The sequence below is a fragment of the Cheilinus undulatus genome, linkage group 13 (assembly GCF_018320785.1).
Source record: "Cheilinus undulatus linkage group 13, ASM1832078v1, whole genome shotgun sequence".
NCBI lineage: Eukaryota > Metazoa > Chordata > Actinopteri > Labriformes > Labridae > Cheilinus > Cheilinus undulatus.
Window position 1 is genome coordinate 17,478,927 of NC_054877.1, and position 60,948 is coordinate 17,539,874.

The 60,948-nt window shown below is 39.4% G+C and overlaps 1 protein-coding gene across 2 annotated transcripts; it reads left to right on the forward strand.

Annotated features, from left to right (window-relative positions):
* Positions 1-22,235: 22,235 nt before the first annotated feature.
* Positions 22,236-60,364, forward strand: cables1 (Cdk5 and Abl enzyme substrate 1). Of its 2 annotated transcripts, XM_041802865.1 has the most exons (10): positions 22,236-22,960; positions 35,322-35,393; positions 38,545-38,637; positions 41,054-41,131; positions 47,416-47,521; positions 49,732-49,888; positions 50,014-50,117; positions 52,887-52,993; positions 55,052-55,259; positions 57,569-60,364. In XM_041802865.1, the coding sequence occupies exons 1-10, from the start codon at positions 22,374-22,376 to the stop codon at positions 57,707-57,709; spliced, it is 1,653 nt and encodes a 550-aa protein (XP_041658799.1). In that variant the 5' UTR covers positions 22,236-22,373; the 3' UTR covers positions 57,710-60,364. The 2 variants fall into 2 exon arrangements, with proteins under 2 accessions (XP_041658799.1, XP_041658800.1); XM_041802866.1 differs by lacking the exon at positions 41,054-41,131.
* Positions 60,365-60,948: the final 584 nt, after the last annotated feature.

Here is a 60,948-nt window from a genome sequence, read left to right on the forward strand (position 1 = left end):
AACTTTGGCCAATTATTTATCAGTACCGATAATTATCATGCATCCCTAATAAATCTACAACTTAATTCCTTTAAACAGACTTTAAAGTTTATGGATGTACAAAGAAATAAATCTTAGTCTTTAGAACATACTCAGGAATGAGGATGAAAAAAGAAAAGACTTCAGCTGGCATTGGTCCTGCCTTAAATTCAACTTGTTCATCCATACAGTCGATCTTTATAGCCTATATAACGGTTGTAAATATTGGCAGAAATTTTCATATCTGCTGATATTGATATCACATTGATAATATCAGATGTCCCTACAAAATAGTGTGTCCATTATAGCATTATCATTTGCTGGGATGAAGAAAGCTACCAACATGTCTTTTATTCTGTACATTTGTCTTGTAATCCATTTTTGGACAGCAATAGGTCTAGAATTATTGGTACTGAGGATGGGATTTTACAGTAGTCTCAATGCGCCTGTATTTGCCCTTCCTAATGAACTAGCATTAATAAATCATGATTATGGGAAAAAAATAAATATTTTTAAAAATCACACAGAACTGCCAATGGCCCACTGTTTTCACTGATGTGGAAAAAAATTGAGTTAGGGGATAACATAAAAATGTCTGTAGTATAAAAGAAAGGATGTTACCGAAAATTAGCATATTTCTCATATGTAAGTTCCACCTGACCAACAGACATGTTCAAATATTACAATGTGTTGAGTTTGAGCTATGAGATACTTTTCAAAGAGTTGATGAATTATGGTTGGTTATTAATGCTTTTATCTAAAGGGGGAGGGCCTCATATTGGTCTTTGCCCTGGGCTTCCAAAAGATTAAAACTGGCCCTGCCCCACACCTACAGAAGAGACCAGCCTGCTCTGCTCTCTTTCCTAAAAAATTTTTTAAGAGGACCAAGAAGGCCTTACAATAACTGGTCACTAAAGAGCCACATGCAGCTCAAGAGCTGCAGGTTGAGTGTCACTGATCTAAAGCTTAAGAGCGTTTTTTTTTTTTACATCATTAATCATCAGCTGATGGACAGGTGCAGTTCTGACTCACTTAAACCAACACCTAATGTTCAGTGTTCTATAAGCAGGAAAACTTGTGTGTCATTGTGAGGTATTAAACAAAAATAGAATAAACCTGTAATGGTATATGTAAACCATTACTTTAATTCAGTAACAATTCTTGTTAATTCCATGGACTTGTGCAGTTTTTTAAATTCTGTCAAGACAGAAGAGTTTGTTCTCAATAGTTACATTTTTGTTGTATCAAACATGTCTTCCTAGGAATTTTGTGTTTTCTGGGTGTGAAGAAATGCACTTAAAATAGTTTAGTTAAATCATCTACTTAAACTTAAAAGTGACGTTTTTCTCCGAGACAAGTTGTGGGTCTTAGGAGGAAAGAGGTGATGCTTGAAAGTTGCCACACAATCAATTTTCCTCAGGAAAGCTACGCACAAGAGGAGTGAGAGTGCTGAAAGACATGAAGCCTCTGGTTTCAAAGGGAATTGCTGATGAGATTTCCTAGAAGAGGTGTCAGTAGGAGTCAGATCTTGCCTGTGAACCGGCCTGTTTGCTCTTTGCACAACGTCTTCATCCATCCCTCCCACTGGAATCTGATGACAAACTAGGTTTAACCTCACAGCTATGAGTAGCTGGGTTCAGCTCCTTATTGCTCTGTGTGGGAGTTGCTCTTCTGGTGAGAAATGCACTCTGGTGGTAGGTTATGATTCAGGGCTGGAGGAGGTATGGATTTATGTTACCTCTGGCATACTTTGTTTTGAGTTACAAGCACCTTAAGTTATCGTTTAAGACAGGAGCATATGAATGAATGCAATTTATGGGATTGGAATTGGAAACAAAAACAGGGCAATACTTTTTCTTTATTCCTGCGTTAATACTAAACCAACTACTAAAAACGCTGGTTGAATCAATTAACAACTGTACTTAAAGAGCAACTACTGCCTTGAGTTAAGACTGACATGTTTCTATCCTGGAATTTAAAAAAGGCATTTTCCTTAAAATGTCATGGACAAGGCCGCTAGGGGGAGGGATAAGACACACCCACTCACTCCTTTAAAACAGCAGCACGGTCTGTTTTGCTTTTGCAGATTTCATTATTAGCCATAATGTCATAACCACCCATGAGCTACCTGAGCATGAGGCAGTAGTATGCTCCTGTGGAAGGTAGGTTTTTAGGTTATCAACTTCCTTATGAGAAAAATATGCTGTATTCGCAATCTAGAGTAAAAGCAGTCTATCAGCCACAATCAAGCGTCACAGTGGCATCACTGACTGGTGGAGTCCTGCCCCACCAATTACTCACATATTTTGGCCTTCAGTTTCTTCTGCTGAAGTTAACTGAGGTTTTTACTACCAAGGATCTGAATGGAGAAATATACTTCTGGAACCAGAGTCCTCAAGAGAGTGGCAGTCACTGTTGAGCTCTATGATAACAAAAGTTGGCACCATATGTCACCTGCATCAAGGTTAGCAAATAAAAAAATTACTTTGCAGTAGCAGAGTCTCAAGGTGAAGAGGTATGTGTATTTAAATCAAGTACTGATTTGGATCCAAATTGATCAACAGCACTACAAAACACCTATATTTAAAAGATCTTTGCTGTCAAAAGTAGTCTGGGTGTTTAGTTGCCTTTTAATGATATATTCTTATTGCACATTTTGCTCTCGTTTTTTTTAAATAACAAAGTTTGTGATTGCAGAACTTAAATCAACAATGACATACCTGTGATTTTTTAAAAATGAATGAAAAAAAGGCTTTTGAAAGAAGCCAGCTGCAACATATTTGTATTAGGGAGAAACACCAAACCACTGATAAGGTTCCTTACAATATACAGTACAAGGTTTGTGTTTACAAAGATCTGGCCACTACTTTGTGAGTAAGATCTGAATGACACTGTCCAGCACACACTGGTTTAAATATAGTCCCAGTAGGAGATAAAAACTAGTGAAAGCACAATTATCTGTACTTCAAAGCAGCCAAATTGTCAATACTTCCTCATGGCATTTCAAGCTGTGCCAGTTCTTTCATCTCTGCTCATGGTCCTTTAGGGCCAAGCACTTTGGCAGAGTAGGGAAGTCAGTGATACAACTTGGCATTCTGGGATATGAGGAAAAAACCCAGTATAGGTGTATAGTAATAAACTTGGCACAAAGAGTAAGGAAAATTGTTTTTGGTAGATTATTTCTTAGTTGTAACTACACATCTTGGCAATACATTTTAAACTGTTGGAAAGCCTGTCTGTTTCCCTTTAAAATGGTGCCACATTTGTGAGGAATATGTGGGCCTATTTGTAAGCAGCAGAGCCGAGTATGTGGGTCGCACCCATTAAAAATTAGTCAGTTCTTCTCTGCAATGCTTACTGAGATCTCAGATCTCAGTGGGCAGTGTGGGCTCACCTGTTGCGGACCTCTACAATGGGGCAACCTTGACTGTGGGGCGGAAAGTAATGTACTAACCCTTGCTGGGTTTTTCCTTAGTTTGTGGTGTGTCATTTTTAATTTTATCCCCTCCTCCTTAGCCTACCCCTAACCTTTAGGGTTTAGGTGCCTAACCCTAACCCTCTTTGGGGTTTCCTTAGTTTGTGGTGTGGTGTATCCCCCTCAGTAAATTTTCAATTCTAATTTTTAAAAAAATATGTTGTCGTTAAAAATAGCCACTCACCGTAACCTCTGACGGTGAGCAGAAAATTGAATCATTCAGAACTTCATTCTGGTTCGGCTTCAGTACTGTACTTCACTTCCCGCCCCAGGGTCAATGTCACCCCATTGTAGAGGTCTACAGTGGATGAGCCTAAAATGCCCCACCATAGAAGTCTGCAGCCAGATGCTCTTAAGCTTATTCTGCCATCGACTTTTGTTTGGAAATACTGGCGATCTAAAAAAAATATTCATTTAACAAACAGGAGCCTCAGTAGCACGTGGAAGAACCATACACAGCCACAACAGCCCCACAAATGCTGTTTGAAAAATGGGATGCCATCCAACAGCAGTGTGTGACTAGGCTGGTGACCATCATGAGGAGGAAGTGACAGGCTTGCTCACATACAATAATTGATTAATTTTATTTAATATGATTTCACTTCACAAATCTAATTACCTTCGCCAAGGAGGTTATGTGGTCGGGTCGGTTTGTTAATTAGTTTGTTAGTTTGTTAGCAACATAACTCAAAAAGTTGTGGACGGATTTTGATGAAATTTTCAGGAAATGTCAGAAATGGCATAAGGGAGAATGATTCGATTTTGGGAGTGATCCAAATCACCGTCTGGATCCAGGAATTTTTTTTTTTTTAAGATTTATTTTTGGGCGTTTTTGTGCCTTTATTAGATAGAGGAGGACAGTGGATAGAGTCGGAAACAGGGTCAAGAGTGGGGGGAGAGGCATGCGGTAGAGGGCCTCAGGCTGGATTTGAACCCAGGCCGCCCGTGTACATGGGAGTGCCTTTAAACACTAGGCCACCTGCTCCCCAAGGATCCAGCAATTTTTTAAAGGATTCTGTACTATTGGGAGATAGGGCTAATGGCGGAGGTCTGCGCTGTTACCACTTTACACCAGGAGATGGCGGACATAAGTAACTTCAATCCCAGCAGCATTTTGGCTGTGTTTCCATTCAAAGTTTTGGACTTTATGGAGTTTGAAAGACACACGCCCGGTCGAGGAGACAAGTCGGAGCGTAACAGAGAGAAAGACAGCGAACTGTAGCGAGAATACTCACAGTGCTGGGAGGAATAGAGGAATATTCACCCTCTGCCATGACTTCCAGTCGTCCAGTGAGACCATGGGTGAGACTGTCAGTGCATCTGTTGGCATCAGCAGGCAATACTTTCGCCATTACAGTCCACCTGTAGTAAAGCCAATTCTTTGTCTCACTGTGTGTCCACTCCTCCGGGGAGGGAGTAAATGGAGAATGCTGTGGTGGGGGGCACATGTGGACAGATCCAGGAATTTATTACAGGATTCTTCACTATTGGGAGATAGGGCTAATGGTGGAGGTCTGCGCTCTCTGAATGCTTTTGTAGTTAACTAACTAAAACCTAAATCCTACAGATGTTTTATTCTTGAGTATATATTTTCTAACTTTTTAAAGTAACACAACAGGGTTTGCACATGTACTATAGGTCCTCTTATTTTTAATAACTTGAATAGAAAATGTCAGAATTTACAATCAATACCAACAAAAGCAAATGTGCTATGTAAAGAGAGCTGCAAGCCGCCTTCAACACAGCCTGTAAAGCTGATCAAAGTTCAAGTTCAATTCCCACCTCTGATCTAATTCAAAATTTTGGGGTGGCTGATCAGATTTCTAAGGTAGCCACGGCCACCCCTAGCCACACTCTTGGCTCGACACCTTTCTGCTCCCTCATCAGAGTGTCTGGTCTGATCAGAATTGCTTTGCTTTGTCTTTATTCAATGAAATGTCAAAAAAAAAAAAATGAAAAAATAAAATCATCAGGTCGTCACATTGTATCAACAGCAGCATACATGTCAAAAGTCAAGTCAGATCAGTTTCTTCTCTGCAATTGTTGTTGACAAAAGTTGACAATAGCCTCTTCTTGATTTTGATTGGCTGGTGAGGGAGAAGCTACATTAACATGCATGGTGGGGTTTCCAAAGATGAACTGAAAAACTGCTTACACCAAGGGTTATCAGCACATTTTATGCACTAAAAATGGTGATGAGCATTGGTTTGGTAGAAAAAAAAAAAATAAGAAAAAGGCATTGCCAGCACAAAAAGTGCTGTTAGTGGACACAGCCTTATTCCAGTCTACTCTGTTTCAGCAATTTATAGTCTGGTGTCTTTTGTTTGATGCATTGTTCCTTTAAATTGGCTGACTCTCTGGATTAAATATTTAGGACAAGGAGAACTCCTCTTGTTCCCTCCCTGCTGGGGGAAAATCCCTGGTTATACAAAAACTGAAATAGCTTACTTTCAGAGTCACCACTTGGTGCCACCAGCAATGTTTTCAACATGACAAATCATTCACATTTCCAACCTAGGTGTTTCCTCCGTAACCATTTCTGGGACAAAAGAAACCAAAAAGTGCTGATGTAGCATGAAGGATGGTGTTTTCATAAGTATAAGCGTCTCTGTTGCAGAGTCTGCCACACGCAACTATCCATTATCTTTCAGCGGGACAGAGGAAGTTATCTTGGGGACCTATTGTGTGCTTGTTGAGTTTTGGCTGTGTTTGTGGCACCTCTGCAGTGCATACAGGAGGTGTCAGGGAGAAATAAGCTGGAGTCTCCGATCCCAGAGGAAAGTCTTGGCTCCAGGGGGCCTGTCCTCCCCCTTGGCCCTCTCTTGGCTGCTGGGGAAGCCAGGCATGGAGACAGTAGGACGAGGAGGGGTGGGGGCATAGAAGCAAATGAGCAGGAGAGGTGCTAGCCCGGCTCTTGCCCTCTCACTGACAGGATCTGGTCAATGTCCTGCCGCCAAGGGTCGCGGCCCAGCTTACGCACACAAACTTATCTCCAGTGCATCTGCCGGGCCGCCTGCGCAGTCAGGCTGTCTCCATTGCGGGCCACGAGCGTTTTCCTGCTGGGGGTGAGAGGAGGATGGTGGGAGGATAGAGGGAGGAAAGAAGAAGGGTGGGGGGGGTTGCAGGAGGGAGAGAGGGAGGGACGGGAGGGGGCTCAATGTGAAACTGCCCCTGTAGAGGCCTGCCAAGTCGCTGAGCTATATGGAAAACACGAGCTGCCTCCAGGGTAACAGGACCACTTCTGAATTTCTACAAACAAAAATAGCTCTGATGTCTGGCTACGACCTCACTGTTCTCTGGCCCTCGTCGCTCTCTCTGAGTGTCTGTCACATTTGAATTCCCACACCAAGACAAAGCTCATGTTCAAACCCAAGCAGGCCTCAAGAACAACTTCATTTACTGTTGAGCAAGGAAAAAAAACAAAAACGCCGAAATCTAATAATTGTACAGAGCCGAGTGTATTTATCATTCCTTCTCCTCTCTCGGCTGGAGATGACCTCTTGGTGACCAATTGTGCGGACCTCGATCAAGGTCCCTTTGGTGAGCCATTTCATCATTTAAACAGCACGAGTTCCAATTCTCATGACCTAATGCGTTGTAGAATGCCTGAAATCTGCTGCTTGTGTTTTCTCTTCTCTCCCTCAACCCTTTCTCATCAACAGCAGCAGGGATCCATAACAGGAAAACTAGAGGGACAATGCTGAGCTGTTGGGATGAGGTGGTGAACTACATCAGTGACAGGACTGAAACTTGTCCACTGTATGACTCTTTCTATTGTAAGCAGCACATTGTTCTAAGGAGTTGTCTGACTCCAGTGAGGGTGTCTGGACTCTGCACAGAGTTAAATCATGGATGATGGGGTTGTGTGGTCCAGACCACACCATCATCGTCATTTCAATGGACACAATTTAGGCTGCAATTGCTACTAAGTGCTTCATTGGATTGTTTAGCTCTTATTGTAATTGATCTAATAATATTGTGCTAATACAGTGCTTACTGAAATAATTGGAGAGATCTGACAACACATTGCGACAGCAAAAAGCAAGAGTAATAAATTAGACAGGTATTGCACAGACTAAATCAGAAGTGATACTAGCTTTAAAAATCTTGACTCTAGATCTGAAACAAAAAGTGTGCATTTTCTCAATGTAGGGATGCAAGGATGCACCACTTTGACATAAGCCTTGACAGATTTTGGTCTTGTTAACAAATATAGGCCATCAGGAATCAATATGGACAGATTTCAGCAGCCAGTGTTTATCTGTTGAATCAATTTAATGCTCCATTTGGAATACTTAACTGCTGAAGAAAATTTTTACTGAGCAAAAAAGTCACCTATTGAACAAACTCTGTTCTGTGTCTATGGTCAAACGTGAGAGAAAATGTTGGCATAGTGGGAGTCTAACACCAAAAAAAGTAACAAAAAAACAGGGCTGTCAGCATTATTTCATTTACTGCAACTACTTTAGGTCCTTAATTAGTGCATTCATTTATTTCCATTGCATTAATCGAATGCTATATTTTCCCTTTCGGCAAACTTAAAGTGAAGCCACTGCATTTATTTGGGGAGGGTATTCATTTTTAATAGCATCATACCCTCCCCAAATTTTACTGTGGTACATCGTCAAGTGCTTTGAAAAGCACACTGTATAAGTACTTGTTGGCAAGCACAGCAAGCACAACACACACCTCTAGAGAGCATCATCCAATCATTTATGAAATTGCTTCAAGTCTTAAAAAAAAACAACCAAATGCACATGTATACAGGTACATCTCAAAAAATTTGAATATCATGAAAAAGTTCAATATTTTTTGTCACTTGTTTCAGAAAGTGAAACCCATATATTACATAGACTCATTACACATGGTGTAATATTTCAAGCCTTTATTTTTTGAAATGTTGATGATTATGGCTTACAGATTATGGCCCATTCCTAGTAATACAATGTCTCTATGCAGCCACAGTGATGTAAAATAAGTACATGCATTAATCTTATTTTAAGTTCCATATTTTCTTTAAAAAGAGCAGGTCTGTATCAACACAGAAAATCAATTACCTCTACTTATAGTCTACACAAAATCAGACAGAATAAAAACCAGTTTTAACTGCAAAACAGTTAGATATAACTGTGAAAAAAAGGGGAGATTGATCATCATTATAAATTTTTAAACTATCAACAGGCAGAAATGTCCATTTATTCATCTAAAAAAAAACAAATTTGTGTTTTCATGACCTAATGTGCACATAATCATACAATATAAGGGTGTCCTACTTCCAGAATCCACTTTTGCTGCATGATTTGATAATAACGTGCCATTGCTATTGTACTGGACAACACTGGGATTTGCCATTGCAATTATGCTACACTGCATAAATGGTATCAGAGTCTACTTATGACTGCCATTAGATAAACTGTGAAGCACTAGAATCCACCAAATTTCTATCATACCTCAGAAAAAAGACAAACCAAACTGTTCTAGAGAGGGCCTTTTTAGTTTACTGTAAGCTTTCCAATCATCGTAGGTTCTCCAAAATGCTTCAGGGACTATGAAGGGAGAGGTTATTATTGGGTTGACATTTGCAACCTGACTGCCAGATGCCATTAATACAACACACGTTGGCTTTTAACCTGTACGACTCTGTTCTTTTCCCAGTCTGGCCTCTTAAAACAATACCTCCTTGTAGTCCCAGTTTGTTGTGAATTCAACAGTTCAAATCAATTATATTAAGAAAAATATCTGTGTTTCCTAAATCTCAGTTTTACTGCAGCGGCCTCCTTAACAACAGGCACACTCTGTCTTAACAATCGTTGTAGTGAAAACAAAACAAACTGATATGAATCCTCCTGGGTCTAAACAGCAGCATCTGGTGGTTGATTATTTATCAGTCGTTCACCTGGGGGGGGGGGGGGGCAGTTATTGACAGTTCATATCCACAAGGGTAGGTGCCAATACCCTGCTTTGCTTAGCTACCATTACACCCTTTTCCAGTGACTCTGCTCACAAGTTAGCATGCAGCTAACCAGTTTTAAGTTACATAGTGAAAGCATACAGTTTAACAACTGTGTAGATTTTATATGCTCTTAGCTCTCCTTTGGGTACAAATACAATGCACCAACGCTGTTTTCTGTTGCAGTTAGTTGGCTAAGTACAATAATAATTTACACTTCATCAGATAAGAAAGTATACGCCTAGTAGGCTAGCCAATATGGCCTAACTATCATATCATTGTATTTTTTGCCCTTCTTGGTAAAGGTATTATATCCTGGTATTACAAAATTAAAAGAGATGGTATATTTAAGTGTATATTTAGGCTTTGACTGAAAAACACCATATTCCAGATATGGACGTACACAATAAAAGCACTCAGGGAAAACAGTTATGAACTTTGTTTTAGGAGCAGTGCTGGCTACTGTGTTCAGAGCTGCTTCTCCAGCCTCACTGAATGCCACAGCCCGCTTCTTTCAATCATCATCTACTTAAAACAAGCAAATCATCAGTTTAAACACATCAGTTCGACAGTCACTGCAACACTGGGCTCAAGACCAACCATCTTGTATTTAAGCCCCAGGCTGATGGAGACACTGTAAAGAGCAAACACTTGCTACATGTTGCTGTTATTACACACATCAAACTTCAGGAGGAGAAAACATACTTTTTTACCTTTTTACTGTGCTTTACATTTATCATACAGACATAAATGGGTGATGTTTGGCTTGTTATCTTGCTGCTCTTTAGTGTCTGATGACTGGACTCACAAGTAGAAACACTGTGATCTCGCTAAGAATCAATTATTTTACTCACTTGACTGAGGTCTAGGTATAATGGCAATGTGTAACACCATTTTGACGCAGTCAGGCAAGCTAGCTTTCTGCTACTCTCATATTAATTGTTGTCAATTTAGCTAGAACGCTATTCTTTATGCATTTATTTTAGATTTAGGGTAACAATGCTGCTAACAAGTATTATGTGAAACAACAGGCATTTAAACTGAAAGTATAACTTTTTTATTTTTGTTTATTTATCACAATTAATTTTGTTATTGCAGTACTGAACAATGTTTTGACAAACTGCATATTTTTCATGCAGGTCCAACTGAAATAGAGTAAAATCCCCTCAATGCCATTTTCAGAGGTCCCAAAAGCTGCAATAGATCTTCTGAGTTCTACATGACAGCACACCTGACCCTGACACATGCACACCAATAAACCCTACACTCACAACTCCCCTCATCTGCTACTCATTGGGTGCACTGTGAACGCAGGACATTTAGCACAAAGATAAAACCATACTATGGGTGTTTACAAGGCAGAGTTTAGCCATGTGACCTCCAATGCTTAAACTATTTGACAGTGACTGAGGGAGGAAGGGTGCAGCAGGGCGAGGGCTAGATTATAGCATACTGCTCTTCAACCTTACCAGTTCTCATTTTTAAGCATCAAACGTAATGATTAAATAGAGCTAAATGGGGTGGCTATTAGGGCCTTTTTAGGTTTCACTGTGTAGTTAGATGCAGGGAGAAATTAGGAGAAAATGGGAGGAGAGACGACCTCCTTAATGTACATTCTGTTCTGCTTTGGCTGTGATTCCCAAGGTTGCCTGTCTATGGTGTGTTTTTGTGTGTGTGTTTGTGAGAGTGTGTGGCGGTGCCAGGCACAGCGTCTCTTCTGGCTCACACAGTGTTGACCCTGCCCTGTACTCTCCTCCTACTGTGGGCGAGGCTTGGTGCTGCAGCACGTAGCAACACCGTGCTAATGTGCATACACAGATAGGTCAACAGACAGACAGGCGCACACTCAGACAATTAAGACTGCCATTTTCGCCTGTTGCATTAAAACATTTAAAGCTACGAAAGCAGACATTAATGATGCTTTCTTGTGTTTATTTCTACAATAATGCATGTAAGTTTAGAAGCTCAGCTGCATTCTTTAATCATGTTCAGTGTTATCTATAGTGGGACAATGGCTAGCAGCCTGCCAATCAAAACAACTTTTTAATTGTGAGGTGTGAAATGTCAGCACAGGTCACATTTTTCTTCTGCTCTTAATGGATTGACTGCTTTGAAAGAAGACAAGAATCCAAATAAAACTCTTCACTTCCCTTCATCTCACTCCTCCATTACCATCACCCAACACTCTGAGGCACAGATTTTTATAAGTGAGACAAATATTCCCATGTGAAATGAACTGCAAGGTATGTGAAGGTACATTCCTGCAAATGCTTTACCCCTGATTTAAAGGCATTTAAAACCCCCGTGTTGACGTGTGAGAGACCACGTCTTCCCAGTCACAGCTCCTGATCGTATCTCGCCACAAGCCCACTTCATGTCTCTCACCCACTCGTTTCCAAATGAATATAAATGAGTGTTTTCATTGTGAGACAGAGCAAAAACAGCCAAGTATGTTACCAAAAACACTGGCTAATATTCTTTAAAAGGAGCAAACTGGTCTGAAAGAAAACAAAAGTAGGAAACTCTTGGAAAGGAAAGTTGTGACCGAGTTGTTTTCATGTCTGCTTTTATGCAAACTGCAAGAACAAATGAAAGATGAGTAAGACGCATGCTTAATTATAACTCTACAAATTTTGACCCAAATTAGATACCACAGATTAATGTTTTTTGGCATTTAGCCTCTAAATTTTCCAAAGCATCCCATTCCAACTGCAGCAGTGAAACAGGCCTACATTCCTAGACTAAAAACATTACAAAATGACTAATAGGAGTGAGGGCATAGGTCAAAGCAACAGGAACAAGTCACTGGATGTGACATGAATCTGTACAAAGGCAGTCCAGATTTTCACATACAAGATTAACTATAGACCCATCTCACTTTTTAAAAGGAAATACAAAAAAAAAAAAAAAATATCTGACCTAATGTTCCCAAAAAGTGTTTTCGTCATTACTGTGGAATCCTGAAAGATGCCAGGAACATGTCAGAAATATAAAGGAGGCTTTGAATTACTTAAACCCTGCCTGCCTTACAGTCTGACAGAAAGTATGTGCTAATGTGTTTATGGCGTTAAATGATACTTGTGAATATTTACATACAATAAAATTGTAACTATGACTTTATCAATCATTGCAGGCAATCATATCTGCTAGCTTGTTGAATTTACAAGCTGTCAGATTTACCGACGTTGGATGTCACAAGGCCTGAAATGTTTTTTTCTGGGTTCTTGCTACGACCCGAAGGTTGTCTCGGTGTAAATCTCTCAGTCCAGGACCTGCACTGACCCTCAGAGTTAGCCTTTGTTTGGCAGACGCCTTGGCCCCCTTTAATCTTGTGAAGAGATAAATCCTTTGATGGACCTGGATGGGCTCAGTTGAAAGTGCTGCCCAGCCATCTCCATAGATCAACATAATACGGCATGTTTGATGTTTGGGGGCTGTGGCACACGGGTGGGCTCTTACTCCACGACCTATAACGGCGTCATCAATCCCAGGCCTCAACCGCAGACCCCCCCTCCTCCTCTAACTGTGGACCCGACCACAACTAGTCCTGCCCTCTTGACCACAGAGCACTCCACCAGGATAAGAACATCTGTCGCTGTCAGATGCAAACAGGCAGACTTCTAGCAAAGAAACATTTATTTTTTAATATAATTGCATACTGAAAAGAAGTTAGATGATACAATTTGACATTGATTGCTTATTAATTCTTGCAGAATTGAATGAGCAAGGAGCCTCCCAACATCATTGATAAAATGATTCTAAAGCCTTTTTCACACTTGGCGGCTCCTGAAATGTTTCTGTGTTGCTTGTTCACATGTCCTTTTCACAATGGCAGACTTCACCTGTCAGATGGGAAAGGGTGGGTCTTAGGAGGTAGGACATGATGTATAAAAATCACTGTAGAAGTGGTGGGAAAAATAACAGATTCCAAGGCCACAATGACACCTTCAGCCATTTCATCAATGACAAGATCAACTGTCTCAACAAAAGAGAGGACATGACTGGGGCTGACACCCTGAATTTGGTTGGTCAATTATCTCTCGTCTCGTTGATTTTATATGGGCCCCAAAACTTTTAAAGGAAAATCTTTTTTTTTTTTGTCTTTTAATACTACAACCAGAAGGGTTGTTCTGATTCCAATACCAGTATGCACTACCACTTAAAATGCAGGTATTGGTATCGGAGAGTACATGAGTTTATGCACTGATCTGATATCATTTGGTTTAGCTTTATATTATACTTCGTTTAGCCATCCTAAATGTTAGTGCTATAAACTGCAAATCAATTCTTCGCTGCCGGAAAGCCCTGCATGCCCTGGCTGCCATTGTTAGAGCAGTGAAGAACCAAAGGACCCACTGCAGCAGCAAAGAATGGTGACTATGTGACAGTTTTTTCTCTGAATGTGATCGTCAAAATGCCTCCCAGACTGATGCTGTCATACAGACAAGAAGTGACACAGTTTATCAAAAGTTAAAAAACTTTTGAACCATGAATCATTGCCTCTTACTTGTTTTCCTCTTGAAGCTAGCTCCCACTGATGCTAGTGATGCTTTGAATCCCTTGTGGCAGCACTTTCAGCGAGCCTGGAACTCGTGTGACTTTAATATTTAAAGCCACACCAGTAAGCCTGATATTGAACATCTTTTTATCCATTTTAATTAACTAACAATCATTTATTACTGCTAGTCCTAATGCTTATTCAAATGCCAACCACCATATTGTTTGTCCTTTGTGAGGGTCTGTTGGCCAGTGGCAGCCTTTTTCATAATCACATCATGCTGCCCAAATAGAGCATAATGGAGAGGTAGATAGACCATGATGAAGCCCCCTGTATTATTGTTATTTTTTAATATTCAGGAGTAAAACTCAATAATCAGCAGAAAAACAACTTTGTTTTTTTGTTCTGTTTTGTTTAAAGTGACCAGTTGATAGTCAGTGCATGGGTGTAATGTCATTCAACCAACTTTCTTTGGTTGACTGCAGCCACACAGAAAACCTTACTGTCAAACAGAAAACAAGGAAGCAGCTTCATAACATGCACAGACATGATACTGACAGCAGGATACACTATTGCTACACAATTTTGTAATAATGTGAAATTCCAATTACATGGGACAATATTGCAATTTGCGATTGCAATTATAACACATAACTGGCTTCACGAGTCTACTTGCTTAGTTATCAAGAAAAATGCAGATAAGTGTTTTACAATACTGCTGCTGCTTCAAAATAAAATTTTTGAAAGAACAAAGTTTTTGTTTTTTTGAAAATACAGGGATTTCTACAAAGTGCAATAGTGACAATATAGCACACTTAAAGGCCTTTCTGCAGGCATTTTTGTAAACCTTTGAAGTACGCCTTAATATGAAAATAATTACAGCTTTTTATGCAATTATGTAATTGCACAGCTGAACATTACAACTGTGATTAGATTCATTTTGCAGCACTGGTACACACCACCACCTCTGCCCACTTGCTCAAACTAAATGTTTTCTGCACATTTCCTGCTTTGCTCTCCCATCAGCTTATCCTGACCTCACACATTAAATCAAAAGTACAAGGGGCCTTAAAAGAAATGTTCTGGGTAAAGCAGGGGTGAAAATTTGGGCTGTTTGCGCTCACACGTAAAGTTTAGCTCAAAATACCAGGAATATCTGTTACTTCTGGGTATGTGTGAAAGCACTGTAAGACACACAAAGACAGATAAACCTAAACTAAACAATTCAAATATAATGTATAAACTAGATTTTTTTAATTGCAAGAAGGTGCTAAGCTAGGCCAATTTGTTTGGCTGCAGCTACATACAGTATTTACTCCACAAATATATAGTGCAGCAGGAATGGCATTGATCTTTTTATGAAACTGTTGGAAACAGAGCTGAAAGATTGCTGTATATTATTACTTCATCAAACGTGTTAAAGACTTGATGAACTTTTGACTCATCAACACTCTGGAAAGGATAAAACAAACAGGTTTTTCATCATCCGTTTGTCATCAAGCTTATTACAGCGATTGCATCATGGGGCTGTATGTGTCTTCCAAAAGCCAGAGATTAAACTGAGGTGAACTTCAGGGAGCTCTTCTGATTCCTCTGATAAGACCCTGGTCCCATTAGTGAGAGCGGTCACTGTGTGAAAGCTAAGAGCTGGCCTCACGCAGTCACTCTTATCTAAATCCTTCATCAACACACACCTAATTTGACCACTGCTGCTAATGTTGATAAATCTGATTCCCTACTGGGGGAAATCAGAGTCTGAAATCAAACAATTACAAAATTATCATGACCCTAAAATTACAAGGAATGAAGTATGGGTTTGCTCAACTAAGTGTGATATATTTTTATTGTCTGGCTGCAGTGGGGTCTAACACTCTGCAGATGAAGTCACCATACTTTCCTGCCTCTTTATTTCTGTGTGTGTATGACATATGCATACAAGAGTTTGTCCCGGCAACACTGACTACGACAAGCAGGGACTTTAGCACCCTTGAAATAGCTTGGAAGGCATTTTAATTGCTTTCCCCTGCAATAGCTCAAAATGCTTTTGGAATAAAAAAACAAAAAGGTTAAAGCTTTCCCACACATAGGTTGGATATTTAGAAACAGATATATCTTAAGAATGGGGAACTTCTCCTGCTGAAAGGTAAATTCCATGAATTAATAAAACAATAAATAGTTAGGCCACTAAATTTTATTTCCCTATTGTTGTCTGTGACTTTTGCCCCTTTACTTCCACTTTGGCTCCCCTCACCTTAATCCTATTTGTCTTTCAAAACTCTCCTTTCACTCTTAGCGCTGCAATTATTGCACAACTGTACAATGCTATATCCACTAAGAGGCTACAGTATGTGTGAGTGAGAAAAAATTTATGATGCATGTTGGCCTGGTAGTCTTAAATCATTGTGAAGTAATAGTAGTCATGTGCAAGAAGCCTCACAATGAGGTGCTGAAGTACTTCATGAGTAGGAAACTTCACACAAACACAGGAAGCTCTGCGTTTCTCACTGAGGGCAGGAGTCTTTGCTGCGGTGCTGCAGGGACTGATGGGCCGCTCAGATTAACTGGGGCCAGAGAACCTGCAGTTCCTACTCTTTATTGTTGCCCAGGCTGTCTGCAGAAAGGCATCAGAGCACAGATCTGCAGGGCATAGTGTTCTAATCCTAAGCTAAAGCTAAATGTAGATACACTGGGCATAAGCAGCTTACTGTGCATGAATACTAAAGCCCATTTCCCTGCGCAAAAAGTTACAAAACAGTAGAACTAAAATAACTTTGGGTTTTCAAAATGCAGACAGAACACAAACCATGAACATGTTTGTACATAATTGTCAAACCTTAGAGAGGTTCAATGATTAGAACCCTTAACCTGTGTTAATTGCAGAATGTTAGAAATCAATAACACTGCCGGGGGTTTTACAGTACAAAAGAACGCAAGATTGGTACGACTGATGTAAACCCTGAGGATTTATGAGCATCGGTAGCTGTTGCCAACCGCAGAATGCAGAGGACATGCAGCATTGTGCAGATCTGAGGTCCAACAGAGCCATCTAGTGGTAAATCAGTGGCAGGTTGAGGGTCTACAAAGACCCTCCACAGGCCAATTATGTTTATTTTTTCCAGTAATTCAAGGAATATTTTCATCCATCTTAAACTTTAAGAGTCTATGGTCTATTTTCAAAGTTTTTTTTAATAAGGACAGAACAGATAGAGTAATATGTTAGATTGCCTCTCTTTTACAATAACTTCTTCATTTCTTTAGGAGATCTTCAACATTTTCTACCGAGTACCCCACGTTGGACTGAAATTGAGCTGCTGCCCCCCCCCCAAAAAACAATCTTTTGTTTTCTTCTTGCTGGTTTAAGATCTTACTTATAATTTTCTTCACCAAATATAGATGCCCATCTGGAGTAATTTATTGAAAAATGGCTGCTAACAGCTGAATTCATAATCCATCAATTTAAGTCAGTGATGAGATTGTGGTTGGACAAACATATTGTGCTATGATTACTGGTTCATATACATTGAGAATCAGTTCTTTGAACAAAATGATTTTTAATTAGGGCTGAATTATTAGGTAAAATAATCTATAACAAATTACTACATAGATTAAACTTAGGTTGAACGATTTTGAAAAAATATCCAATTGTCATTATTTTGATTCATTTTGCAGATTCAATATGAATTGCTGTATTGAAGAAAATTATTTTTATGTCATCCACATTTTGATGATGATGAGAAAGTAAGAATATTTTGCAAATAATTCTACAAAATTGATACTTGGTTGATTGCATGTGTAGAGCATATCGTCTCTGCTGCAAAAAAAAAGTAGTGAACCAGTATTTTGACACTAATTCCAGGTTAAAGAAATACTGCAACTTGTGCAATTTGAAAACTGCTCTAGGCCATATTGCAATTTAATCTAAACCTCAATTAATTGCACAGCCTTATTTTAAATCCCACATTGATAAGCAAATGTCGTACAGACAGCAAAAAGAAGAAAAAAGCCTGATGTTCATTGCCTGCAACTAGGCAGTGATGGCTGATGGGTTGGTTGTAATTTTTTCACTCCATTAATTGTAAAAAAAAAAAAGAAAAAAAAAAGGAGTTTCAGATAAAATGTAATACTTAGTGAGTAATTTCTCTGAAATTGTATATTTCGCACATTACAGTGGTTCTCAAATAAGGACTTGGTTTGCCTTGGGAATTTGTACAACCACGTGTTAGTACCACAGCTCCACAACTAAAAAGATGCTGTACACGGTAATGTTTCATGTGTGACAGAGGCTATTTTGCATGGGTATCAATATGGTGTGCCTTGAGATTTCAGTCTGATATTAGCAGTGCCTTAGGGCAAAATAAGTTTGAAGGTTGCTGGTCTATTCTGCGCTCCCTTTTTCACTGTGTGGTTTCAGAGCAATTCACACAGTTGTTGGCCTTTAGCACTGAGATCACCTATGCTGCAGCCAGCCACAAGGGAGCGCTGAGGTATTCTGCCACATTTCCTAGGGCTGTTCTGCAGGCGTATCCATCTGCTTTGCAAGGTTAGCTCATCACCAGGTTTGATGCTAACAGGTGGTGTTGGGATTGGTGGAAAATCTGCGCAGGGAACAGGTCTTGGTGTTGATTGTTATGAATATTGCACTCTCAAAGACCCTGACATGGAAAGTTGATGCAGAAAACAGCATCTTTAATCAAGAATAGCTGATTTGTTTTAACCATGAGGCATAATTAATAATGCCTGATAGGTGGATTTATGTAAAATATAAAAAAATAAAAATGTAACATATAATAAATAATAAAGATATAAAATACAACACAGAGGGAATGATGATAAAATTTTTTCAGTAGTTGTTTTGGGGCTGTTTTTATAGCTGTAATGATTTTTCAAAAATTACCTGAATACAACATTTATTTTCTCCTCACATTTTCTGAATTTATTAAAAATTCTGGGGCCTGATGTGACCCTCAGGTCGCCAGTTGATGAGCACTGCTGCTACAATGGTAAAAACAGCACATTGGTAATTCATCCTAGCAGGAGTGAATGGTCTCAAGAATCAGTAAGTATCTTTATGAGCCCTCCAATCTTAGTAACCATTGGCTGGCAATCTTTGGTTAACTTTTATGATTGCCTCTGGGACCCAAGAGGGTCTGGCTGCAGCCCTCGAGCAAACCTCTACGCTGGGGCATTCGGCTGGAGACCTCTACGGTGGGGCGAGACCTCTATGGTGGGGCGAAACCTCTTCGCTGGGGCGTGACGTACATTGCCCAAGCCTACGCTGGGGCGTGCAGCGTGTTAGCTGTTGTTAGCATGACCTAGCTGTTGTTAGCATGACTACACCACTGTGCTTATGACACATTAGCATAGCCCGTACGCTGCGTATGGGGCTAAATTTGGGCGTGCAGCAGCACACCCCAACCCCTACACTGGGGCGTGCAGACGCCGACCCTACACAGGGGAGAAGCCCCAGCATACGGGTCTACGCTGGATTGTGCAGTAGCAGACACCGACCCATATGCTATTAAAACCCGACTGGTTCGGTTTAGGCGTTTAAATCTGACTGGTTAGATTTAGGGTCTGCCTGTCGGCAAGCGGATAGAGCTGCAATTTCGTTGTGGGTAATATACGTCACGCCCCAGCGTAGAGGCCCATGGCTTGGGCAATGTACATCACGCCCCAGCGGAGAGGTCTCCAGCCGAACACCCCAGTGTAGAGGTTTGCCCGAGGGCTGCAGCCAGATGCCTCCCCTGGGACTGGGTGCCAACTTTTGGGCAATTGTAGTGTTAAAGTTTAATGCATGACCATGTTGGCTGGTAAATCTTAATCTAATAGGCCTACATCTATGGTTTTCATAGAATGCCTCTTGTTTAATCTTTAATCACATGGGCTAAATATATTCATATCAAAATGCTTTTAATTAAAAAGATACATTTTTGATGAAACTTACATTTTTGAGACATTGTAATCTGAGTGTGTTTAGATCAATATGTCCCCTCTATATGTCAGCAAAATCAAAATAAGCCATGGTCTTTTTTTGGATTACTACATCCAGTGGAGAAGCACCTGTTCATCTGTTTCCGGGGTGTCTCAGTTAAATAAGTTGCACCAATGCTTCTAAAGGTTCTACGCAGACGACATCACACTGCAGCGGAGGAAGTAGTGACTTCAGCATAAAGAAACACTACCAAAAAATCCATGTCTTGAGCTGTTTACGAGTATTCCAAGGTGCGTAAATAAAAATATTCTTGATTCTTCAGCTACTATTTTGTCCTAAAAGCAGTAAAATATTTTGCCAAAAAACATGTTTGTTCCTAAATATTCTATTGTAAAAACTCATGGGTAAAAAGCCTCCATCTAAAGCCTGGACAAGCTGTGTCACACTATGCTTGTGTTAGTTGTGTTTCCACAAAGTGGTCCGGTTTGGCATGGTACAGTTTTGCCATCACTGAGCAAATAAACTCTGATCTTACCTGTTTCCTCAGCTGATGTCTGTCCACTCTTGGGAAATATGTCTCTTTTTGAAGATCAGATCATTTGGCTCAGTTAGGTAGAGCTGGTTGTTTGACACTTCATTTGGCACCAGTTTCACTTTTTCGATGTGGATTATAAAACGACAAAGGATGGAGGGAAGGAAACGGGAGCTAGCAACAGTAAACCTCATTGAAGAGCTGTTTCATAAAACAGGCTCGTTCATGAACAACACATCTTTACTCCATCACTGACCTCACAATGTTCATTCAGCTGATAGTTCAATATAAAGCATGTTTGTGACAAAATGAGGACTTTTTGTGTTAAAGGGGCTCAGCTAGCCTCTTAGTGCAGTGCAAAACCCCTCTAGTCTCTTGTCTCCCTTCATCTGGATGGATGACACTAGTCGCTGAGTAATTTGTGATACTGATCGCCTTCATGCCAGGTAAATCTGTTCAACTGTGGGGGAAAAAAACACTTTTTTGTAAAGTGTTGGGATTGTACTCTGTGTATGTAGAAATGTCCTCATAATAAATGCAGTGGTGAGGTCTATTTAGAGTTGTAAAGTACTTTCCTCCATTCCCATTCATTCCTAATGGCCATACCCCATTTTCTTACCCAACATTTGGGATCACCTTAGTGCAAACAAACTTATCTGTCTTACTCTAGGTATATGATAGTAAAAAATGAGGCCAATAATCTTGTTGTTAACTCACACAAAATAGGTCTTAGATTTGCTTAAATAAAATCATGATTTGTTAGTATAAATGGATGCTTTGGCAGTTCAGCTTTTAAGCTTTTAAGACACTTTTGTTGGCTGAAAGTCCACTCCTCATTTCTAAAGAATTCCAGGGAGTGTGGAAATGTAAACGCTGATTGGCTTTCTCAATACAGTTGTGCAGATTTATTGCTCAGATTGAAAAGATTTTTACACCTGCTTCTCATTACTTTATGTAATGCACACAGTCTGCTGATATATGATTGGTCAGTACTATTTGTAGTGGTATACTACATATGGAAAGCATAACACCTCACAGAGCCTAACAAAGTATGGTACTGTGAAGTTTCTGCATCTTTTTGGAGAATCTGCATAAAGAGATTAAAGACCCCCTATGGCACCAAACTTACTTTAGGAATAGGCAGTATTCTCTACATGCAAAGTTTTATCTCACCTTTCATAAACCTACATATGCCAATGGCTACATAAAATAATACACAATTTATATTAAAATGTCCAAGCTCATGGTCCCCTGTAGCCCTTTTTGGCTTTCCACCAATCCACGATGGTATGTCCTCCCACAGGCTACTGTCATCTAAAAACCACTAGATGGCATATTTTATTGGGCTATTGCCAAAAACATCACACGCATTGCATGTCAATCAGACAGATGGCGCAATTGCTGCAAAGATGCTGACTCGCACAGTTGAGGAAAATGATCTGTTTTCTCAAAACAGACAGAAACAGGGCCTCATTCTGTCTGTCAGCGCCCATTGATCACTGTGCACACAAGTGTGCTTTGTGCAGACTGAGGAAGCAGAGAGCTGCTCTTTCGTCATGCTCATGTGAAATGTGTAATGCAGATCACAAAGTTGGACATTTCTTTTAGGAAACAACATCAGGGGTAAAATTGTGTTCATTAACTGATATATTGCAGGTTAATCTGATATGGAGATTAAAGTTTAGAGTGCGTAATTTTCTCATTCAGTCTCATAGAAGCGAGAGGAGGTATTAGCAGGCAGGAAAAGGTGAAAAAAACACACATGTATTCCTGACAGCCTATTGGTCCAAATTTTCCCTGTGCTGCCACAATACTGCACACACGTGACCTCCCTGTTTTCACCCAGTTAAACGCATGTACTTAAAAGACAGGCCACTACCATTCACCAACACAAGCACGATTCACACAGTATTCATGTCAGAAAGGTAAGATCGCTGCTGCGGGGACTCGGATCACTGGAAGTGGACCATGGCGGCTGCCACGAGCAGCAACACATCCACAGCCACGCTACAGATCAAGCACTCCAGTATCGAGCATACACGGAAACGCATAGACCCAAGGAGGAGGCAGGCGGCGTTGTCTTTTCTCAGCAACATTTCTCTAGATGGACGACCCGTGCAAGACGACGCAGACAATCAAACCGGGGAGGACAACTCTCTCGAAGCACGGACTAGACAGAGCCTGGTTTCCCCGGAGCGCTCGGCGTACGGGGCGGCTGGCGCCGCCGGAGCCGCCGCTGCTGCTGCGGCCGCGGCGGCTGCGACCACGGCCGCCCAGGCGCTCGCCTTTGCAAACCAGGCTCTCCTCGCCAGCTCTCGGGCCAGCTTCGGGACGGGTCCCACGGCCCCTCCGGTGGGTTCAGACGCTGAGGGGGACGCTTTCGTGCCCTCGACGTTCAGCTCTCCTTTCTCTGCGGTGCCAGCCTCGGCGAGAGGGAGGCTGCAGACGTACACTCAGGGAATCCTACCTGCCCCCTACTCCAGGCAAACCTCCCAAAACTACTGCCTGGAAGGCGGACAGATAGCAAACTCTGCCATTGAGCTGCAGAGGTCAAGGTAACAGTGTGAACTATGGTTTTTACTAACTGCCTGGTGTTAGGAAACATGCAGCACAGTGTGACTGGGTGAAAGCTTGTCTGCAGGATGTGCAGAGTGAGGTTGTAATACTGCACAGTGATGTTATCATACCAAACAAAAACTCACCTAAAACAACAGAGAAGCCTGCTACTGTGTGCATGCAGAAGTAGACAGTCTGCATGCATGGTAAATAAATAATCCATGCAGTCAGTCCTGCCATCAAAACCTTCTTTTATAGCCATTATTAACCTATGGGGTTTCCCTTGATTTATTGCAGTCTGATTGTTTACATTTATAATCACAATCAGCTTTCAAAAACACCCAGATAATTCTTTCACTTGTTGAATTTAAGAAGATTATCAGGTTTCTCCAATTTAGCATATTAGCTATTATGGTAAGATTTAATTTTATTTATCAGCAACATCAATCAGGCTAAGCTCTTTGGTTTCCCTTTCCAGTCACATTCACCAGAGCTGCAGATGAATGAACTCCAGAAATAGTTCTTAGATTTGGTCTGTCAGCTGTTTTCAAAAGGTACTTTTGGTTCCTAGCAACAAATTCCACCTGGACACAACAATACACAGCATGAGGATAAAGTGCAGCTGTTTGTTTATTTGCTCCATGCAGGTGTTTGCAGCCTCATGACTCACAGAGACAGATTGGGTCTGATGTGAAGTCCAGCAGCTGTGGAGCTGTAACCTAGTTCCCCCAGAGAAAGGACTCAGCAGCACGCCTCATTAGTCTTTCTTAATTTTTTTTCTTCCACATTCTCTCACGCCCTTTGTTAGATTTTACTACCCTCTGAAATTATTTTTAGTGAATGTCAATCTAAAATCTTCCTCACACCTGCTGCCCCCTCCTCTGCAAACATCCTGTAACTCTACACTCCTGTCCATACACATATACAACAAGGGTCTCGCCTCTCCATGTGCATGCCTTTTATTTGCTCTCTTTCTTTCCACTCCGTCCTCATGTAGGAGGAAAGTTTGGAGGGTGTGACCTCGCCACAGGAAAGCTGTCAGTAACAGTCGTCTCATGGTCCTCTCACTGTCAGAACCTGCTGTCAGATCCCCTCCCTCTCTCTCTTTGCTTTCCATTCAGAGCTTTCCCAAATCCTCTCCTCACTCTGCTGCCTCTGCCAGACTCCTCAGGAAGCTCTTCTTCATGCTGAAATAGTCAGTGACCAGTTAGTCCCCCTTCCTCAACTCATGGAAATTACTCTGTAGAACTAGCATTTCAGAAGTCTTAATCAGTACTTCTGGAAAAGAACGGGAAATCACAGGAGTTGCATAACTCCATACATGATTAATATGTTTGAACAGAAAACAAAAGAAAACCCTTACATGTAAACTGTTTATTGCAACTTAAAACAGAGCTGAAACAAATCACAGACTGGAATAAAGTTTATGTTAGTCATAAACTATTCTCTTTTTTAACAGATTGTGCTTTCCCAGAGTCAAATGTCTTTCAGATTTACCTTGATTGTAACAGTTCAATGACCAGCACAAGGAAAATATAGTTTTTGCTCCTCCAGTTTAACTAGTTCTACATCTTAGCCAAAACTGACTTGTTGCTAAGCAACCCTAATATTCTTCAGCACTCTTGCTTCCCCGTTTGTGTCCATGGTTACCACAGACCAGCTACTTAGTAACATGTACATTTATCTGTCTTAATGCATCATGCAGTGAGTGAGACAAGACCTGTTTTGTGATTCAGAGGTACCAGCTGGATCAGTGGCACTCAACTGAGCTAGCCTCAGGAGCAGGGGTGGAAAGTAACTAATTAAATTTACTCAAATTACTGTAATTGAGTTTTTTTAAGTAACAGTAACTATACTTTTACTTAAATACACTAGTCTTGTACTTGTTCCACTTTTATTGACTACACAGTAGCACATATAGAGAGAATGACTACACATCACAACCCAAAACAGCAAAAACTGGAATTGTTGATATCTCAGTGTTAAAAAAAATTCAGAGTTGATTTTAACTTCCAAAGTGTCATCTTAACTCTATTCTCAGTATAATGTCTTCCTGCGTCCTGCTGGGGTTCTTTTGGTCATATTTTCAATAGATTGATGTTGTTATTGTTATTAAACACATTTGCATCATGAGTGAAGTAATCCACCATGTCAGGGTCCCACCTGTACTTTAGGTGGTCCTAAAGGACGCAGTGCGTATTCCTCATCAGTATGAATTGCTTTTCTATGAGGTTGACTCTGTTTTGTTCTTGCCAGAGGAGACCCACCTTACCACAGATATTCAATAGTGACTGCAGAGCTGTTGTAATTTCAAAACTTAAAAAATGTTCAACGTGTAGTTTAAGCTTATGTAATGACAACCAATATGGACACTTTCAAAGTGTTGAACTATATATGAAATCAGTTAAAACTGTCAATTATGCTGTGTAATTGACTTTATTATAGAGGTGTTACTTTACAAGAACGACCATGTTGGAGAGCAGAAGTCTGTTATTCTTACCAATAAGGAAATCTCACATTTTACTGTACAACTCCTCAGTTACTACTCGGTACTTAAACTTTAAAGTAAACTTTAAATTAAATACCTTTCACTTTTACTTAAGTACATTTCAACCAAAGAAACTGTACTTGATTATAATAGTCAATAGTTCACCAGTACTTTTTTCCACCTCTGATATATGGAACAAAACATGACCACAAACAACAGGAAAGCATGTCATTGTAGATACCTAAGCTGACATGCATGAATACATTGTATTTTATTCCATTCCCCTTGGTAAGGTATGCATTTTGTTTTCTTCATTGAGCTACATTATAATACCCGTTCAACATGATAACTTACTGTAATCAGAACGCCTGGCTCAGGCGGGGTGATATATGTGTTCCCAGTGATGCTGCACTCTGTGTCAGCACTCATGGAATAACCCTTGTACTCAGTCAGAATGATCTGTAGAATGTACAAAGTATTAGATGAAGTCTGAGTGTTGATAGACACTTGACTACTGAAATCGGCTTTTGAAGCCAGTTTGTGGTGTTTGCCGTGTTGAAAATACTGTCTCAAACTACCATTTTACAGACAAAGAGATGGAGCCTAGGGTAAGGCCTGACCCTACCCCAGGGCCTTAGGCCTTCTGACAAAAAGATAATGCTGGCAAGTTGTCTTTTCAGCCATGCCCCTATATGCATCATTATTATCCTTCTTAAAACTACAGAAGATGACTTATAATAAAAGCCTTCCCCATACATTGTGGGCCCATAAAGACATGAACTATTCCAACTAAAATCATTTTTTTAAATGTTTAGTACTGCTGTAAATATCAGCATTGCAATATGGGCCTCAAGTGGACACTCAAGGAACTGCAGTTTTTTGCACTTCTACATTTGTTTCTTTTTACAACACAGGTAAACTGACACACCAACAAGACTGTTTCATATATCCATTGCATGGATATGTTTCACAATGGGATACGCAGCACTTTTGATTGGTGATTGGAAGAACATTTTGCCTGTCACATTCGTTATGGGCCAATCAGAGTGACGAGACAAAATGAGGTAGTAGGCATGAGCAACTCTGATAGTAACCTGAGCTCAACAGACATGCTCTGCCTCAGTTTATGAATGGTTGAGCTTGTCCATGGGTAAAAGTCATGCAAAGGTGAGTTGGGAGGGATGAAAAAACATCTTCTCTGCCAAGAGAAGCTTCTGGTGTGGCTCTTTGCATTTGTTTTAATAATGAAATGCCATCCAGCTCTGATTATCCAACTGCTGCTATACTACTGCTGCATCCAAGCTATTCGCTACACGAGCAACAGGCCTTGCTGTCAGCTTCTAGTATTATTAGAAGTACTAGTACTATACCCAAGCTGTAGCTACCACCTCCTTCTCCTCTAATGATGCTGATTGGTTGGATCTGTTTTCAAACCTAGCACAAACATTGTATATTGGAGTTTTGCAAGATGGATTTGCCTGATGAGGCATGGAGTCTGGACAATCCATCTACTTTGGAGGGTTACAACACTGGAGGTTCTACCATAAATTCTACATCTTTATTTTTCAGTTTTAAGTGGCTATACCCAAGATATTCCATATTCATATCACCAGATAGGAAAATCTGCTGATATCATGCAGATAATATTGTGCATCCCTAATAGGCAGCCATGGTTCTTTCCCCAGCCATGTCACAGCATTGAATTTTTGCCATCTCATTGCTGCATAGCCATTCTGTTCTGTCAGTTTACATTTTATGAAATTGTTAAACCCTGACTGTACCCCCCTTTAGGAGTGTGCTTGGAGGACATCCATACAAAATGAATTCTAATGTAGAGGAGTAAGCAACCTGTTGATGGAGCGCGGCCATATTCCACCAGTGCGCAGACAGACGAGCGCTGTGCACAGTGCCGGGTTTGTTTTCCGAGGGCAGCTGGTGGAAACGTGTCCAGAGGTCCCTGGCTGGGAGAGGCAGGATGCCCAGGGCTTTCTGAGAAGCAGCCTGGCTCTGGGCTCTGTATTTTTTTGTATCCTCCACTTCCTCTCCCAGGGGGCATCAGAGACACACTCTTCTCTCAGACTTTTGGCCTTCTGTGCTGCTCCCATTCAGGAAGTCGCAAAGCCTCTGATGTGCAGCCAGAACAGACTCTCTGAGGCCAAAACTGCTTAAGATCATCTCCTTGACAGAATCTAATGCATGAAAGTGATGGATGATTTTTTATTAAGCCTCTCCTTCCACTCCTCAGCCTTCATCCATCATGAATCAGCATGCCAAAAACTGTGCTTTAAAAATAGCATTCCTATTACCACCAGGCCTTGTCTGCCCAAGGTGTAGGCGCTATTTTCACTCCATCTTTTCCCCCCATTAAGCATAGACGGGTTAAATCTTCTCACATGCCCTTTCAGTAACATTCCCATCACCTTTTTTTGTGAGTGCGCTCATGCACTTTACAAGACTTTTTTCAGCATGAGGCAGCAGAGGCTATGACTGGAAAACAAGCAGCACAAGCTGTCATAATGGTCCTGTGGAGTTTTGTGCACTGGGGTCACATACTTCTGGTTAGGAGCTTGATTGTTGTTCGCTGAGGTCATGGTTGGCATAATCACTGGATTATATAAGAATGCCTCATTTTCCTTTACAGAGACTCTCAATGAATGTCAGATCATGCAGGAAAGCCCACAAGAGTATAAAAAACACACTACAAGGATAAGTGATACATATGTTTTACTTGGTGAAATCTGAGGTTGGACTCTGGAGGGAAATTTCCACATTATTGCTTGTTCTGTTTCCCACCATGGAGAGCTAACAATGCCTCATACAGTGTGTTAGTGTTGTCAAAAAAACAGAATTTTAAAAATTGAATAATACTAGGATAAAGTCAAAAGATATCTGCAATGAATACAACTCCTAGGCAACCAAAACTGGGAAAGTTATTGTTTTTAATCATCCAAAATTCAAGGCAAACTCTTTGATTAGTTTGACTGCAATATCTGATTTATTAATACCTCTCTCACATAACCACCTCACATTGTTTTAAACCTTTAGGCACTTTTTATAGTTTATTATCACCATAACTGAAACAGCATAGATTTAAAATCCACTGTATCAGAAAATACAACCCCATTAAAAAAAGGTGGGATGTCTAAAATATAAATAAAATGAAATGCAATGATTTGCAAATCCTTTAAACCCGTATTTATTAAGTAGGAACAGGGCCATGTTTACCATTGTTTAGCATCCCCTCTTCTTTTAACAGCAGTTTGTCAACATCTGGTAAGTGTGGAGACCAGTTGTTGAAGTTTTTGGAGAGGAATGCTGTCCCATTCTTGTCTGAAACAGGATTCTTTTTGCTCAACAGTACTGTTTTTTCTTTGACTTTTCATTTTATGATGCACCATATGTTTTCTATTGGTGAGAGGTCTGGACTTAAGGCAGGCTAGTTCAGCTCCTGGACTCTTCTACTGTAAAGCCATGTTGTTGTTGTGGATGTGGTATATAGTTTAGCATTTTCTTGCTGCAAAATCTGAGGCCGTGCCTTGTCCACACGGAGACAAAAACGATGTATTTCCATTTCATTTTGAAAAAGCTTTCTGTAAACACAGGATCAAGACCTCCCTGATAGAGACATTGTCTGGATAGTTGCATATGTTGCTCTAAAACCTCTATAAACTTTTCAGGATTGACAGTGCCACTCTGGACATGTAAGCTGGCCTCACAATGCACGCACTAATGCAACCCCATACCATCAGAGATACAGTGAAGTTTGAGAAATCTCATGGTGTTAATAACACCCTCGACACTGAGATCGTCCCAAAGTCTGACACTGAGGAGGAGGAGACTCACATCCTTATTGTGGAAGGCTTTCTGCTTTACACCTATGAACCTTTGATCGACGTGCTGAACCAACGTTACTTTATTTCCATCCCATATGAAGAATGCAAAAAGAGGAGGTGCTCTAGGAACTACACGGTGCAAGATCCACCCGGCCTGTTTGATGGCCACGTCTGGCCCATGTATTTGAAACACAAGAACATACTGTGCTAATAGCAAGCTGGATGGTCCCTCTCTGCTTTAGCCCACCAAAAAGTATTACAATTTTTGATCTGACCACAGAACAGCTTTCCGTTTTGCCTTACTTCATTTTAAATGGGCTTTGGCCCTGAGAAAACAATGGCATCCTGGATTTTGTTCACTTTTTTTTCTTTATATGATAGAGTCTTAACTTGCATTTGTGGATGGCATGGTGAACTGCGCAGACAGATTTATGGAAGTGTTCCTGAGCCTATGCAGTAGTGTTGGGAATCACTAGTTGCCCCACGATATGATTTTATCATGATACTTGGGTCATGATTTAATATTATTATGATTTTTAACATTTTGCATTACAATAAGTATTGTGATACTATATATTGCGATCTATACAATTTTTTTAACTGTTTCGCTGATGTAGCATTAGTGTTGCTCTCATGTTTGTCATATTTCCACAGTATTTTTTTTTTCATGTAGCACTTTTTGCAAACCTCATGTGTCATGTCTATCTCATTCGCGTCCTGCTTTCATTTCTAATGTCCTTCACCTGATGCTGCCATGATTGTTGTACTAACTTTCTCCTGCTGTATGACCGTCACCTCTGCCGACTTCACTGGACAAACAATTGTCCCAACAATTTAAAAAAAAATTTCCATTATCATAGACTTTAGTTCATATTAGAAATTAATTTGAAAAAAGCAATACTTGGTGGACGAGACAATACATTATATCACCAGACAAAATATCGTGATACTGTGCTGTATCGATTTTTTTTCTCCCACACCTACTATGCAGTGATGCCTAAAACAGCACCAGTATTGACCTTCAGCCTTGTCCCTTGTGTAGAGATATTTCTCCAGATTCTCTGAATCTTGTGATGATATTGTACTTCAGTGTATGTACTACACTTTAATATAGAGAAGCTTTTATTCTGAAATTGTTCCACAATTTTTATAGACACAATTTTTCGCAGATTGGTCAACCTCTGCCCACATTTACTTCTGAGAGACTCAGCCTCTCTAAAATACTCCTTTTATACCCAGTCATGTTGCTGACGTGTTGCCAGTCAACCTAAATAGTTTCAAAATGCTCCTCTAGCTGTTTTTTTCATTAGTACCACTTACTTTTCCAGCCTTTTGTTGCAAAATGTTCTGTTATGAATAAATAGGGGTTTGTTACATTTTACACAGCACTCCAACTTTTTTTGAATTGGGGTTGTATCAGAACATTAGTGAAATACACACTGTAGACTGATCTATTTGTGTTTCTGCAACTTCGCTTTTGACCATTTATTTTTCAAATTTGCAAACACATCCCATTTCCACTTCCAGTGGTTTCCCAACCGCTAGACCAGATGACTTTTTTCACTTTATCTGAATAATCACGTTTCCGCTTTCCTGGCCAGTGTTTGTATGAAGAAGTTAAGTTTATTTCCACTCAGTGTCTCTCCAGCAAAATGGAGGACTATGTCCTGAGGCACACTGCCAGCAGGGCGTACGTGTGAAACTGTTTAATCTCCACATCTTAACAGTCCACTTGAGTTTTATAGCGCCATTTCATGGCACCTCTGGGCAGGATTATCAGTAGCTTTTTCTGCAACATTTTATAGCAAGATGATGGCTTTGTGTTTACAGGAGAAACAGCTTAAAGCATTTATAGATCACATTTGAACAGAGTCAATTGATGCAAAAATAGCAGGAGTTGTGTCAGCGATAACTGAGCGATACTTGTTGCTCTTTTAAAGCTGATTTTTTCTGAGGTTTCTTTGAAGCTTCTGGCTCGGCCTTGGTAATGTCAAACTGTGTGAAAGCTGACTGTTCTAACTCGAGTTGTCAGGGTTGTGTCTGAGGTGAATGAGTGGCCTGGCTTGTGTTATTGTTTCCAGGATCTGTTCATGCCTGGAGAACATCTTTGCATTAAAAATGCGTCTTGCTGCCGCTGCTGTTCATCTACAATGTCTGGATCAAAGTCCCCTCTGTTTGTTTTTGTCCTTATGAGTGGAAACTTGCACTTTGGACGGCTGAACTGGTGAATGATTTTGATAAACTGCTGCAATTCATTTTCCACTGGAACAAAGGACACAAACGATCACAAATATATATTTTTTACCATCATATTCACTTTGGATAGTACTTTATAGCAAGATAGAGTTGTCTCAACACTAGAATTTTAAACTCATGTTATACTTGTAAATATTTAAGTGTAAAGATTCCCAATTTTATACCATAGGGAAAAAATAAATCCTAAACAAAACAAAGAGATTTCTTAATTTCAAACTCCTGCATGCTATCTAAATTGCACAAATGTGTTGAAGTATTGCCAACTTGTGCAATGTAGATGTTTATTTGAAAATTACTCCAGCACACGTCATGAAATAGACCAGGTTTTAAGGTTATTTTATGCCAATAAATCTATCTTTGTTTATATAGCGCCAACTTATAACCAAAGTTATCTCAAGACATTTTACAGGTCACTCTAGTCACACTAGGTCACACTCTCTGTTGCAGCCTATTACAATAGACTAGTGTTAATCATTAATATTACTATAAAGAATATACCCTATTATAATAAGGACCAGTGTTAACCCTCATAAGCACAGCACTAGCAGTATTTGGCCCTGTGACAGGGGCGAGAAAAACCTTCCCTATCATTAGGCAGGAATGTCAATACTATCAGTCTTTGAAATAGACTGTATCATTAGATTAGATTGTATCATTTTAAAACAAATTATATCAAAGTACCGAAGTATCGCATGTCTTAACCTGTGTGATCCTTAAGATATATTGTCTTATTATTTCTGCTAACCAAAGTAATTGTTTTGGCATTGTAAGACGTGGGACAATAAGTGCACATTACTCCTTTTATTCTTAAAAGTCAGCTGAAGTTTAGAGGCATCAAGTAAATACCTCTCCATGACTTGCTTGCTGTCTTCCCTTGTGGATGTTCTGCAATGAAAGACTGCCTTTGAAAATGAGAATTTACGATGAAAAAAGTTAAAATGTCTTTTGAATTAGTTGAAGTTTAACATTGTGTTTTGGGATAAAACAGGAAAATATGGACTTTATCCCTTTGCTGTTTTTTGCCTAGCATAGATAGCATCATGGCAGTTGAAAAGGGGAATGATTACACCATACAGAGTAGAATATTAAATGTGTGTGAAAATCACAACTTCTTATGCTCAAAACTTGTAATTATTGACTTGTTAAAGCAACAAGCTGCCCCCCACAGCATTAGAAGGCTAAATGAATAACTACTTGTAAGACCTACAGAATTACCAGCCATGTAGAATCACTTGCAACTATTTTATTCTTTAAGCTCTTATTTGTTTTCCTTAAATATGTTCCTCCCAAGATGCGAATATCTCCATATTTAATAGCTAAATGCTAACTGTGATTCTGTTATGGGCTACATACACAGCAAACAGTGGGTCTGTTAGGAAGTTTCACCAGAGATGGATATAAAGATTTATACTGGCTATAAAAACGATACAAAAACCTGAAAAACTGATCTCAAGCTGGGTCAGGTTGGATGGGGACTGTCAGTGAACGGGCATTTTCAGGTCTCCAGAGATGTTCAAAAGGGCTCAAGTCTTGCCTCTGCCAGGGCCATTCTTGGACATTCACAGGGTTGTCCCCAACCCACTCCTGCTTTGTCTTGGCTGCATGCTTAAGGTTATTGTCATGTTGGAAGGTGAACCTCCAGCCAAGTCATTTGGAATGGAGGCCAAACAGTTAAATTTTGTCACCATTAAACCAGAGGACTTCATTTCTTACGGTCTGAGTCCTTCAGGGGCTTTTTTTGCAAACTCCCAAGCAAGCTGTCATGAGTCCTATATCCACACAGGATCTTTGGAGCGTAGTCAGAGTGACCATTGGGTTCTTGGTGCAAATCAGGTCTATTTGGCTAAAAATCATCCAGTGTGTAATGAAAGGAAAGGCTGTTTTGCATAAGAAACTGAGATGAGGCAACCTCCAGTTTCCCCTCTGACTAAATGTAAAGGAAGAAGACACCATAACAAAATATATGATAGTTTGGATTGTTGTAGAAGCTTTATTTAACTTAAAGTAGTAGATGCGTAATGATGCGTCAGAGAAAACAACACGCCTTATCCTTTCAGACTGCCTGTAGCCTCAGATCCTTATCCAGCCAATCCATCTTTCAGAGTTGTCACAGGAGGAGAGGATTGATGTAACACCATAAATCACATGATCCCACTCGTCTGACCTTCAGGCTGAGGTCACGCCCCTTCATTATGATTCTTTTGCCTCCCAGTAGGGGAGCCGTTGTTGACGTCAGCTGCTCATTGTTGCAGTCACAAAAAATGACTGTTAACACTCAGGAATCATGGTTGGATATTCTTTCCACTTTATGATCATTCGGGTCATAGTTTACAGTGCGGAGGGTCAGCCAGTGTGACAGTCCCCGGGTTCTCGTCTCCTTCAACAGGCCGACTCCTCTTGTAAACACTTATCTCAGCCAGCCTCCTCTGTTTTACAGTGTTCACTCAGCGTTTGTTGGTTTAAACCTCGGGAGATCCTCAAGGACAGTCATCTTTCGTTAATCTGTCCTCATGCTCTGTTGTTTATTAACCAAAGACACTCTCTGTTATGCTCCTCTGCCTCTCCCTTTGGCTGAAAAGCTCAGTGAAGAGGGGCCTGCTCAGGTCAAGTGTCATTGGCTTGTCTCTGCTATGGGGTTTATAACACAGTTTGAATTATGACACGAGACAGTCATAGGTTATACACTAAGCAAACAGCCATACAGAGCTTTCCTTGTATAAGAGATTGCAGATAAATTTAATAAGGGATCACTATTTGTTTCTCTTTTAGCACCAATGCAATCATTTCCACTTTTCTAAATCCGTCCACTCTGTGAGTCTGGCTAATGAGTTGGATTATGTTGTTATTGCGGTGCTAAACATGCAATTACATCCTAATTTTGGAACAGCTCCTGCTCACTCAGCTATCACATGTGGGTTTGTTTCTTAAACTGGCAACAGATCATTTAAAAAGAGGTCCAGCAGACTCCGCTTGTTGAGTCGTGCAACCAAAGTGTGAAATAAAGGCCATCTGTGACCAAATGTGTTACACAAAATGCTCCCAGAGCCAAATCATTATCCTCTTAGCAGCTCTGATCCTGGAGAAAAGTCTGTGTAATTTACACAAGATCAAGGAGTGATCATTGACCACACAGGCCCAACAGTGCTGATGTGATGATGGATGGTCATAACTCAACCGGCCAAGACTCGCCTTAGTAAATTAACTGCAGAATACACAGACACTAGTGATAATTTAAACCGATGTTTGACCCCTCTCCAAGACCTTTCAAGACCACACAAACTTTAGTCAAGGACTGGGAAACAAACCGTTCTGCTTTTGGATTTCGAGCATTGATTTTGTGGTCAAACTAAGGTTTTCCCCCACTGCCAAAATCCCTCTTTTTACAAAACACACAAAACATGTGTTTCAAGTTCTTTTCATAGGTTGGCGCAAGTTTGATAGTTATCTCAAAAGGACATTAACTTTCTGAGTATGGTTAAGTTGAAATTCAGTACACTGTTTCTAAATGCAGATGTGTTAACTGATTCCAAAAGCTTCTCTCAAAATCTAATGGGAAAAGTGATTTACTTTTGGAGTGGTGTCTTTCTATTTGTCTGATTGACTTTGACTGTCATGTTGTTAAAGAAAAAAAAAAGATCCTAAAAGGATTCATGTTGCATTATAGTCAACAGAGTCAGAGTTAGTCTGTTCAAAAAGCAGTTTTCCAGAAAGGCTGTTAGTTTGATTTGTTTTTGTTATGATTTGTCTCTTTCCGTCATTTAACTTGAATTTCTTTCTCCTCAGACGGAGACTGATCTCTCAGCGCTCGTCACTTGAAACACTAGAGGACATTGAGGAAAATGCTCCCCTACGAAGGTAGTAAGCCACACGGAAACACTGTTCACAGTTACAGCGTCTGCTGAAGTGTTCTGTGTTGTTTTCACATACATGGTTCACAGGTTTTTAGAATAATTTTTCTGATTTTAATCCTAAAAATCAAGGGGCCACCTGTAGTGTACAAACAGTACTGGTGGCCAGTGCATTCAGAAAGTATTTAGACCACCTTCACTTTTTTCATAAAAAAAAAGAAGTAATCTCATCAATCTACACTCACATCCCCATTGTGACAAAGTGAAAACCGAATTTTAGATTGTTTTTGGAAAAGAAAAAAAAAAAAAGAAAACATTTATCACATTAACATAAGTATTCAGGCTCTTTGCAATTGAAGTTTATCTCAGGTCCCTCCCACTTCACTCAGTCTTTGCTGAGATGTTTCTACACCTTGATTGGAGTCCACCTGTGGTAAATTAAACTGATTAGATGTGATTTGTAAAGGCACACATCTGTCTATAGAAGGTCTCACACGTGACAATAATATCAGAGAAAAAACCAAGCCATGAGGTCAAAGGAACTGCCTGCAGAGCTCAAAGACGGGATCATTACAAGGCACAGATCTTGGGAAGGCTACACTGAAGGTTCTCTAGAGTTTAAAACTCTATAAGAGTAGAGGCTTTGCCACTCTACCATAACCCAAGATGGGTGCAGGGCTGCAGTAATGCTTGTCCTTCTGGAACTTTGTCCCATCCCCACACAGGATCTCTGGAGCTCAGTCAGAGTGAATGATTTAAAATTTTTTGTCAACTCTTTTGCTCCAGCCCTTCTCCTCCCATTGCTCGGTTTGGTCGGGCGACCAGCTTTTGGAAGAGTCCTGGTTGTGCCCAGCTCCCTTCACCTGAGACTTACAGAAGCCACTATGCTCTTTGGAACCTTCAGTGCAGCACATTTTTTTCGGAGCCTCTCCCAAATCTGTGTCTTGCAGTAATCTTGTCTCTGAGCTCTGCAGGCAGTTCCTTTGACCTCATGGCTTGGTTTTGCATTACCAGCTGTAAGGCCTTCTGTAGAGAGGTGTGTACCTTTCTAAATCACGTCCAGTCAGATTAATTTACCACAGGTGAACTCCAACCAAGGTGTAGAAACATCTCAGCAACTATCAAGAGAAATAGGAAGAACCTGAGCTAAATTTAAAGTGTTTTTGCAAAGGACTTGAATACTGATGTAAACGGGATCTTGCAAAAAAAAAAAAAAAACTCTAAAATTTGGTTTTCACTTTGTTGTGATAGGATACTGAGTGTAGATTAATGAGAATATAAATGAAAAATTTCAACTGAGGCTGCAACATAAAAAAAAAAACAAAGTGAAGGTTTTTTACATACTTTCTGAATGCACTGTACGTCCACAGGTCATCTGGGATAGATTTATCTGGCCTGGAAAAGTTTAATTATATGTCATCAGCATACAGACAGGTCACCTATTTTTATACCATGAATATTCAAGTTGGATCTTACATTTTCCTTATTTAGTTCACATATCACAAACATTGGGCCAGAATCTTGTATCTTTATTGTCCATGTTTTTATTTTTTTTCATAAATCAGTGCTATTGGTCCCCCTTTTCATCTGCCTGTGGGTTTTAACAAATTTTAAAGCAATAAAAAGTGTTATAAAAAATCTGACTGTGACTATTTACTGTTTAATCTTTTTTGAAAAAAAAAAAAAACAAAAAAAAAGCATTTTTACCATTCCAAAAATTGTGATTTTGGAGATAGGAGGTTTTGGTACTATGCCTGCAATATGCACCTTACAGCAGAGGCAACCCATTTCAGATCTCAGGAAGTGGGTGGACATTTTTTATCTTCATTACAATGCTACCTGTTGGCAGCTGCGTATTATTGTGTATCGCATTTTAGTGATTTTTGCCTTTTATATTTTTAGTCTAGCTGTAGTCCATTAAAATTCATAATATTCTAACTTAGTTTTACACAATAAAAAGTCATTGAATTTCATTTAAACTTTTTTCTTTGAATTAGTCAAACTGTAAAAAATGACAGAATCCTAAACCACTCATACAGCCTAGCTGCTCTATCAATACTTTTAAGTAGCCCTATCTTGAAGTCCAGTACCCTGTCACTCCAGAAGAAAGGCATGAAATTTGTTTTGTGAAGAAGTGAAACCTTTTTCCTTTACTTAAATGTTCTGTTTGCGTCTTATTTCTGAATCATTTACAATACAGAGACAGCTTTTATTCAGCTGACAACTTTTAAAACACTTTTTTCTATTAAAAGTATCGATACAGACACCGTCTGCACCAGCACCTTTTAAAAGTATTGATCTAGCACTGGTATTGGAAAAAAACGAAATAATACCAAACCCTACCTATAGTATTGGCCTATTGATATATACTGAATTCAGCACTTTCCATTAGTAGCAGAGCAACCTACTTACACAATGTGGTAAGAGTGCCATTACTTATAACCCTTGCATACATTTTAGCTCAGAAGAGCTACAGATTTGACCAAAAGGGGGGGTTTAGCCTCATAAAATTACTGATAGACCTTTGTTACTCACTGCTCATTAATGCATGTTTTCCATCAGCCCATGCTCTGTTGCTGTTTCTCTTTCACACACACATGCTGCCTAGTTCTCATATATTTCAAGCTTATAACAGCCCAGCACAAGGACTTAAATGTTGTCTTAGCTCAGCTCGTCTTGGCTTTAGTGATCTGATTTTGGCTTGTTTTCATGATGGAAAAAAGCTCCTTTTAACACATTTTGGTTGATGAAATTCACACTGAGTTTGACATATTCAACACATCAGCTAAAGAGCAAAGAACACACTGGTGAGCTGAAAACATAATGAAGTAGTTTAATTTTGTGCACAGACCACAACCAGTCAGGCAGCAGTCACAGGATATTAACATTTTCACTCCTCTAGTCACTCAAGTTGAATTTTCCAGGACCTTTTCTGCTGCCTTCTCACATCCACTTAGTTTGACTTCATGTGGAGATTTTACTGGCAGACTGGGAGGAAAATACCTCTATGTCCATTCACATATGCAGCTCACCCTGAAATTTCTGAATATTTTCATGGATTTTAAGGAAGTGTGAAATTGCTTTTAGTGCACTACCCCACAAGCAAAGTTTTATTTTCTTTTTCTTAAATTTACTTTTGTATGTTGTCTACATTTCAGGTGCCGGACCCTATCGGGTTCACCCCGACCAAAGAGCTTCAAGAAGATCCACTTCATAAAGAACATGAGGCAACACGATATGCGCAATGGAAGGTATGAAAGCAAACAAGGCCAGCTCTTAGTCAATACAAGTCCTGAGTGTATAATGGCAGACTGCCCCAGTCAATGCTCTGCAGTTTGGCTGTTTCTCACATTACAGGATACGTTGTATTTAAGCAGGCCTGGTCCATTCAAAGCATGTCATCCTCACTTCTTAATGAAATGTCATTGATTGAAAACACACAGCATTTAATCTGTTTTTATTTCATTTTAATTTGCTTATTATTTTAATAATGGAAATCTGCACCATGAATCACCAAATGTTCACTTATTGTCACTATTTCACAAGCATTTATGCAGCACACAAATCCCTACATATGAAAAATAATCAGCACTTTTTTTTTAATTGATGTTTGTTTTTGTAACGTTTGTAACTAAACTAGAAAGGGATTTTAAATTAAGGCCAGTATTTAAATCTGACTTTTTTTTTGCTGGAAGTTAGATGGAAATTCTAGTTCTTGTCCAGTTTAAGGTAATATTCTCTTTATCAACAAGTATTAAAAATACTTTTCAATCTCCTCCTCCATTTATTCAGCATTTGATTGATTTAAAGGAGCTGATTTGTCTGTAAGCTGGTACAGTGTCTCTTATCTGTGCCATAGAGATGAACTGCTCTTGTTAAATAAAGTCACCTGATAGGTACAGTTGTTTGTTGTCATATCCAGACACATGACTCGTGTCATTATGTCCTGCTGTTTATTTTGGCAGAGTTGTAGAGTCACGCTGCTGTTGTGCTGCCCTGTGCTGTAAAATCAGGCCACTGAAAACATTTGAAACCCTGCACATAAATTACACAAGACTTAGCTTAAATTTAGTGTACAGATCCAAAATCCAAAGAAGTTGGGACATTGTGTAGAATATGAATAAAAACAGAATACAGTGATTTGTAAATCCCTTTCAGCCTATATTGAATTGAATACAGCACAAAGAAAAGACATTTAATAATAATTCTGGTACACTTTGTGGCTTTTGAAAATATACACACAATCTGAATTTGATGCTTGCAATACGCCCCAAAAAGGGTGGACAGGACCACATTGTTTACCACCGTGTTACAACACCATTTCTTCTAAAAACACATTATAAGTGTCTGGAGACTGAAGACACTGATTGTTCAAGTATTTAAAGTAGAATTCTGTCCCATTCTTGCTAGATTTACTTTAAAAGTTGCTCAAAAGTGCGGCGTTTAAGTTGTTTTTTGTGCTCCATAATGCCCCATATAGCAGACTAGACTACTACTCATACTTTTCAATGTAAAGCCGTGCTGTATTGGCACTGTCTTAAAATAAGCAGGGATGTCCCTGAAAAAGACATATGGGTGGAAGCATATGTTGGCCCAAAATCTTAATGTATCTTTCTGTATAACTGATGCACTCACAGCTGTGCAAGTTACCCATGCCTGGCGTAGGCACTAATACATCCCCACACCATCTCAGATGCTGTCTTTTGTCCTTTGCAATGATCATAATCTGAGTGGTCCCTTTCCTCTTTAGTCAAGTGGACTTAACAGTCTAAACACAGTTTAAAGTGTGGATTCATCAGACCATAGTGCACTTTCCCACTTTAGGCCAGTCCATCTCAGATGAGCTCAGACTCTGAGAAGTCTTTGTGGCTTCTAGAAGTTTTTTTATGTTTTGCTTTGAGTTCATCTTACAGTTATAGATGCAGTGACATACTGTGTTAAATGTAGAGATGCACAGATTATTAAAGTTGGGCTGATGCCACTCCTGATGTTTTTTAATTCCTTCTTTTGGCGTTTCTTTCATCTTTGACTACAAAAAGAGATCGGTTTGTCCAACATGGCATATATTCTGCCAAATAATGAATATTTTCTCTGAATCAGTCATTAAATGTTAAATGCCAGACCCCTATATGTAGAAAATTCTCCAGATTGTCTGAATCGTTTGCTTGTATTATGGACTGTAGATGGGGAAATCTCCAAATGCCTTTGCATGGCACATTGAGGAACATTGTTTATAAACTGTTGGACTATTTCCCCTTGTAGTGTTTCAAATTAGAGATGCCGTTGCTGATTGTGAATGACTGGGCCAATTAGGAGTGCTCCTTTTGAGCATTCACCACCTTTCTTAGCCTTTTCTCTCCCCTGTCCCAACTTTTTTGGAACATTTTGCAGGCATCAAATTCCAAAGAAAACCCAAAGTTTATCTGTTTGAACATGTACAGTAATCTATTTTCTTTTTGCTGTTGTTATTTGAACATACATTTGTAAGGTCAAAAATCTGTTGTTACTGACTACATATTCTACCAAACTGCAAAACAACACACACTCACTGACTTTTCAGCTCACTCTCTTCATTCTTGTTTTAACCACACGCTCTCTCCAAACTTGAACGTGTGGATCTTGTCACATAGATATTGATTAGCTTGTTTACCATTTTTGTTTTTATAGGATAGTCCTTATCAGTGGCAGAAGATCCTTCTATAGTGTATTTTCAGTCCTGCCCTATCGAGATTGTAGCCAAGCAGGGTATGTATCCTACAGCATGCCGAACTTTGTAACCTCCTCCAGCCTGTGCTCCCTCTTTTCCTTTTTGTTTCATTATTTTTCATCCCTTCTTTTTCTTTGGATGTACTGTATGACTGGTGCATACATCTAGGGGTTGGTTTTGGTGATAGTGTTTTGATTAGAATACAGGATTCTGGGCATAAATGAGCATTAAGATTTTTTTTTTCTAATAATTGTTATACCCTAATTTTCTTGCTTTTTCTAGAACAGCCTTTGTGGCTTTTGGGCTCTCATCCTTTTTTGTCCAAGTCAACCCATGTTTGTCTGTTGTTCCTGTTGCTGGCTTTACTGTTAAGCATTTGATTTTCATGTTTTCTGGAGTTCCCTCTCTTCTTAGATTTAGAATAAAGCCTTTTAGTTACTTTCTTTCGTGTAATTATCGCTGCAGTTGTTTCTGTTGTGTGCAGCACGTATGGTGATGGCAGTTTCTTGTAATCATTGGCTTACCATCTTTGGGTTCTTAAACCAAATCCGTCTCTGGGTTATCTGCAAACAACACTGGATGTATTGCTTTTTCTCTAAAGCAGTACACAGCTCTGTATTAGTGTTCCCTACCTGGTTTGCATGGCCAAAGCTCTGGTATGGTCTTGGTTTTGACGCCCCCCCAGTCACATGAGTGTGTTTGGAGGAAGTGAAAGAGAAAAGGGGACAGATAAACACCAGAACATACAATGCTAAGAGAGAAAAGCTTCACACTGGGGCTTAGCAGAGAGTATAAAAGGCTCAACCTGTTTGTGGAATTTCCTAAGCCAGCCAATCAGTGCAAGGTCAAGGGTTATGAAACCCCCCCGGAGCTATCTGATGTGCACATTTGACGGCTTATTGCTGCTAATTGACAATTAACAGCCAGATTTTGGCTTTGTCAGCTAAGTGTTATTTCTCTGAAGCAATATTTTGTAAGAGAGCAGGTCCCAAATGGCTGATTGCATGAAACTTTTCTTGTCTTTTTACTTTTATTTCCTTTACCTGTCTTCATCGACAACTACCACCCCATGAACAAAACTGGCCAAATTTAGCACAACAGCCAGGAATGGTCTCAAAATATAAAAAAGATATTTCATTTAAATTAATGCTTTGACATTTCTAGGAAACTAATAACTGTTGTCTTGTCAAAATAAAATAAAAATGTTTTAATAAATGAATGACTTGAAACGTAATTTCACCAAGGGGAATTTGTCTTGCACCAGAGGCGTAAAAGCACCGCTATCAAAGACATCATCAACTTTACAGGAAAGTATATATGAAACACGAAAAAAAAATGCTGAAAAAGTATTACTAAAGCATCACATGATTACCTGTAAGGGATGTCGAATGGAAGGGTCACTTAAGCCAATTTAATACTGAATTATCAGAGCAGCTAAATTCTCCATATTCATATACTTTTTATAGCCTTCTGAGAAATATAAAGCTAAAAAAAATACTAGCTTAGTTTTGCATGAATAAGGGGCATAGAGGTGTAAAGCTAGCTAGGTTGACAAAAGGAAGCCTACTAAAAAGGACTGACAACTTTTAAAACAATACCATTACTAATGTAACTTTTGCCGCTAATAGATTTTTGCTCTAAGCCATTACTGTTTTGAAGTTGGAAGTTGTATTATACTGTATGCGAGGCAAAACCAGTGACCCCGATAGCCTAACCAGCCATATGACACAATAGTGCACAAATAAAAGTAGCATATTGGAGTGATTTTTGACAAAAACCAGTTCATAATGAGCCCTGTCATTAGCAAGTGTACTCTGATACTCTTTTACTCTGATAAAGGCAGGTTTCTGCTGGTCTGTCTTGGACTTAAACACAGGCTATATGCTGGAATGGATTAATTCAGTTGTCTTGAGCCCAGCACAGCAGCGATTTACCTCAATTATTCCATTACAATAGCTCAAACAACTGCTAAAGTGCTAAAGGTGTGTTTTATCTGATGACTTGCTTGTTTTAAGTCAAAGATGACTCTGTGGCTCTGATCGTGGTCAAAGAAGCAACTGTAATTACTGTCGCTGTGTTCACTTGCTGCTAAAGCTGAGTTAGTTCAAAGAAAAACAAGCTATTTCTTGCAAGTACTTCACAATAAAAATCCCTACTTGTTTTGTTCAAATGCTGTTATCATGAACAGCTACACTGGGAAATGAGGCGTTTTTCAGTTGCTGCTCAGCAGGAGAGAAACAAATCGAAAAACCACAGTCATGAAGAACAAGAATGAGAACTCTTTCTGTGATCTTGTGCACAGACATAACTTGAGTTTGCCATCGTAAGCTTGTTGTGGGGGGGTATCCTTTCTCATTTTGTAATACCGCAACATAATACTATTACTACAAAGAGCAAAAAGTAACATTGTTTTATAAATTTACAGTTAGCTCTACCCCCTGGAGCCTACTAACATCTCTTAAGCCAATTGTTGCTAAAAAAGCTGCATCAGGAGTCCCCGTTCGTCTCTTCTTGATTTTGATTGGCCAGGAGTGCTGTGAGTGCGGGGACTACACAGTTTGTATTTAAAATGAGCACTGCTAGATAGCAAAAATAAAATAATCCTACAGACAAAGTGTGCTGAAATACCAAGCACTGTATTCCTGATTTGTAGAGGGGAAAAAAGTAAAAGCATAGCATGTCCAAACTCCAGACAAGCTAACGCAGACAGATCTGGCTCTTATTGCACAGCTGAACTAAGCTAAACTAGCAGGCTGTTAGCTCAAGCTTCATATTCACTTATTCATACTTTAATCTGCATTTACAGGGCAAGAAACCAAATGGATTTTTTTTCCCAAATGTCACAACATGAAACCATGATGATTAAATGGATATATATGTTTGCTGTCTGTTTATGGGGTGTCACTCTTCCCTTGAATAGCACTTAGCCTTGGTTTCAAACCATGTTGACTTTCTTTGCGCAGACTTTGCATGCGCTCCCTCTTTTGGCATGCAGATCCTACTTTCCTTCCCAATATACTTCACTTACTGCCCTTAAAAGACATGCATGTTAGATAACGCTCCTGGCATTCACGTATTGTTGAATTTGGCTTTTACTGTAAAAAGTAAAACGGGTCAAACGCAGAGGTCAGATTTCCCTCACAGGCATTAATAAAGTATAATTTAGTGAGTTGAGTTTAATGGGTGAAGCCTGGGCCAGGCTGTTGGGGAATATTATTACAAGCAAGTGAACCAAACACTTAGGGAGTTCATGTGAGCTGTAAAGTATTAGGTGGTAAATCATCCAGCAGGACTTCAGATTCTTTTAGCCGTGGTCATACTTATTCTTAGTTCGCATGTTTGTACATTTAGAAGCACTTGGTAGCGCATGATAACACTTTTTATAACATTACTAACACACAGATGGTTTTAAAGCCAGTGATTCCTATTCATGCATGTTACTAAGAAATATCTGCCTTTCTTTTGATTCCCTCTCATTTCTTTTTCCCCTCAGCAGACTCAAGCAAAACTATTTATTTCCTGGATGGCTTCTTTCACTAGACGGCTTTTATGTGTGTTGTTTCCTCACTTTTTTATTTGATCTTCACTGTGCTGTAAGACGTCTGCTGCCCGGGGATGTCTGTGTCCATGATGCATCTGTCAACACTGTGTCCTGATATGCCTCGTCTGCCAGATAACACTGTTTCTATTATAACAGATCGGCCCCGCATGCCTTCAAAACAGTGGGCGAGTCATGTGAGGGACCACTGTGTCATTTCTTCAATTTGTCTAGGCACTGTTAAAAGCAAGACAAGGCAACGGCAGACAGGGGAAGAGTAGGAAAACAAGACAGTTTTTACCAAGAAATGCCTTCTGCTGTCAGTTTAAAATTTCATTATGTATCTAAATACTAAACGTTTATTTATATGGTGCTTCTCACAGGCAAAGGCTGAAGATGCTTTACAAAGGCATAACATATGGGAAAATGAGAATTATTTTTTTATGATAATAGAGAAAAAAGAATTAAAGAGACAAAAGAAAAGCATGCAAAAAAGTTCCTTGGCTTACTTTATAAAGAATAACCTAATTAAAAGACGTACCGTGCATGTAAAAACCACTCACCCAGGATGTTTTACCCTTTTATTGTCTTTTTTTAACAATGGTCAATATAATTTGACTTTTCTGAAAGAAAAAAAAAATGTTTTTAATGTCAAAGTGAAAAACAGATTTCTACAAAGTAATGTAAATTACATAAAATACAGCCTTTTTTTTTTAAACTCCAGCCACAAATTCTCAGTTGAATTGGTGTCTGGGCTTTGACTCTGCCACTCCAGAACGTTCCCCTTGTTGTCTTTAAACCATTTCTGTGTAGCTTTCACTGTATGCTTCAGGTCATTGTCTCCCTAGAAAATGTATCTTCTCCCAAACCATAGTTCTTTTACAGACTGAATAAGAGTGTCCCCCAGGATTTCCATACATTTTGCCCCATTTATTTTACCCTCTCCCTTTACAAGCCTTCTAGGTCGCTGCCGAGAAGCATCCCCACAGCATGATGCTTCAACACTGTGCTTCACAGTGGGGATGGTGTGTTTGTGGTGATGTGCAGTGTTTGGTGTCTGCCAAACATACCGTCTTGTCTCATGGCCAAAAAGCACCATTTTGGTCTCATCAGACCAAAGAACTCTCTTTAACTTGACCACGGAGTCTTCCACATACCTTTTGGTGAACTCCAGTCAAGATTTAATGAGTTTTCTTCAACAGTGGCTTTCTCTTAGCCACTCCCCCATAAAGCTTTGACCTGGGCAATAGTTATTGTATGCAGAGTCTCTCACTAGTCTCTTTCTTGCACAGTCACTCAGTTTGTGAGGGCGGCCTGATCTAGGCAGATTTACACATGTGCCACATTCCTTCAACTTCTTGATGATGAACTCAGGGGATGTTTAGTGCCTTAGAAAAAAATATTTTTACCCATCCCCTGACTTATACTTTTCAGTAACCTTTTCTCTGAGTTGCTTGGACTGTTCTTTTGGTCTCATAGTGCAATTGTAGCCAGGCATACTGATAATCCAGTGTCTGGACCTTACAGACACAGGTGTCTTGATACTACAAAGACACAATCAGTGCACTCAGGTGATCCCCATTTCACTAACTGTGAGATTAGCATCAATTGGCTGGACCTCTGTTGACTCAGGTCATTGGCTTTAAGGGGGGCAAATATTTATGTCATCACTTATTTTACATCCCATATTTTTGCTCAGCTGACATTTCTTTGTAGAAATCTGTTTCACGTCGACATTAAAGAGGATGTTTTGAGGGTTTTGTCAAACAAAAAGCCAAATTATATCGACCCTGATTGATTTCTAAAATCAACAATAGGGGATGAATACCTTTTATAGGCACTGTATATGGCTGAAATTATACAAAAACAGGTGGATATTTTCTGTCTTTGTGTTTTTATTCTAATTCCAAAGCTAGTCCATGAGTAATTCACTGCTGTATAATTAAAAGTAAATTGAAATTTGCCCTACTTCTTTGTCTTTTAAATATTTCCCAACAATCATTCCATCACTAATGTGAAGTTTCTGGAAATAATTAAAGCTTCAGCTTGCCATTACCTATTTGGTCACAGTTGTTCATAATGGCAGAATGGAAATGCAAGCGTGTAATCTTTTTTGTCAGTGCACACACTCATTAGCCTTGGTTGGCAGTGACCTAAAATGCTCAATCAAAGCTAAACCAAAGCACTAACTAATGTTTATTTGAATTAGCATATTTTCCAATTAACTTTTCTGCTTTGATGGATGTTGTTTATTCCTACATCACAACTCTGAAATAGCAATTAAATTTAGCTTAATGTGTACGCAGTGCAGTCATCACAGTTTCCAGTAGCAGGCATTAAAAACGGAAATGTTTTAGACAAAGTCTGTTTGAGGACTCTCAGCTTTTTACCCCACTGACACACTTAAATCCTCAGTTGTCTTTTTTCTACTTCAGCTCATGACCTCTTGAAAATCTCCCACAGTGGTATGAAATTTCAGGCATTGGTGAGGCAGCAGCTGAGTATGAGGAGAATTGCCCACTAAAACAAAACCGTACTCTCCTCCATTCTTTCTCCCAGGGGTCCTCTTTATTTCTGATTACCCTGAGATGCAGCCAAAGACAAGGCAATTAAAGAAACTAGGCCAGCTGATGAGTGCAGATCGATACAAGACGTATCTGTAAGTTAGAGATGTGGAGGTGAGCTTGAAAAAATGGCCTTAGAAAGATGGCTAAGAAAAGGGAGTGAAAGGAGCTGTAGAGTGGTTTTCCGAGGTGAAAGCTCTAAAAATATTCTGCTCATTAGGGATGTAAAGCTGGAAGGAGGACGTCAGCGGCACCCGTCTGGAGGCGTCAGTGCCAAGGAGATGGTGATCGGGCTGGAGGGGGTGGAGCTGGGAGCAGATGGAAAGGTAATAAACTGGCACATTATTGTTATCTAGAGGGGGGAAATCAGAATCTTTGAATTATTGGTGAAAGAAATTGTGAAATGAAAGCTGGTAAATTTCATACAGTAGATGTAACCTAAAAAATATATGATTTTCTGATCTGTCTTTCCGAGTTAAATCATTTTTATATAATGCTATCAGAGTAGAATTAAAAATGTTGCGCAAGTATTGTTTTGAACTTGTGCAATATTTCATGGCACCGCCTTATGGTCTTTAATGTCAAACGATAACATTTACATTTACATTCGTAGTGCAGTACGCAGTAATATACCGTTTAGAAATGTTTTAATTCTTTTCTGGAGCCCAGGAGTATTAACACAAATAAGCAGGCGCATCTAAAAACAATAGAATATCTTGTGAAAGTTTTCTCCCCCCTGTGATTTGCTTCAGAAAGTTGAATTTCCACGTATTCTAGATGCATCTTAAACAAAGTCAAATATTTTAAGACTTTGTATTTGTTTTAATATGGTGATTACAGCTTAAAACCCACAGAAAAACAAAAATCCACTATCTCAAAGTCCAATTTACAAAGGTTTATTCGGTCGCTCTGGGTTAGTACATGCAACCACAATCATGGGGAAGACTGCTGATTTGACAAACGTCCAGAAGACAATCAGTGACACCCCTCACAAGGAGGGTAAGCCACAGAAGGTCACAGCTGAAAAATTAGGCTGTCCTCAGAGGCTGTATCAAAGCATATTCACATAAAGTTGACTGGAAGGGAAAAAAAGGTGGGTCCAGGAAATGGACTACAGGTGTTGGGTTCCTAGTGTGAAGCCACTCCTGAACCACGGGTGTTACAAGTTTCTCACCTGGGATAAGGAGAAGAAGAACTGGGCTCTTGCTCAGTGGTCCAAAGTCCTGTTTTCAAATGAGAGTAAATTTTGAGTTTCATGTGTAAATCAAGGTCCCAGTGTCTGGAGGAAGATCAGAGAGAAACAGAATCCAAGGTTCATGAAGTTCAAGTGTTTTCAGTTTTCACAGTCAGTGATGGTTTGGGGTGTCATGTCATCTGCTGCTGTTGGTCCACTGTGCTTCATCAAGTCTAGAGTCAACGCTGTCAGCTGTCTACCAGGAGATTTTAGAGCACGTCATGCCTCCATCTGCTGAGAAGCTTTATGAAGATATTGATTTCATTTTCCAGCAGAACTTTACACCTGACCACAGTGAAGCCAAAATCAGACACTGGTTTGCTGACCATGATGTTACTGTGTTTGGCTGGCCAGCCAACTGGTCTGACCTGAACCCCATAGAGAAATGTCAAGAGGAAGATGAGAGACATCAGACTCAACGATAACAGATGAGCTGAAGGCTGCTGTCTAAGCAACCTGGGCTTTATATCACCCCAGCAGTGCCGCAGACTGACTGGCTCTATACCACATTGCATTGATGCCGTTATTTGTGAAAAAGGAGCTCCAACCAAGTAATGGGTGCATAAATGAGCCCAATTTTCCAGAAGATCAACATAGTGGATTTTGTTTTTTTGTGAGCTGTAATAATCAACTATTAAAAAAAAGTATTAAAATTTTTCACTTTGCAATTGTGAATCTAAAATATTGAATTTTTCATAATATTGTAATGTTTTTAGATACACCTGTACTGAGTATAATCCATTGTCCATTAGACACATTGTAACAGAAAGAGGCCATTGTGATCAAGCAGCAAACAACCTCATGTAACTAAGCTTAGCAGTGAAGTTTGTCACAATACTACAACTAATACACCTCTGGTGCACCTGTAATAAGTGCCTAGTCATCTTAATGGTATTTAAAGACTTTGCAAAAGAGTTATTTTCATATTTGTATGAGGTGATTTTGATCACATGCTGGGAATACTGTTTACCATGGCAACATTTTGGGATGGTTTAATGGTATAAAAAAGCTGGATACTGCCCTATCCTATTGAGTGCTAAAAGTGGAAACTTGGTAATTTATCACTTTATTGACAATTACATGTCACTTCAGAAAGTCAGGCTGCTGTTATTGTGTCTTCTGGCTTGTTGATATAAAGCATGCCATAGTAAATGTAAGTGATAGCACATGGCCTTTCCCTACTTTCAACACTGCTATTAACATATTTATTGACCGAAAAGGTTGAATAGGAGAACCATAAGAGCAGACTTTGTTGGTCTTTTGAGAAACAGGCATTATAACGTCATGCACTTGTCTTCTCAGACTGTGTCCTACACCCAGTTCCTGTATCCCACTAATGTACTGGGCGGCCGAAGAAACACCATCGACTCCACCTCGTCCTTCTCTCAGTCTCGTAACGCTAGCCACAGAAGCCTCAGCCTGGGCCGAGCCAACAGCAACCAGAGCAGCTTAGACACAGGTCAGTCAAATGTTCCACCGTGTTCCCCTGTAGTTGCTTTTTCTACTGTCCTGTAAACTTCTATTAGCAGTCATACAGAGCAAGTGATAACTCGTGGTGCTGTTGTTGTTTGGGTGCTTGTTCAGGGAATGATTTGGGGGACTTCAGGGAGTACGACCCAAATCTGCTGGATGACCCGCAGTGGCCTTGTGGGAAACATAAGAGAGTCCTCATCTTCCCCTCCTACATGGTGAGAACGTACACAAGCTGCAAAACATCCCCACCAGCAAAAACAACAAAACCGCAGCCTTGTCCTTTAGAGAGTTTTTTGGCTTCTGCCAGGACAGAATTTGCTGAAGTACTGCACCTCTGTTCTGACATGTTTGGTTCAAATGTCCTTCTGTGTTGCTCACTTTTTTCGATGTGAATTTTTGTCATTGTTCGGATTATTTGGTGTTTGTTTCTCCCACCGCAACCAAGGACAATAACACTCCAGAAAAATAAGCATGCCTCAACATTTTTCTTTGTTAAAAGTCCTCCAGAGTTTTATCAGCTGTTTTTTGGAGAAGGTGCCAGCAGGATGTCTCCACAACTTTTTTAATCAGCAAGGCCACTGCTGAGATCCCTCCCATCATTTGGGACCTGGGTGAATAGACACACTTTATCTAAGTGTAGTGGGCTGGCGCTATTAAACAAAGCAGCAGTTGTGTTAGTGTCTCTGTACTAGTGACTCTCACACTTTTCCGGAAAAGAACGGATGTTTTATCGTGGTTACAAAAAGAAAAACAAACCGGGCTAGACTCCCACCTCATTCTTTCCCGCTGCTGTTTTTGTTACACAGACTGGCAGAATACACAACAGAGACTGACATAGTTGAAATGTTCAGTCAAGGCCAGGCTATGTGTTTTTTTTTTTTTTTCCCTTCCTCCAATTACAAAACCCAGCATCTCACAACAATAGCCATTGTGTTTACTACAGGAATGGAACCAGTAAATTCTCAGCATTTCATTGGTTGAACCCGGGCTGCTCTGAAATGACTCTCATAGTGAACTTTCAGGTTCAACAAAGGGGTAAAATTAGCCTCTATATTCATGCATGCCAAAACAATATTCATGCAAAGAAACACAAAGCTCAGTTTAGTGATGACAATTGTGGTTAAAAAGGAGCTTGATCATGAGCCTAATAGTTACTTTCACAGTAAGAAAAAACATGTCATACTGTTTTATGTGTGACATAAGTTATAAAGACGGTGTCATTGCAGAGTAGAGTCATTGCTGTTCTGCTTCATGCTCATTTCAACTATCAACAAGTACTTTTTTCTTTTTTTTCTTTTTGACTGTTTTCTGGGCACTTTCTCCATTTTAGACTAGTTGATTAAACACAGTTTAAATGCACATTAAGCCAAATAGGAAAATAGATGCCTTGAAACATCTTTAGGGAATATGATTGTCAATCTGTTTTTGCTTTTTATGGGATATTCATTTGACTACTTTTACATGTTAATATTTTAATGTTTATGCAAATAAAAACTACACAGTGCTCTGGGATGGATATTTTAACAATGCTGTTTAAAAAAAAAAAAAAACTGGAATTGTGACAATTGTGGTCACAGCTATAAAATTTTCCTGTTGAGACATTTATACACAGTGCCCGTACGTTTTGGCCTATACTGTTTGGGAACTTCATAACGGGATAATTCAATTTTCAATTACAATGCTACATACATTTTTACAAGTCTTGCATCAGTATTTTCATCTAGGCTGACACCTGCAGGCCTAGCAGTCATCATTACAGTCTACTTGAGGTAATCTGCAGAAAATTAAAGATTGACTAATTCATCTATAGATGTAAAGGAATTGTGAATAATCACAATATAGTTCTTCGGTGCCTGTGGTAGAGGTTTCAGATAGCTCTGAAAAAGGTCAAAGACCTTACAGTTTTTGTTCATTGTCATCTGTGACAAAGAAAAACAGCAAATTTTCAGATTTATGAAATGGGGACTGGGAAGTGTTAGGGAACTTTACTGAAACAAAGGCTGCAACAATAAACCAGTTGTAGACTAACTTTGTTAAGATGATGTCTTTTTGATCAAATTATATCTGCTTTAAATCAAAGTTAGCAGTCATGTCTAGGAACATTGTGATCATTTTACACTGAAGCTTGACTGGGAAATATGATTGGACATATAATTTTTTTTAAATAAAAACAAAATACCATACCTGTGACTCTATATCTCAAATGTCCTTTCTGTCCTATATTGCAAATAAAGGCATAGAAGTCCCAAAAATCAATCTTAGGAATACAGTTTGCACTGTAAGAAAGAATCCTCTTAGCCCAAACTCACAGCTGCTGCCTTAACTTGATCCTCCTTCCTTATACTCAAAGCTCAAATTATGAAGACTGTTTTAAGAGAGGCCTGATGGAGGTATGCAAAGCTCTGTTAGTAATCAAGCTTGTTTGGGGTCCTCTAGGATTTACAGAAAAATAGCAGGCAATAATTATCTGTGAAAAAACAACAACAACATGATGTTCGTCCATCTCTGAGTGTTATTTTCAGTATTAACACTCAGTCTTTGGGGGCATAGAATTTGCTGAAACAGCAAACAAACAGGAGTAAATAATGACTCTGTCAGGGCTAAAACACATTTGGTGTGCAAGAAAGTAATAGCAGCAGGATGGTGTGTGGGACTGACCGAAAATAGACCACAGGGCCTATGTTTATTGTAATGAAGGAGCGTGTTAGCCAGTGCAGCAATGTGACTCACACTAAATATGACTGTGTTGTCGTATTTGGACAACAGCGTTGCTCTGTGTTTGCGGATACACACAGCAGGATGTGTGTCAGTGGGATCAGCCCACTGTTGGCCCTGGCCTTGTCAGGGGATTTGGGTACAATAAAAGAAAAATCAAATATGAGCAGATAACAGCAGCTCTCTTTAAAGCCTCATTGAGAGAGTCCAACATCTTTGTGCAAGAATAAAATCACCTCTCTCTAACATCGCCTCTGTTTTCTTTTCAGACCACCGTCATTGAATATGTCAAACCCTCTGACCTCAAGAAGGACATGAACGAAACCTTCAAGGAGAAATTCCCCCACATACGGCTAACGCTCAGCAAGATTAGGAGGTAAAATATACAACAGTTTAAAAAGTGTTAAATACTTTGAGCAGTCACTCTGTCAGCTTGTATATTATTTGAATGTAAGTCCACTAAACAGTGTATTAAGTAAGAATAATTCCAACTCTTTTCCCAAAAAACGGGATGTTTTGTAAAACATAAATAAAACCTGTTTATGCAGACTCATCTCAAAAATTAGAATATCATTAAAAGTTTTTTTTTTCCTGTAATTCAATTCAAAGAAGTTGGTTTAAATATTGAGGATTATGGCTTACAGCACATAAAAATAAAGATCCACTATCTCAAAATATTAGAATATCACAAAACACTAGTCCAAGGTAGGATTTATAGCACAGACTTATTGACCTTATAGAAAATTATGCTCATTTATATACTCAGTAATTGGTTAGAGCACCTTTTGCACAGATTACTGCATCTATGTGACATGGCATGGAGCCAATCAGTCTGCAGGACTGCTGGGGTGCTATAAAGCCCAGGTTGCTCTGATAGCAGCCTTGAGCTCATCTGTGTTGTTGAGTTTGGTGCCTCTCATCTTCCTCTTGGCAACACTACAGAGCTTCTCTACAGGGTTCAGGTCAAGCACAGTAACACCATGGTCAGCAAACCAGTTTCTGGTAGTTCTGGCGTCTCTGTGCCGAGTTCTGCCAGAAAAGTAAATCAGTATCTTCATAAAGCTTCTCAGCTAATAGAAGCATGAAGTGCTCTAAAATCTTCTGGTGGATGGCTGACAGCATTGACTCTGGACTTGATAAAGCATACCGTAATGGACCTACAGCAGCAGATGACATGGCACCCCAAACATCACTGACCGACTGGCGACTTTGGTCCAGAGAGCTGTAGCTCCATTCTCTGTAAACCCTAGAGATCAATGTGAGTGGAAATCCCAGTAGATCAGCACAGTATCTTAAATATGCCTGAAAGCAACGACTACAGCAGGGTAACCTTTTTATTCCAATTTTAATGCTCATTTTGACCTTCAGCACATCCTCTTGATCATGTTAGCATGCCTAAATGCTTCATTTGCTGCCATGTGATTGGCTGATAACATATTTTTCATTAATGAGCAGTTGAACAGAAAAACCTAAGAATAAACATCAGGAAGCATTTTTTTAAATTAATGAATACCCAATAATATCAGCAACCACTGAACACACTGCTGTAAGGTACAATAATATCCATCCTTTCTTTTTTGTGTAAAATATTAAGAAACTTGTATTCATTGGATCTAAACCAACTAAAAGTAAGAAAACCATCACCAAGTTGTTTTCAACTTCATGATAAAGTGCTTTATGGATATGAAAACCATACACATTTAAATTAAAGGTATATGATCACCACTGGAAAATATAAGCTGACTTGCTAAAATGCATGTGAGCTTACACCGCTTTCCACATTTACAGCAAATGACTTTTTCTCTTATTTTTCTTAATATTAATACAAATGACAGAGTATTTTTCAACTCATCAGCCGTTAGAGCATAATTCAAATGTTTTTAAACAAACATTATAATCATAACCATTTTTTTTTTAAAAATAAAAACCTCAAAATGCACCCAGGAACCCAAATGTCATTTGCTTAATAATGTGGAAAGCAGTGTAGAGATAAGCATTATTTTTGAGTTGACATAAATGTGGGGAAAATTTCTGAAACAATTGATCAAATGTAAACTCAGTTCTAAAAATGGGTTCTCTTGAATAAGCCTTTAATTGTTCTGGGAACAAAACTGAAAAAAACAATGTTGCCACGTTACAATGATGTGTTTCCTCAAGAGCAGGACCAAAGGAAAAGGAAGCACAAAATCGCTTGTATTTTGAAATGCTAATATACATGTCAGAATAAAAAAGACTTGCATTTAAAAAGTGTCAGATAGTTACATTGTTTTTATTCCAACAGAGTTAGAGCAACATTTCATCAGTTAAAATCCCCACCTAGGTAGTTCTATTGGTGGGCAGGTTTTCTTAACAATAAAAAGTGACTCATTTTTCTTCACTTCCCCCTTACTCACTTTTCCTTCCTCATTCTCTCGTCTTGTCTCCTCCCCTGCAGCTTGAAAAGGGAGATAAGAAAGTTGGCCCAGGATGAGTGTGGTTACGAGGAACCAACAGTGGCCATGGCATTCGTCTACTTCGAGAAACTCGTTCTTCAAGGCAAACTAAACAAGCAGAACCGTAAACTCTGCGCTGGAGCTTGTGTCCTTCTGGCGGCCAAGATCGGCGGTGACCTCAAGAAACATGAGGTCAAGCTGCTTATAGATGTAAGTTGATCTGTCAGCAAATCAAACCCGTACAAACTGCCAGCATCAGCACGCCTGGATAATTCTGATTAAGCACAGCGTTTCTGTGGCAAACTTACAGGAGCCAAAACTTTGTTTTCCCCATGTTTTTTTCTTTCAACTATACAAATGATAGCAGGTTTACCTCTTGATGACTTTTTTAAGTTGACGAGACACATAGTGCATTCATTGCATTTTGAAATAATAAGAGGAAGAAGTGTAAAGACTCTTCAATACAAAGCTCCACATATCTGCTCCTCCACCTTCAAATAAAAGCATTAGATGGCCTACAGTCAGAAAACTGAAATTTACAGGGCAGAGAATTAAATATTTTACAGCTGTTGTATGGACAGTGATTTTGATAATGCTACATGATGCAAAGCAGTATCTGACACTTGTACTGTTATGGCATGGTATTGGAAGAAAATGCAGTATCACGATGGCCTAAGTGTCTACATAATCTTTCATCACACTGATAGCAGAACAACAGAGTCCCATCTAATGTTTACCTAAAAACAGGAGCTGATGCTGTTCATTGATTCCAAGTCTGGAACTCTCTGGTTGGCGATAGCAGCATTATTGTCGTAAAATTAATTCCCTTTAAAGGTAAATTAAGTATATTTGTAGCTAACTTTGATGAATGGTTGAAAAAAGCTTTAAAAAGTGACTTTAACTCAGACTAACAGCAGGTTGTCACTGCTTTTTCTGCTCACTTTAAGCTTTTTTCTCCTCTAACAACACACAGCAGTGATGCCAGAGTGTGAAGCAAGGTGAGAAAAACTAGAGGTGAGAAGAAAATCATGTGTGCATCTGTTAATTTTTAAAATAGATCCAAAAGGTAAGACATGAGTCACAAGGTGTCGTGAGAAGTTTCTGATGACGTCAAGCTCAAAAATTCAATCTCAACAAAATCTCAATAATGTGGCCTAATAGTGTACACACTAACAATATATATAAATCTTAATGACAAAGTGAAAACAGAATTTTTTTTTTAATTCATAAAAAATTGAAACATCACATAGACATAAATATTCAGCCCCTTTGAAATAACACTTGAAATGTAGCTCAAGTTCCTTCCATTTCTCTGGATCTTTGCTGAGATGTTTCTACACCCTGATTGGAATCCACCTGTGATAAATTGAATTGATTGGACAAGATTTGAAAGTTACACATTTCTCTATGGAAGGCCTCACAGTCTGCAATGAATATTAGAGCAAAAACCAAGCCATGAGGTCAAGGAACTGCCTGCAGAGCTCAGAGACCAGGTTGTTGAAAGGCACAGATCTGGGGGAGGCTCTGAAAAAATCTGCTCCACTTTTTTTTGTTTTGTTTTTTTGCAATAATCTGTACTTTTGTACTGTCTACTACAGCAGTGGTTCTCAGGACCCACCACTACCTACTAATGAGAAATCATGACCCACATTTTCAAAACTTCTCAGCCATTTTGATGAAAATGCAGTTCTGACTTTTGAAAGAACAAAATATGATTAAACCATGAGACAGGAAAAGACACACTTGTTTAAAAAGTGCATCTTTACCAAAGAAAATCCAAGCTTACATTTTATTTTTCTCTATTCTTCCAAGATAGCACAGAAATTTTGGTAATTCTCAAGGAATTACTTTATTTTGGGGAAATCAAGTTAAGGCGATATATAAGTTGTTATATTGAGGAAGAAAACAAAACAGACTAATTTAAACAGAAATCGAAGTAAAAGTAAATGTACGGATGTATATTTATGTGCAGCTTCTTCAGAGTTTTTGCTGCATTGTTTTTTCCGGTCACAAATTTGTGCCCCAGTGGACACAGCTCTGTGGCCTGTTTTTGGAACCAGATCAACTAGTTGGGAATATTGCACTACTGTATAATTGTTTTCTTTTCTTTTTTACATGTTCGAAAGAAACTATTACTACTATTCCTATACATAATGCAGTTCATTTCATCCTCAGTGAAATTTGCATTGGATTTAAGCACTGCCATTTAGCTCTCTTTGCAGATGAATTAAAAAGCAGAATAAATAACAATTAACCTGTAAACAGAAATGTAATGTAATGAAAACCACAAACGTATATGCCCTGTATTGCAAAAAAACTGCAAGAAATGCAACATAAATAAGAGAAAAAAGAGAAAGATAAGAACATCATGAAACTGCTGTACTACAACTACAGTCTAAGGAAACATTATTTTAAATGTTTGATCAAGTTGGGCCCAAACAAGTTTGAAAATAGTCCATTACCTCAAGTATCCATCTGGATCAGCATCTTAACCCTTCTCTTTTTGTCTTGTCTGTCAGAAACTGGAGGAGAGGTTCCGAGTGAACCGCAGAGAGCTGATTGCTTTTGAGTTCCCGGTCCTGGTGGCTTTAGAATTCAACCTGCACCTGCCCGAGCACGAGATCATGCCCCACTACAGACGCCTGCTGCAGACCTCCTAGCATTAGTGACCCATCAGGGGGTTTACATCCAGGTTCTCCTCCTGATCCTACGCTCCCCATGGTTTCCATCTTTTCAGCTCTCGACTCCTCTTCTTCTGACAGATCTAAGGTACTGCAGGAACCTGCAGCTGCCAAACGACAACACCCTTATTTCCCTCAGAGACACATAATCAGCCAAAGGGACCCACATTTCCAAAACTTTTTTCTATTGTTTGACTTCTACATTCGTCATCACTACATAGACTTCTGAAAGAAAGAACTGTATCGTCTGCAAACTGGTTGTTTTTCTAGTTTGCATGTCTTAATAGTTACTTTGTATATTTTCGCCCTCTCTTGTTGATTAAGAGAATCTGATGATGGACTTTTTCAGCTAAAGGAACCAATGATTGTAACTTTTTTATCATTAATCTCCTTGTAAACTTTGGTTTGATTGGTTGCCTGCTGGCTGGCGTAAATTCAAACAAAAGCCTTTAAAGCAGCTGATTTTAGGCTGGACTTTTCCTCAGAGTGACTCCGATTCCTGCAAGTCTTCGTCTTAAAGTGCACTTTTTCATAAACTAAGGGGGAAAGGGGACATTTTCTAAGACTTCTACTGAGCTTTGAAACTAACCCTGAAAGATAAGCTGTGTTCATGAGCACCACAACTATCTGCATGAATAGTAACCATCATTTGTACACGCAGGTACCTGCAGACCAGATGGGACTTTCTATTTTCACTGAAGTATTCCATTCATTTTCTACCATTCAAGTGCTTGCTATGGACTAACTGAGAACAGACCCACTCTTTATCAGTGTCGAATTCCCTGTGCTCTATGTTAGAGTGTATTGCTAGCACGTTTACAGTGCTAAAATGAGGTCAGAAGGGTAGTTCTGAAGAAGTGTTTGAGTGCAAAAAAATGCCATTAAGCAGTGATCAGGATCAGCAGAGGGGTTCTGAAGTGGCCATGAGCAGAATCCTTTAAAGGATTCAAGGACACTTCTCTTCAGCTGACCTGAAATCCGTAACGAGATTCCAACAGGGATCAATAGCAGATTAAATACTGCATATAGCTTGAATCTGCATTGATTATCTAAATTTTATATGTTAAAACACTAAAAATCAACAAATTTACTAATAGGACCAATCTAAAAAGTCTTTTCCATTCATTTGAAATGAATCAAAACTCAATTTCCTGACTGTATTGACTTAAATTGTCTCACACAATACTACAGAGTATTTAGAGGCCATTAAACTCTGTACAATTTGACCTACTCGTTAAAAGGTGTTAAAGTCTGCTCTGAGTATTTCTGATATTCTAGTTGAATGATGATATTGAACCAGATTGTCATTAGAAAAGCATATAAAATGCTGATTAGAGTTAAAAGAATCGTTAGCTTTTTTCTGTTTGCAAGCCCAAAGACTTTTGCGTTCAGATGCACAATGAATACTCGTTGAGGGACAATTCATGGGCGACACTTTTGACCAGTGTAAGTTTGTAAATAAATTGCTTCGCTTGTTCAATCAAAACAAGACTCTTGTATTTTTCTGCACTTATTTGATTGGAAAGCTGTAGAGAGAGGAAATAGTGGGGAGTGATACGCATCAAACAGGATCAGGTGTCAGGCCTACAGAACTGAACCAGTGTCCCAGTTTAAAACATCTTACTGCATCGAGTGAATTTTCATCTCTCAGCACGCCGCTGACATTTACTGTAAGCTAGCTAAAACAGACTGGGAGTTTGGATGAGTGCCTCGGCTGAACCTCTGACTGAACTCAACAGAAACTCTGGCCCACTTTTGGTTTTCTTTTTATCTCAGTTCACTTTTAAGAAATAAACTTCCCCAGCCCTTGCAGATATTCTCAGCTAACTTATTTTGAACTGACTCTGTTTAGAATCAGTTCATGTCACCTGGGCTTAAACCATTTATATCAAGCAGCAACCTCCACAGTAGGTAGATGGATGGATAAATAGATGGATAGATGGATGGATAGATAATGAATTAACAGTTATTAACCACATTTTTTGGAATGTCTAGTTCAATTTCACTAGCCACACCTCTGACATCTATCAGCCTGGAAGACTACAAAGCCATTTCTGAGGCTTTGTGATTCAAGCAAACCACATTGAGGGCCATTATCTACAAACAGAGAAAACTTGGAACAGTGGTGAACCTTCCCTGGAGTGGCTGGCCTACCAATATTACTCCAAGAGTGCATCAAAAACTTAACCAAGGTGGTCAGAAAAAACCTAGAACAACATCTAAACACCTGCAGGCCTCATTTGACTCAGTTATGGTCAGTGTTCATGTTTCAACAATAAGACAGAGACTGGGCAAAAATTGCATCCATCAGGAGAGTTCCTCTACTGACCCTAAAAGGACACAACGGATTGTCTCACATTTGCCAAAATCATCTTGATGGTCCTAAGACTTAAGAAAATATTCTGTGCGTTGACAAGACAAAAGTTGAACCTTTTGGAGGGTGTGTGTCTGGTCAAACATTGTGGTGGTAGTGAGATGGTCTAGGACTGCTTTGGACCTGGATGGCTTGTTATAACTAGAAAAACACTGAGAGGGCAGACCTTCGCCATTAGCCCTATCTCCCAATATTAAAGAATCCTTTGAAAAATTCCTGGATCCAGAGGGTGATCCGGATCACTCCCAAAATCGAATCAGTTCTTCCTTATGCCATTTCTGACATTTCCTGAAAATTTTATCAAAATCTGTCCATAACTTTTTGAGTTATGCTGCTAACAAACAAACTAACAAACAAACTAACTAACTAACCCTGCCGATCACATAACCTCCTTGGTGTAGGTAATTAATGGAACCATGTTCTCAATTAAAAACCCCTATAGGAGAATGTCCGCCCATAAGTTTTTTCCTCAAGTTCAAGAACACTTTTGTTATGCTGCAGGATAATGATCTGAAACACTCCCGCAAGTCATCCTCTGAATGGTCTAAAATTACAAAATGACGGTTTTGGAGTGGCCTACTCAAAGTCTGGACTGCAATCTGATTGAGATGCTGGGCATGATCTCAAACAGGCCATTCATGCCTGAAAACCATCCAATGTGGCTGAATTAAAACAATCCGGCAAAGAAGAGTGGGTCAAAATTCCTCCACAGCAAAATGAAAGACTCATGGCCAGTTTTAGGATGCCTTTTTTCCTGGTCAAAATTGATTTAAACTGACGTTTTAATGAGAGAATGGTACATGTTGTTACTTTAATTTCCTGCAACAAAGAACCTTAAATAACC

Excerpts from the sequence above, each read along its gene's own strand:
- cables1 (XM_041802865.1), top strand. The coding sequence starts at position 22,374 with ATGGCGGCTGCCACGAGCAGCAACACATCCACAGCCACGCTACAGATC. Across the intron at positions 41,132-47,415 it reads CGAGATTGTAGCCAAGCAGG|GGATGTAAAGCTGGAAGGAG; the intron begins GTATGTATCCTA and ends TCTGCTCATTAG. Across the intron at positions 50,118-52,886 it reads TCATCTTCCCCTCCTACATG|ACCACCGTCATTGAATATGT; the intron begins GTGAGAACGTAC and ends TTTTCTTTTCAG.